At 43.7% G+C, this 72089-nt stretch overlaps 1 protein-coding gene across 1 annotated transcript; it reads left to right on the forward strand.

Moving 5' to 3' along the window:
* The first annotated feature begins 18253 nt into the window (after nt 1-18253).
* On the forward strand, nt 18254-56886 carry APOB (apolipoprotein B). Its single transcript, XM_047067570.1, has 29 exons — nt 18254-18314; nt 18586-18624; nt 19791-19906; nt 21108-21253; nt 23784-23937; nt 24775-24930; nt 26447-26571; nt 27220-27305; nt 28495-28714; nt 29512-29739; nt 29955-30072; nt 30180-30326; nt 31027-31238; nt 31506-31743; nt 32325-32501; nt 33879-34070; nt 34996-35163; nt 35857-36068; nt 38598-38780; nt 39597-39718; nt 41391-41601; nt 42157-42332; nt 42435-42622; nt 43104-43249; nt 45231-45604; nt 46110-53306; nt 53698-53812; nt 53914-54097; nt 55258-56886. The coding sequence occupies exons 1-29, from the start codon at nt 18254-18256 to the stop codon at nt 56884-56886; spliced, it is 13320 nt and encodes a 4439-aa protein (XP_046923526.1).
* The last annotated feature ends 15203 nt before the right edge of the window (nt 56887-72089 follow it).

A 72089-nucleotide genomic window follows, 5' to 3' on the forward strand; every position in this document is an offset into this window, starting at 1 on the left:
TATCAATGACACATCCTGCTTTATGGCTCAGTGTGGCTCCACTCTTAAGGACTACCAAGGCATGGAGCGGGGGGGGGGGGGGCGGGGGCGGAGAGGGGGGTCTCTGAGACAATACTGAAGGCTCTGGACCAGGAGTTAAAATCATGTCACAGGTCACATGTGCTTTAGAAAGTATAGCCTCAAAATATCTCTCAAAGCATGGTTTGAGTCCATAGCTTTGGGACCTCCTTCTCCATCCCCCTGTCACACAGACACACAAAGCAATCATAATCCTCTCCTCACCCAGAAAAAGACATGCTTCTAAAGCCAGAGCATGGAATAAATTTGAAGCCATTTCCTGTATTCTTTCTATAGCACAGATTCCGTGCCAAGACCATTGGTTCTGGACCTGTACCTCAGTGCACTGATTCTCTGGCTCACTCCAAAGATTTCTTGGTGACACAGGAGCAGTTAACTATACTAATTATTGAAGTACAATGATATTCTAATATACTAACATAATGGGCAAGAGCCAAAAACAGGGTCAGCTTGACAGCAATGACCTCACTCATGACTTATCCAGTGTAGTCAGGTTGGGGTTGCTGTTGCTTGCATTTGATTGTCACCCACACCCATCACTCATTATCTTCTTGGAATCCTTCTCTCCTGAACACACAGACAAGAGGCAGTAACAGGAAAGCAGTGGACCTCTGGCAATGGCCGACATGAGAGCACTGAGTCTCTAGGAGGTTTTCTACTGGTGCTCTGGAGCTCCCTGTGAATGAGAGCACCAACTCCAACCCCCAGTAAATTATTTATTCCCAAAATACCTGAAAATCTACTCCAGGCCAGTCACCGCACTAGAAAGGTTAGAGATACAAAGAGGAATTAAGTATGAACCTTATCCTTTAGCTGGTACAGTAAGCATCTTAACTAAGGAGTTGTTAGGGTCCATGGATGGGTTTCAGGGGCTTCACTCCCTTGAAGTTTTGTGCAAAATTTGCTGGACATTTCTAGGTTTTTATAGTAAGAAGCTACTAGCTCTTATCAGATCAACAAAGGGCTCTGTGTGCCCCCAAGTTTATTAAATGATTAGTTTTCTCCACTGTAGTTTTTATATATTCCTATATTAAGAAGAGTAGTTCCTGCAATCCTGGATAAAAAGCGGGAGGTGAGAGGTGCTTTTGAGTAACAGAAGCATGCTTCTCTCCAGTTTACTGCCCCAACATCAACTTGCTAAGTGGTCAGTTATCAGACCCTAGTGATAGGGTATCACTGCCTCCATGGAAATATGTACCCTGTGGAAGATCAATTAGAGATGCCTTGACCAAACCCAAGGGCTGACCTTCATTTTCTGAAAATATAGTGTCATATGTCACTAATCCCTGTGACATCTGTGCAAGCATTCCAGTGTCTCTCCTACTGTGGCAGCAGGTTCAAAACAAGTAAATTGAAGGTAATCAATTTGTAGTGCAATGCAGCCAATCCTACCCTTTCTGTCATCATTGTGAAGAGTACAGACTGCCCATAGTGGAGTCTGTCACTGTGACTGCTGCTTTTGACAATGTGGAGACAAAGGACTAGGTGGGCTATCTCATATCCAGTGGGCCACAATGTTTCTTTTTTATTTGGCTTATTGCAATTCAGAGTCCTGTTTGGCTATCCAATTGCATTGTGTACATACAATCCGATTGCATTGTGTACATACAATCTGTTTTTTAAAAATTTGAATTTAAGCAAATCTAAAACTTATTCTTTGAAAGTGTCTATTTCTTTTTGCTTTTGTTGTGGGAGAAGCATTTTTTTCTTTATTTTTTTTTTCTTCATTACTGAAGACCTGAGGGGAAAGTTTATCTGTAGGAAGCATCCTCTAAATCACTAAATAACTTTTACACAATTGTATAAGGTGAATCCATGTGTTTTAATCAGAAGATTAACTGTGGCCTAATTTCACAGGTATAGTTTTCCTGAGTTCAAAGAAGGTTAATTCCATACCTAAATTGGGATGCTTCTTTCTCTTTGTATGAAAAAACCTAATTATTTAGAGTAGTAAGTTTCTTACAGATAATTAACACTAGCAATATTAATTGATTCACTTTTAAAACATTGGTGTGACAAGTGAAAAATTTAGGCTGCATAAAACATAAGTTGTCTTCTATTTATTTTTTCTAATATTCTAAATCAATAACTATCTCTGTTGTAACTGGGTCATTACCAATAGAATAATAAAGAGTAGGAAAAATTAACAGTTAACTACACTGTGTGACTTCAGTTATATAAAGTTGATTTGGAGAGTTGTGTAAGCATTGTATAAAAGAAGCTCTGGTTGGCTTCTAAAATAATAGAAAATAATATCAGACAGCTATATAACCAGTGAAAATCTAACATGATAATGTAAAATATCCATTTAGTTTATGATGCTACATTTCAATGTACATTTAGATGATAATGGGAAAGCTGATTAAGGTTGGCCCAGTGACAGTTTTCAGATAGCTGAGAAATGAGAAATATATTCTCCCCTTCGCAGCTTCATAGTTCATTGGTATGAATTAATAGGTTATTTTGCTGAAAAAGTGAGCCGGTGGTTTATGTACCAGGGTGTTTATATTTCCAATTCTGAACTACTCCTTTTTTTTCAAATCCCCAAGAATTTTACTGAAATAAAAGTTATATCACACTACTTAACCATCAAAATGAATTAAAAAGTGGATTCTGTGCTTGTGGTCAGAGTAGCACAATACTTTACAGGGTAGAGCCAGAGGAATTTCACATTAGCACTAAAGAAGAACATTCTGGGGCGCCTGGGTGGCGCAGTCGGTTAAGTGTCTGACTTCAGCTCAGGTCACTATCTAGCGATCTCGCGGTCTGTGAGTTCAAGCCCCGCGTCGGGCTCTGGGCTGATGGCTCAGAGCCTGGAGCCTGTTTCCGATTCTGTGTCTCCCTCTCTCTCTGCCCCTCCCCCGTTCATGCTCTGTCTCTCTCTGTCCCAAAAATAAATAAACGTTGAAAAAAAAATTTTTTAAAGAAGAACATTCTCCAAGTTAAGTCTGGCCACACAGATGGTAGAAATTACCAAAAACCATCTACTGCACCAAGAGAATATGGATTTTTTTCCCTTCTTCATTCAGTAACTTTTTGAGAGTTGTGAATAAAGTGTGTGTGTGTGCGTGTGTGTGTAAACAGAACTTCTAAAAAGTAAGCTGCAAATAATTCTGCCACAGATATTCTCCTGATCTTTTAAAATACATGTGTACTCTCTTAAGATACCAATACCCTTTTCAAATCCAACTGAGCATCCAGAAGCATTCTTATTAACTCTGTGCTTTAATTCAAAAGATGATCTTTCTTTAATTTTTTTTTAAGTTTATTCATTTTTGACAGAGAAAGACAGAGTGTGAGCAAGGGAGGGGCAGAGAGAGAAAGGGAGACACAGAATCTGAAGCAGGCTCCAGGCTGTGAGCTGTCAGCACAGAACCTGACGTGGGACTCGAACCCACAAACTGCGAGATCATGACCTGAGCCGAAGTCAGACGCTTAACCGACTGAGCCACCCAGGTGCCCCCAAGAGGTGATCTTTCCATGGAACAATGGAAACTACCTTAGAGGAAAACAGTCTAATTGTTACATCTCATAGGCAATCAAAACAGAAAGGAAACAAATTGTGAATGATAGATGAGAAATATTAAGTTATGAATCTCCATCAATCAAGACATGTGATTAAATATTTGCCACCAAATATAAAGATAGCTCCTTCCCATGCGAGATACAGAAGATGGAAAAGTTTTGTTCAACAAATTCATTCATCTATTCATTGAACAAACACATCATATTTGAGATGTTTGCAAAACACACAAATGCCAAGGGGACTTCCCAGAGCCCGTACAGTCTCCGGGAAAGTTTATTTATTTCACCTTGCAGTCTCCTTGAAGCTCATAGGAACTTCATCATCTATAACTGGGCAGAGGGGTCCACCTCTCTGTTTACTCAATCAATAAAAACTTGTTGAATATTTGCTATGTTCCAGGTACTTTGTGCAACTCGTAGGTCTACAAACTTTTTCTACCATTTGTGCCTCCTTGCATCAAAAACACATATAAGATACACACTGGAACATAAATGCTTCTGGGTGCTTGATTATCATAAGGTTCACTTGAAGCAACTGGTTTTTACTCCTTATCTTCCTAAATGTAAGAGTAAATTCTGAGCAAGGTTTGCACTCTCCTCCCCATCTTCTAGGCCACACCATCACCATCTTACCCATTACCACTCTCTAAAAATTATATTTTACTTGTTTTTTAATAGATAATACTCCTGATGTAAAATACATTTAATATATATAATACTATATATATATATATGCATATATATACACACATATACACCTAAGTATATACACTTACACAAATTTAGGTTCCCACTGGTTCAGTTTCTCTGAAGAACTCTAATAAAAAGGGCATAAGCAATACAGAGAAAGACAGATACCATATGTTTTCACTCTTATGTGGATCCTGAGAAACTTAACAGAAACCCATGGGGGAGGGGAAGGAAAAAAAAAGGTTAGAGTGGGAGAGAGCCAAAGCATAAGAGACTCTTAAAAACTGAGAACAAACAGGGTTGATGGGGGGTGGGAGGGAGGGGAGGGTGGGTGATGGGTATTAAAGAGGGCATTTTTTGGAATGAGCACTGGGTGTTGTATGGAAACCAATTTGACAATAAATTTCATAAAAAGAAAAAAAGGCATAAGCATATACAAGCATACATTTGTATGTTGTAGCAATGTTGTACATGTATACACAGTTTTACACAGAAAACATGCTATAACTATTATTTTCATCTACTTTTCACATAACGATGTATCTCGGAGACCATTCTATATTGGTGCACATACAGAACTGCATAGTTTTCCATTATGTATTTGTTCAGTAATTTATTGAATTGGTCTCCTGTGAATGGACATTCAATATGTTTCTAAACTTTGCTATTACAAAATATGTTGTGGGAATATCTTTGTATTTCTCTTTCTGCCCCCCCCCCACACACACACACACTTGCTCTCTCTCTCTCTCTCTCTCTCGCTCTCTCTCAAAAATAAGCATTTAAAAAAAAAGAAGAAAGGATGTACTGACAGACCAGTGATGATAACTAATACTTACCGACGCTTTACCATGTTCCTGAGCTGGACTGAGTACTTTCTCTGCATTAACTCATTTAAGCCTTATCAGGCAGGAACATCTATTATTATTCCCTTTTTATAGGTAGGGAAACAGAAGGAAAACACTAAATAACATGCCCCCATCACACAGCCAATGTAAGCCCAAGCTCTGGCTTTGGGAATTTATGCTCTTAACCACTCTGCTGGTCCACTTCCTAAAAAGAATAGATACATGAGCAAAGGAAGCACCAGTACTCAGCTCTGAAAAAATGGTGGGTTTCTGGGGCTGCCTGCCATCAACTTGTTCTACAACAAGAGTAAGTTCCTCAGTAGACCATCCAACAGGTGGAAGCTCTGCCATCCTCCTTAGTCCATAGGTTGCCTTGAACCAAGTCTGGCTAACCAGATGAATTAATCAAACATAGAAAATCTTGATAAAGGGAAGTTACAAATGCTTCAGTATATCAGCATAAGCCTATAAACACTGATATCACACCTAAAGAAAACATCCAATTCTCTTAACTGGGCCCATCCGTATCTCAAAATGCCTTTTTTACTAATTGATTGATTCATTGATTGATTGATAGGAGGAAGCCTCATTCTTTCTGGTTTTTGAGCCCCAGCTTTATTTCTAGTCAGGTACTTCAACACCCCACTCTCAGCAATTCATGGAATCAATACACAAAATAAGCAAAGATATAAAAGAACTCAACAACACCATCAACCAACAGAATCTGACTGACATTTATAGAAAACTACACCCAACCCAGTAGAATATAGTCTTTTCAAGTAACCATGAAATATTTAACAATATAGACCATAGACTGGGTCATAAACAAACCCCAACATATTTAAAATAATTAAAATCACACAGTATAAATTATCTGACCATAATGGAATCAAACTATGGTTGGGTTCAATCAGACTACTCAGCCAAGCAATATAATTCTATTTTTGCCTTATTTTGATATCATTTTTACCAAATATACTATTACCATACTATTTTTCATAGGCTGATTTATATCCAAAGTGTCACTTTTTAAAATCTCCTAAATAACCAAAAATATTTCTTCCAGCACTTCCTTGAAGAAGCTTGATATCTCACATAAATGATTCTTTCCTAATTTATAGTCTTTACACTTAATCTTTTCTTGCCAGAGACACCTTTATTTCTCTGTTCCCTACCCAAAGCAACCACAGTGTCAAGCATTAATCTGCCCTTCCAGATTAGACTCAGGTCACTGGCACCATTGTCTCTTGAGCTAAGTGAATTGCTGGCCTGGAGGTGGAAGGGAGTCCATAGCTCTCTGGGAGGCTGCCTTTAATCCCCCAGAGATGAGTTTACTCTGCAAGAAGAAAAATAGCTCCTGGAGAGCAAAAGTCAACAAGCTTTATCATTCTTCTTCCTGGATTATTTTGCTATTGTTGACAGACTGTCTTAATGTCCCAGGATAGTTGTTTTCTGGATTTGTCTTACAGACAAATGGCCCCCAGAATGCATTAGCATTGCTGCCCCCAGAATGCATTAGCAATGCTGCCCACTAATATGCCCTAGGAGCGTTCTCCAACAATATTCTTCCAGTGCAACAAGCACCATGGCCAAAACCCAACTCAGGAAGCACTCAGACACTGAGGAAGCCATATTTAGCTCTGTGAGGCAGATACAAAACTATTTGGACCATAGTCTACAGTAAGGTAGTCAACTAACAGGATCTTCTTGAGGCGCTTCAAAACCCTTCTCAAGAAACAAAGAAAGTATGGGTCCATATCACAGCCCACTGTAAGGAAATCATATACTTGTGTTCTTAATCCCTTATTCAGACTATTCTGGGCTCAAGTGTATCCCCCCACAGACACACTAAAATTCATATGCTGTTGTGGACTGAACTGTGTTGACCCAAAAATTCATATGTTGAAACCTTAATCTCTAATGTAATATTTGCAGAACTTCTCTCCCTCTCCTCTCCTCACCCTATCCTTACTCCCCTGCCATGTGAGGACACAGGCTTCCTACAAGCCAGGAATAGAGCTCTTACCAGAACTCAACCATGCTACCATATTGATCTCAGAATTTCAGCTTCCAAACTGTAAGGAAATAAATTTCCGTTGTTTAAGCACTCAGTATTTTGTTATGGCAGTCCAAGCAGACAAAGACATATTTTGAAGTCCCAACTTCCAGTACCTCAAAGCATGTGATTGTCCTGGAGAAAGAGCCTGTAAAGAGGAAATTAAGTGAAATGAAGTCATTAGGGTGAGCCCTAATCCAATATGAGTGGTGTCTTCATAAAAAGAGGAGATTAGGAAACATAGAGGGAAGACCATGTGAGGACACAGGGAAGAGAAGACAGCCACATACAAGCCAAGGAGAAAGCCCTCAAAAGATACCAACTCTGCAAACACCCTGATCTTGGACTTCTGGTCTCCAGCATTGTGAAAAAATAAATTTCTGTGGCTTAAGCCACCCAGTCTGTGGTACTTTGTTATCGAAGCCCTATCCAAATTAATACCCAGGCTATTTGGGGAATCATTTTGGTATATTCCACATGTGCCAGCATCACAGGCCACAAAATAGCTCAAAACAATCATTCATTCAGAGATAACTGAGTACGAAAATGGTGGATGTGATAAAGAAAATATGAAGAAGGAGGAGGAATAGAACAGACAACCTGGAGACAAAGTGGAAATGAGGGCTAAGGCTTGGTGACCGGGGCAAGGTAGTGAGAGCACCGAGAGGGACCCAAGTAAGGTGAGGGCATGTGGGAGGAGACACACATAGGAGCACCTCTTCTCCACCCATGCAAGAATGATAAGGCAGGGGAGCATTGGGATGGAAGCACAACAGCCGGCTGAGGAGAGCAATAGATGGGGGTCATCAGTGGGATGAACTCAGAAGCTGCTCTAGTCATAAAACTCCTCACCTGTCTACCTCCCTCCTTTCAGGAAGGTTCTAGCTTCTCTGAGCAGTAAGGGAGTAATTCATCTGCCCTCTAACAAGAAGACACAGCTCTGGCATTAACGAAGGGAGAATGAAGTAATTATCTGGATAATTCAGACATCCATCACCATTTTCAACTAAAATGTTCAGGTTAAAAAAAGTGTAAGAGTCAAGAGGAATAGATTAATTTGGATTAATTGCCTCAATTTACCATTTTATATTGGACTTCTCCAAAGTAACTCATAAGGATGACCTTTAACTGTGCTCATGGGTCAGCCAGTGATAGAGAATGCTATCAGCCATTCCCCTGAGGGACTCAAGTCCCAAGACCTGGTCTGGAAGGAGAGAACAGACACATTGTTTCACACTGAGTCATTCTCAGAGGATTTTCAGGGTGTGATGCAGTGTCTCATATTCTGGAGGGTGATCCAGGAGGATTAGCCATGCAAACACCATTATGTATGTACAGAACCAATATGGAAAAGAAGTAAGGTATGTGAGCCAGCTTCTCATGTATCTACTTGGGGAAAAGGCATGTAGAAGAGGGAAATTGCAATAAACAGCGTTTACATTAAAATCTCATCCAAAGAGCAGTGACCGCAGGTGTTTCCGCATGTCTGTGCTTCCCCACAAGCACATTTCTTCAGAAATCTGAATGTTATCAAAAGCCTACCTTAGGAAATGCCACTCAGCCCCATCTCCAGCTCCAGCCGTGAGTGCTACGGTATTTTCATGTTGCTTCTCTGAGCATCCTCTCTGGGAGACAGCTGAGGCTCAATAACCCCTGCCTTAATTCTCGAACAAATGCCATAAAGAGTTCTGGATTTCCTAATCTTCTCACTGAGATTCAAGATGATGGCGTACAAACTACTTGGGATTGGAAGTAAGAAAACCTGAGTTCTAGTTCAGCTAGTTATCAGCCAGGTGATCCTGGAAAGTCATTTAACTCCAGGCAGCTTCAGACACCTCACCTGTGACATACAGCATAAAACGCACAGGACAATCAGAAGAGTTAAAAGAAATAATGAATACCAAAGCCCCTAACAAACCCTCAAAGCAATGTGGAATGCAGCTCTTCTTAGTAAGACACTAGCTTCCTTCCCCAGTTAGAAGGCAACTTCTGTGTGTATGACCAGAGTCACCGAGATGCAACCTTGGTTTATTTGATCCTCTTACACATTCATAATTGGCCCCAACTTGCATAATGCAGACATTAGAACCTGGTGAGTTGTATGGAATTTAGCTCTGGCTTCCTTATTTATTTGTAAGATTGGTGGTTAAAATATCTACTTTGAAGATTTTTTTTCTTTTGGAAATTAAATGAGATAATTTATGAAAGTTCACTATCACAAGGATTGGTACATTTTTGGTGCTTGATAAATATTGGAGTTTAAAAAAATATTTATACTTATATAACTATCATTTTGTTTGCACTCAGGAGCAGAGAGAGGACCATTCTCCCCCCCTCAGTGTCTGGCATACTGTTATCACTGGTCTGTTGGTTTATTTGTTTGAATAGTCCCTCTTCTTCTTTTTTTTTTTTTTAAGAAAGGGGCAGAGAACCTATAACTTGCCAGCTTTCTTTTTTTTTAATTTTTTTAATGTTTATTTTTGAGAGAGAGAGAGAGAGAGAGAGAGAGTGGGAGAGGGTCAGAGAGAGAGAGGGAGAGACAGAATCTGAAGCACACTCCAGGCTCCAAGCTGTCAGCATAGAGCCTGATGCAGGGCTCGAACTCAATAACCTTGAGACCATGACCTGAGCCGAAGTCGGATGTCCAGCCAAATGAGCCACCAAGACACTCTTGAATAGTCCCCCTTCTAACTCCCTGCCCCCACTCTCAACTCCCGTTCTTCTCCTTCTCACCCCCAGAGTAACCATTCTAAGGTTCATTATGTCACTTCTTTTATTTATTTATTACTAGTTTTATTTAATACTAGTTTTATTTAATACTAGTTTATTACTATGTTTCCTTGTAGAACATGTTGAACTGTTTCGGGTGCAAACAAAAACTTCATTTCACTGGATCCTTTCTGCAGAAAAAGCAAAGACAGCTATCACAGCATTGTGGCATTTGGGACTCCACAAGGAGCTTTGGATTTCAGCCTCAGAGACCAAAAACATCTTTTTTTCCTACTGAAAAACAAGGACTCAGGGTCTATCCCCTCAGGGACTGTGGTTCTCAGTCCCAGGTGACTGGTCACTGCTTGGAAAGCACCAGGGAGGAGCAGTATTCTGATAAGGGACTGATTCTGCTCATTGAGCAATAGGACTGATGTCATCTTCCCGGGGAACAGATAATGCCCCATGAGCAGGTAGCAGGAAAGGTTAGTCAGGGCCATGTACAAGCTCACAGAACCTAGACATTTCTAAAAATAAGGCTCAAAAGGAATCTTCTACATGCAAAAAAAAAAACTCTAAATGGATCACAGGTATAAAAAGAAAACCTAAAACTATAAACATTTTAGGAGAAAATATAAAAGTTCATTTTCTTCACGTTGTTTTAAGTAACATTTTTTAGGTATGACACCAAAAAACAAGCAACAGAAGAAAAATAAATTTGACTTCATCAGAATTTAAAACTTCTGTACTTCAACCATCAAAAAAGTGAAAGGCACCCACAGAATGAGAGAATATGTTTATAAATACTATATCTGATAAGAGACTTATATCTGGAGTATATGAAGAACTCTTGCAACTTAACAAACAAAAAGTCAAAACAACTCAATTAAAAAGTTCAAAGCTCAAAGGATTTGAATAGACATTTCTCTAAAGGACATTTCTCAAATTACCAATAAGAACATGAAAAAATGCCCAACATCATTACCCGTCATGGAAATACCAATCAAAACCACAACAAGATACTGCTTCATACCCACTAGGATGACTCTAATCAAAAAGACAGATAAAAATAAGTGTTGGCAAAGATGCAGAGAAATTGGAACCTTCAGATACTGGTGGTGGGAATGCACAATGGTGCAGTTACTTTGGAAAAGTCTGAAGTCTGACTGTCCTTCAAGTAGAGTTAACTATATGACTCAGCAATTCTACTCTTACCTGAGGAAAATGAAAAGATATGTCATGCAAAACTAATACACAAATGTTCATAGCAGCACTATTCATAATAGCCCCTAAGTGGAAACAACACAAATGTCCGTCAATTGATGAATAGATAAATAAACTGTGGTATATCCATCCAATGGAATATTATTTGGCAATGAAAAGGAATGGAATGTTACAATATGGATGACCCTTGGAAACCTTACGGTGGGTGAAGAGATGCCAGTCAAAAAGGACCACCCATTTTATGATTATGTGTATAAAGTGTCAAGTATAAGCAAATCTAGAGACAGGAAATATATCTGTGGCTGCCCAGGGCTGGGGAAATGCAGATTTGAGGGAGTGTTGGCAAACTGGTGTGGGATTTATTTTTGAGGTGATAAAAACATCTAAAAATGTATTGTGGTAAAGGTTGTACAATTCTGTGAATATACTAAAAATGACTGAACTATACTCCTAAAATGAGTGTGTATTTTATGATATGAATTTTGTCTTAGTAAAGCTATTAAAGAAGTCCCCTTCTAGGATAGCTCTCAGAACACTGAAGGTGATCATTATTTATTTTAAAGTAACTTTATTAAGGCTAAGTGCCCCCACTTAAGAAAGAGAAAGAAGAAAAAAGAAAGAAAGAAAGAAAGAAAGAAAGAAAGAAAGAAAGAAAGAAAGAAAGAAAGAAAGACAAGGAACCCCAGATACTAAATGGCACATACTTTTACCTACTTTCTGTTTTGGAGACCAAGAAACCAAAGTAGACTGAGTTTTGGGGCTGGCCTGACTCCCCCACCTCCACTCCCTGCACTAATAGAGAGGAAGGAGGTAAGGTGAAGACATCAGACAATCTGGTAATTACTTGATTTTGACTTCAGAATTGGTATGACAGTGTCAGAGTATCATCTATCCCCAGATTGTCACTCTTCTCAGAGAGCTTTCCCTGAAATGGATGGTCTGTGACCTGGACAGGGGACATAAACACAAGAGACATGAGATAGGGCTACAGAGCATTGTTGTCCATGCACAGGACCATCCGACCATCTGTAGATAAGCAGGCTGGGAAGCTTCTCTTTTAGGACTCTTAAATTGTTTGGCAGACTAGAGCATTATCTAATCTCACAAAATTGCACTCTTCAGGCAGTCTCCTGATGAGTGCCCAGGAATTCTCAGACTGTTGGGACACCTATATTGGGAGATGAGTAGGATTCAATGACCTTAATGGCCCTTTAAGCCCCCAAATCTCTATGATTCTATATAATTAGTTACATAACAATATTTATTCTGAATACAAATCCACAAAAAAATCAATTAAGTTTTCCACTTTTAATGGGCAGTAGATTATAAGGAAACATACACTGATATCAAAGATTCATCTGTATAAAACAATCTCCAAGCAATTTTATGTAGTCAACATAGATTTAATGCAATTAGAGTAGAATGAATATTATAGTTTGTAATCTTGCCCTACCTCTGCCCTTGTCTTAGAAACTACAGCCACCACCACAGGTGTCTGGGCCTCAGTTTCTCTATGTATCTAGAGTCAGTCTTTTAAGATCTTTGTGTCTAACAGTCTGTGAATCCCTGCCCCTCCACTTCCCTTTAGAGCTCTGGACAAGGAGAACTCAGCCCAATACTCACAGCCTTCTATGCAACCTAGGGTTTAAATGGCATATGTACTATATTTAATGCCAAATATATACTGTGAAGTTTGTATAGTAACCCGCAGTTAAATCAAAGATTGAATTAGCCAGAAAGCTTAGTTCCTGGCCCTCCCCCATCTACCCCCAGCCTTCTCCATGGACTCAGCTGTCTGTCTGGGTTACCAACCCTCAGGACATCATAATCTCAGCTTCCTGCCACTGTTCTTTCAATGGTGCCACACAGTCCAATTACCAAATCCTGCCCACCATCCAAGATGCAGCTCAAGTCAGGACCTCTGAGACCCACAGACCACACACTGGGCACTTTATATACACTAGTTGTTAGCTGGGATGTTATTCATGCCTTCTCCTCATCTGTAAGCTCTCAGAGGACATACTACTTATGACCTCCATAAACACTTGAGAATCAATGGCTCATGGTGAGGTGGCAATGGTGAGGTGCAGCTAGCCAGTGAGCCATCTGTTTACCATCAGCACTGGCCTCAGCCTTGTGAGGGCAGTACATTCCAGTCCTTAGTCCTGTGAGAACATAAAGAAAACTCAAGGGAAAAAAAACAGGTCAGTAAAAAGTAATTGACAAAAGTCAGCAAGAAGCCTCTCAAAGAACAAGCTAAGGTATATCTAAGGAAGCTTATCTGAGGTCAAGGTAAGCTTATCTGACCAAAGACGAAGACTAAGGTCAGACACCAGGAAGCACTCCCTGAGAACTGCCCAGTCCCTCTAGGAAGGTATGCACCCTCTTAGCTGGAAATCTGTTTGAAATGAGTGGAGCATTCTATTTCTCAGACACAAGAATGCAAGTCTTTACAGAGGTAGGTGGCCTCTCAGAAAATCCATCCTTCTCAATGATTCCGAATCCTCAGCTCCAGCCCCTAATCATGAAGTGTGAGCCCAGTGTAACTTATGAATTATTTTTTTTAAGTTGCAGAGTCTTCACAGAATCAAATTAGTCAGAGCTGCAGTGGGCCTAAGAGGTCACCTAGTCCTGTCCACTCATCACACAGGTAAAGGACAGACAGTTTTTGAGACAGTCCCATGATCCTGCTTCACTTCTCTCATACCAATTCAAATGCACCACACATTCTGAATTAAGATATAGACACACGCAGGCAGCACCCAGGACTAAAAATGAAGTTCGTGCATTCAAAAAAAAAAAAACAAAACACCTGCCTCACAAGTACCATCTCACATTATAATCCTAGTATGTATTCCCTAGCTAGCACCTGCCCAGCCTCCTACAAGGTGTTGGTGAGCAGGAAAGATGAGGAATACAAAGGTGAAAACCACACACAGTTCCTGCCCTCCTAGCTTATCTCTCTAGTTGGCAAGGTAATAGGTTAACACATGAAAAATTAAAATCATATTATCAGAGAAAAATATAAGTTCAGGGCAACAACAGAAGGTTTGTATGAAGGCTCTACATGACAGGTTGTTCGCAAAAGAAACTGAGAAGAGAGCAGGGTTAGAAGCCCTGAGGTCCAACTGGGCTGGACCCAGAGAAAGCTTCCTCCAAGTAGGTAGGGCAGCAGCCTGCCCTGGAAGGTGATTGGGTGAGATGTGCATCTTCAAGGAAGTGGTAGTTCATACGCACAGAGCCTCACGGCAGGTAGAACAGTGCTGACATCTGAGTTCCCTCCCTTGGGGAGAAATGCTACTCAACATTTTGACCTTATCTCTTGGATAGCAGAATAAGGGAGTGAGAAAAATTCTTTTTTGCTTCCTAACAGGAGGTTAATCAGCCATCAGTAATGCCTTCATTCGGTTGACACTGGCCCATCCCACTACCTTCTACCTATCCCATCCACCTAAATGCAACCATGTTTTTCTTGACATTTCTCATTTGTGTGTGTGAGGTGGGGGGGGGGGGTGTGCATGGTGTGTGTGCACATACGTGTACAGACCATACTGGGCATGCATGGTTCCATCCACAACTCTTAAGGTTTACTTTCCAACTTCTGGGCATCAGTTACAATTACAATGCAGTCAGAGGCAGAAAAGAGATAGGCTAATTAGTCATTGTCAATACTGGTCCCTACTTTCCAGATGAGTTTTTTAACAGCATAGCTGAGAATAATTTGTATAAGATTGTATTTCCTTGTTTTGTGTCACTGAGAAGATTTATTTGGCATCATGGTCACTGTACATAAATATCCTAGAAGCGATGAGGGGTATAACTGAATGGCACAGATTCATTCATTAGTATTCGTCAAATTACATACTGAACATCTATACCAGTATGTAAACTGCACTGAACTCAAAATATTAAGTTTCTGGGGCTCTTTAATAACTTCCATAGTGCCCTAAACTTGGCCAGGACTTTCCTGGTCACCTGCACATAAACAGAATGCATAGTTTCACTTCTAGAGACTACAACTGGAAAATTCAACATTATCTAATTCCTTGAAATTCCACTGGTCAGGTGGCTTTCTAATGGCAACCCAGAGCTCTGTGTTTACTCAGACGGATGGTTCACCCAAAGGGACTCTGCATTCATGAGCTGATAAATCACAGCCACTGGCTGGGATTAATGTTTTTGACACCAGAATGTGTCTCTGCTAGAGTCACTAGTCTGCCTGCTGTAGGAAGGCCTCCATTTGCCTCAGAAAGGGCAGTGATTTCAAACACTCAGAAATGTAAGGAATCATCAAGAGACAAAGGGATGCTTGGTCACAGCTATGCATAGCCCTCCTGGAGGCCCTGTTGTGTGCTTTTCCTCAGCCCTCATTTCCTATTTTTGTTCTATTAATCCCTGATTCTGTATACATCTTAGTTAACTAGTTCAATAGGTATGCTACAAATATACTTTCCTATTTTTGTTCTATTAATCCCTGATTCTGTATACATCTTAGTTAACTAGTTCAATAGGTATGCTACAAATATACTTCCACTTTAATACACACATTAGTAAATAAGTCACTCTTTTTTTTTTCTTTTGGCCAGGCATCATGCTATCAGTGCAATTATTTACATAATTGTTTCATTTACTTCTCTCAAAAATTCCTAGAAGGAACGTAGATATTTTTAATCCTATTTTAGGGATGACTTAACAGAGTCACTTGCCCAAGGTTACAAACTTCACAAGAAAGCTAGGACTCAATCTCTGGACTTATTGAGTCTAATGCACTGTTTTCCTTCCTATCAGCTGACCTTTCTGGACCAGCATCTTTTCTGTTCATGAGTACAGTTTATACCATAAGACTTCCTGAATCCTAATTCCAGCTGAGGTCTCCACAAAAACTAGCAGATATCCTTTGAAACTTAGAACTTGTTAAGGAGAGGGAACTGAGAAATGTTTTACCCAAAGGAAAGGAATGAAGGGTGATATCTGTGATCACAATGAATGCTGCGTTTTCAAATAGCTTTTGACAAAAGATCTGCATGAATTTGTAACTTAAGAAAAATCTACATATGAATCCTCCTAGTATTGCTGCCTGTGTAGTCAAGTCAACTCGATGATTCAACATTTGCTTGATGATGCTTGTGCACTGGACCCTGTCAGAGGATGAAGCCCCGCCCAGGGTGACTTTCCAAAGGAAATGAGGGAAATAAAGAAGTTGACCCCCCATGTTTCCAAGTCTTGGGCTTCCTTCTTTGGAGAGGATGACAGCTCAGAAGCATCTAAACACCGCACGATTTTTCTCTGCATCCAAGATACCAGACCCATTTTTGATTCCCAAATCACAAAACTGATGTGGTCTGTGGACACTGACAGTAGTACACTGACTTCATCTCTCACCTCCTTTTGGTTCTTAAGACCTAAAAATTTCACCCATCCTCTTTAAAGTGAAAACCCACTTCCAGAAATACTAACACCAGCTCCTGGTGGAAGGTCAGTCACAAAACAGTTCTGATCAAATGCTCAGAGAAATGGGGTTGGGGACGGATCCTTTCTCCAGACTTTCCACAATTCGGAGGTGCAGGCATGGCCAGCTGAGACTTTTAACCATATTAACAGAGCACAGATGCAAAGCAGCTGACCCCTGCAGGGAGTTTAGCTGCCCAAGGAGTTCCTGGCTAAGACAACAAAACACGAATAAGGAGAAATGTGGCCCCGAGTGCTGGGGACAACAAGGCAAACGTTGTTGTTCCAGAAGGGTTCCTTCTCACCAGCAGAAGACCTCAACACTTCACAAGTAGTTTGTTCCACTTGAATGTACACAAGCGCCAGCTCGCCACCATGAGCGCTAGCCTGAGCAGCACATGCTCATGCATCCAGTAGTCCCCTGTCGGGCCTTGGTGCTCAGGCCCCTCACTCTCACCCCCGCCCTGCACCCGTCCAGCAGTTACACCCCACGCACTTTCACACTCCTGACAGTCTACCTGCAGTTCTCAGCAGCAGTTGCCTGTCCGTGCATCTCGTCACCCCAGGCAGACTGGAGGTGCCTTGTGGACAGGCCAGTCTCAGTCGTTGGTCCATCCCCCCACTATGCCCGCCCATCCACCCCGCTTTAGGATGGCTTCTGGGTCAGTACAGCCAGTGCTGCTGAGTAGCCATGCGGTGCAGCATTCCCCACAGCTGGGAGAGGAAGTGCACCTTGGCCAACGTCTCCTGTGGGAAGAAGGGAAGGATGTGTGGAGAAGGCTCTGGAGTGTGTACGGGCAACACGCCCTGTCCATCCACCCCCCGGCCTCTCCTCACTGGAGAGGAAACTCAGGAGCTGGTGCATGTAGGGAAAAGCCTCCTCTCCTCAATTTTCCAAGAAGATGGTGGGGGTGGGGCAGGAGAGTGTTGGTGGGGTGGGCACCTCACAGGGTTTCTCCAAGATTTGGGCACTTGACGCTTGCTGTGAATGAGACCAGGTTCCTCAGAACACCCAGTCAGTCGCTCACCAGGCCTCCTTCCCCTCTTCCTCTGCTCCCTCTCAGTGGGCTGAATCCCAGGCAGGTGCCGCACAGCCACAGTACTGATGAACATTAGGGGCACCCTGCCAGGGCAAAGTCCACCAGAATGAAAAAGAAAGGAAAACGTCCCAACCAAGAGTCTGTTACGGACTGGCTCTGGAAATAGCTACAAAATCAGAGCAGGGGGCAGGGAGCAGGGGTGGGCTCTGTCCACGTGCCCGGTCATCTCCTGAAGTCCCCGCTGGGCCGGAGCAGGCCTCTCAGGCGCCAAGCACCCCCGCCCCAGGGCCCCACTCTAAGCAGGCCGGAATAGAGGCCTGCCGTGGCCCTGGCTGGGTCTGGGCTCAGGCCCCCGGCCGGCCCCTCCTGGAGCTCAGAGGCCAGGCGAGCCCGGTGTGCAAAAGCAAACAGGCCCTGCTGCCCTTTGGACCTTTTGCAATTCGCCCGGCGCGCTCTCGAAGCCAGGGCGCTGCGGCCTGGGCGGGCGGCCCGGTATAAATGGGCCGCGGGCGCTGGCCGCGCATTCCTAGCTCGGGTGCGGGGCGGCTGCCTGCGGGTGCCCGTCCCTGAGGAGCCAGCCAGCCCGCCCGCCGGCCCACGCGAGGCGCAGCGAGGGAGCCGCCCACCCCGTCGGCATGGGCCCCCCGAGGCCCGCGCTGCTGCTGCTGCTGCTGGCGGCCGCCGGCGCCTGGGCGCGTGAGTGGGGCGGGCCGGCGTGCGGGCGCGCGGGGCTGCGTTCTCGGGGAGGGGGCCGGGGGCGCAGGGGACCCGGAAAAGGGCCGGCGGGGCCTCATCCTCGCGCAGCACGGTGGGGGGCGGGGAGAGCACGGGCTGGGGAGCGGGTTCTCCAGAAGCCGCTTCTCCTCTAAAAGCTGGAAGACCCCTGCGGTGCCCCTCCCGGTGAGACGCTGGGGCCCATCATCAGAAGACGGGAGAGACCACCAATGTCTTTCTCCTTTTCTTACAGAAGACGAGGTGCTGGAAAACGTCAGCCCCGGCTGCCCAAGTAAGGCGCTTCCCCACTGGGCAGGGAAAGGCACCCCCACCCCCCAGCCCACCCTGCTGCACGCCAGCTCACTAAAATGCTGGGATGCTGGGATGGATGTGCACTGCTCTGAGCCCCAGGAAGCCAGTTCCTGGGGCCTCTGCCCACCTCCAAAGGAGCTCAATTCTCTTCTCCTTACTGTTCTATTATGTCCCAAAAGCATGGCCTAGGGCACGGTGGGGAAGGAACTGCCACGCTGTGGGCCCGTGGACACTTTAAAGAGACATCACCATCTGTTTATCGGTGGCTAATCATTAATTCGAAACATATGAGGGTGAGGAAATGCTGACTTTAACCTTTGTGCAGAAGCCAGCCCCCCAGTCCTTCATATTTACCTGACCTCTCGGGGTCAAAGGAGCTGGCCTTGCGGTGGTACTCAGTGTTTTCCTGAGAGCGGGAGGCTGGCGTCCGATGGGGCAGCACTGCCATCTTGTGTCCATCTCGCGTCACTGCATCTGTGCTCATGCCCCAAATGTCCTTTTTCTCAAATTGTTAGGCAAATTCCTCTCCAGCACAACGGAAACCTCCAGATATTCCTCCTTGAGGTTTTCTTAAGACAGATACTCCTAAAACTTAATGAACTCTGCCTCATGGATTTATGAGAACCAAAAAAAGAGCCACAGAATTGTGGTATTTTCAAGCTGAAAAGGTATTAGAGGTATTTACTGGTTTCTCTTGTAGACTTTCTGAGCCCCATTGTTTAACGCTCCCCTCCTTGCACGTCAGAGGATACATCCAAAATACCATCAAATGTAAACATTATCCTCAATGAAACACAGTGGGGAAGTTAAATCTGTAAAGGGAAAGTAAGGATAATGCAGTCAATTAAAAATAATTTCAGTCTAGGCGTACCTGGGTGGCTCAGTTGGTTGAGTCTATGACTCTTGATTCAGCTCAGGCCATGATCTCATGGTTCCTGAGTTCCTGCTTGGGATTCTCTCTCTCTCTCTGCCCCTGCCCCCCCTTCTGTCTCTCTCTCTCGCTCTCAAAATAAATAAACTTGAAAATAATAATTTTAGTTTAATTACCATTTTTTATGATCTGGGCCACTGCCCCTCTCTTCCCAGAGTTGACTATCCTTGGGGGAGTTATCTGCTATGTAGTTGACCTATTTCTCCCCATTTTAGAAGGAGCAACTCGATTCAAGCACCTCCGGAAGTATGTGTACAACTATGAGGCTGAGAGTTCCAGTGGTGTTCCTGGGGCCGCTGATGCAAGAAGTACCACCAGGATCAACTGTAAGGTATGGAGGGAGAGGAGGAGCACCCAGAGGCACGGAGTCCACGGCTGAGCAAACCCAGCTTATGCTAGGACTGCTGTGACCTCAAAGTGCAGGGACTGGCCCTCAGTTTGAAAGTCAGCCGCTTTGCTGAGTTGTCTGCCACAGAAAATTTGCCAACCAGATTTATTTTTCCATTCGTTTGCAAGATGCCATTGGAATACATATCTAGAATATCAGCATTGCAGGACGGTAGATTTAACATGATGAGAGAAGCCCAGTGGGTGAGCCAAGGGAGGTGGGCATCTCAGGAAAGCATTCTGGAGTGCAGTTTTGATACTCTAAGCCAAACAGTGTCTTTGCTAAAAGGAAAAAGAAAAAAAGAAAAAATTAAACATGCAGTTTGTTCTTGAATAAAATTTTACCTGCGGTTCAGATGACTTTATTCATGCCCATGTTGATATGGAATGGATCTAAGGGCCACTATTGGGATTTGTGTTGGGGAAGAAAAGTCAGGCTGAGACATTGACCTCTCCTTTCTAGGGCCCCGTAGTCTGTGCTGTCAACTAAGGTAGCCATTAGCCACATGTGGCTATTTAAATTGAGTAAAACTTAAAATTCAGTTTCTTAGTTACCCTAGCCACATTTCAAGTGCCCATGGCTAGCAGCTTTTATGTCAGACAGCACAAATATAGAACATTTCCATCATTGCAGAAAATTCTTTAACAGTGCTAGATGACAACTAGGGATCTCCATAAACACCAGCTCTACGAGAAGCTCTGAAGAGGCCCTAATAGATAGATACAAACAATGGGGTCTGGGGCCGGAGGGGGGGGGTGGTGATATTAAGGAAACATTTGGTGTTGAAACCAATGATAGCCTGCTTCCTGCTTCCTGTTGGTCTTCCTCTTGCTCCCAGGCTTCATTCCCTCTAACCAGTCATGCCTCTTTAGAACCAATACAAAAATAAGTCCTTCTTTACATGCACAGGGGCAGACTTAAAAAACTTGGTACCTCAGAATGCAAAAAAGACTCAAAATCGGACTAAGTCTGTTGATTCATGGGGGACCCAGAAGGCATGTTAAAGACCCACGTGGCGTGGGGAGCAGGTATCACAGTCCCCAGTGTATTTCCCGTAGTGTCCTGATTAAAGAGTAAGGTCTGGGCTGTGGAGGGGCTCACATTCTTGGTGGAGAGTCTTCAGGTGCTGCTACCCTCTTCCCAGGTTGAACTGGAGGTGCCCCAACTGTGTAGCTTCATCCTCAAGACGAGCCAGTGCGCGCTGAAGGAGGGGTATGGCTTCAACGCTAGGGGGAAGCCGTTGCTGCACAAGACCAGCAACTCTGAGGAGTTTGCTGCTGCCATGTCCAAGTAAGGCACGGGCTTGTGTAAACTTCTGACTCTGGGAGTCGCTGCATGTATCGTGCATACACGTGTGTGTGTTGCATGTGTGTGTGTGTGTGTCCAGCGAGGGATGAATCTATGTGTTTATAGGAGGCATGTGTGTGAGGATAAGTATTTTATGTATTCACCCCGGATCAGGGAATTGCTAAGTTGTCACAAAAATCAGAAAGAGGAAGCATTATTTACCCTCCCCTAGTGAAGTTCCCCTAATTATCATTTAACTGTGTTTCTCAAATAATCTCATGCTTTAAAACTCCTTGAGACGATAAGGCTGAGATGGTTGATTTAAGTAAGTGAATTTTTGTTTAAAGAATTAAACGAGGGGCGCCTGGGTGGCGCAGTCGGTTAAGCGTCCGACTTCAGCCAGGTCACGATCTCGCGGTCCGTGAGTTCGAGCCCCGCGTCGGGCTCTGGGCTGATGGCTCGGAGCCTGGAGCCTGTTTCCGATTCTGTGTCTCCCTCTCTCTCTGCCCCTCCCCCGTTCATGCTCTGTCTCTCTCTGTCCCAAAAATAAATAAACGTTGAAAAAAAAAATTAAAAAAAAAAAAAAATAATAAATAAATAAATAAATAAAAAAGAATTAAACGAGACAGGAACCTAGTGCTCTTCGTTGGGGAAGAGGGGGTCCAGCAGGATTTGTTGGTGTGGCTACTCATGGTGGTGCGGGGTCTGTTCAGCACGGAGACCAAGCCCAGCCTCCAGTCTAGAGCGTTCTGCTGGTGCACGCTGACCAGGCCATTCCTGGTGTTTACAGCTGGCGTGTCTTCTGACTGATCAATGTCTATGTGACACCAGTTGTTAAATATTTTGAACAGCACCCCTGCCTCCAGTCCAAATCACAGCTGATGGTGTCCTAAGTGTGTGCAAATAAATACAAGCAGTGATAGAGTTTCGTTGATCTGGTAGCACCAGGAGCTCTCTGCCCATCTTTGATTTCATGAAATCATGAAAGCCAGTCCTTCCTCTGCAGAGTAAGCCTTGAGGCTTCTGACTCCCACCAGTAGTTTTTCTAAGACCTAAATGTGTATGAGGGAGAGGGATGCAGTGACAGGAGGGACTAGGAGTTACTTTTTGGTGCTTATCTTTCTCCGAACAAAAGGGACTCCTGCTCTTGATCACCACAAGGCTTTCCAAGCCCACACGGCTGTGTCTGAAACTGTCAGTGAGGATGTCGAGCTGTAGGAGATGTGCCTGGCCCCCTTCTCTTCCTGCTGACTTAACTAGAAAAGGTGCAGCCCTGAATCCCCAAAAGGGAGTCCCCAGAGGGAAGTCCCTAAGATCATAGTTGACATGGGCTTCAGACACGATCTGAGACCACATACGAGTGACTATCCAACAAACGTATGAGTAGAAGCTCAAATTCGCTAGTAGTCAGGAAGTGTAATTAAGGTAACAACAAGGTATTTATCACCTTATGCCCATAAGACTACAGAAATTTTTTTTTTAATTTTTTTTTTCAACGTTTATTTATTTTTGGGACAGAGAGAGACAGAGCATGAACGGGGGAGGGGCAGAGAGAGAGGGAGACACAGAATCGGAAACAGGCTCCAGGCTCCGAGCCATCAGCCCAGAGCCCGACGCGGGGCTCGAACTCACGGACCGCGAGATCGTGACCTGGCCGAAGTCGGACGCTTAACCGACTGCGCCACCCAGGCGCCCCAAGACTACAGAAATTTAAAACAGCTACAGCACTTGTTGCTGGCAGGCCTCCGAGGAAAAGTGTACATATGCATTGGTGGTAGAAATGAGAGCCGATAGTCAATAGCTATTATAATTAAAAATACTTACCGCCTTTGACACAGCAATTTCAAAACTCTGGGATTCTAGCCTGTGAAAAGAAAAGCAGTAGTATATGCATAAGGATGTTTATTTCAGTGTTGTTCGTGTGGGGAAAAAAAGATCCAGAAATAAAGTGAATGCCACTAAGTAGGAGAATGTCTGAATAAATTATATATAACCATAAAATGGGAATGCTCTATGGCTTTTTAAAAAAAAAATCTGTTAGAGCTTTACCAAACGAGTCAAAGGATTTCTATGGAGTATAATTGAGAAAAGTAAGAAAGAGAAAAATGTGGAAAACACAATGTCGTTTGTATAAAACAAGCAATGAAAAAAATCTTTATGTACAAATGCTTCCACCCCCACACCTCTGTATGGGATTGCCTGCGTGTGGAGATAGAAATGAAATACCCAGTGGGTTGTTCCGTGAAGAGCACGTCAGCAGAGACTGATGTGGGTGGCAAACAGATAACGGATGCGTGAGTCAAGCGAAAACAGGTAAAGAAGTAAAAGAATGCCAAAAATATACACATATTTCTATACTTTTTTGAAAGATGTGTGTATATGTGTAGGTACATTTGTAAAGAAAAGATGCAAAATGAAAAAAACGGTAAGTAAAAAAAAAAAAAAAAAAAAGGCTGCAAAGTGATCCAGCTTACGTCCAACAGGCTCACAGTGGAGAAAAGACACTTCCGTGACCACACTCTCTCTGGAACAGGTACGAACTCAGGCTGGCCATTCCTGAAGGGAAGCAAGTTTTACTTTACCCAGAGAAGGAGGAGCCTAAACATATCCTGAACATCAAAAGGGGCATCATTTCTGCCCTCCTGGTTCCTCCAGAGACAGAAGAGGATGAGCAAGTGTTGTTTCTGGTGAGAGCTCAGAGAGTGGATAATACTGGCCCTTTGAACTCCTCTTCACATATTTCAGCCGGGTCCCACTGTGTATATAGAGTGGGTTATTCATGTGGCTCCATGGCTTGCTACACAGTACCCAAGGCTCCCCCTCTCTCCTGGGCTCACTGGTGGATCCTCATGAACAGGCTGAGCAAGTTGGCTTCATTTGAAAGCAGTATTTGAGGAGTCCTGGCCTCCCTGCTCTTTTGTTTGATTTTTTTCTATCCCCACCTGGTGTCACAAAGTAAAGCCTGTGTGTGTTTTCAACACAGAAAATAATTGAATCTGTTGCCAGCCTCTCTTAAGAATTTCAAGTTTCAATCTGAGAGACAATTCAATTTACTTGAGTCCCGGGAACATTTCTGAGCCCTTACTGAGTTCTAAGTTCTATGCTATACCACACTTGGAGAATACAGAGATGTATCCTGCAGAAGCCTTTCCTCAGGGAGTTCTCGCGGTCTGGGGAGAAAACCAAGATACATTAAATACAAGGCAGATTGGAATACATGCCGTAAATGAGCAATAGAGAAAATGCTCTGAGAGCACAGAATAAAAAGTCAGAGTTAGCTGGGTCCTGGGAGGCCAGGCTGGAGTGCATCAGAACCAGAACCACTCTTAACTGGCTTTCTTACTCTGCCTCTGGCCATCCAGGCAGCAGCAATGCCCACACTCTGCCTAAGAGGAAGAAAGTCCCCTCCCTGTCCATATGGCACCTGCCTTTTCTCCAAGGCTCCTTTCCCACCCCCTCTGACGCACCTAAGGCTGCTTTTGCACATCCATCGGATAAACCTGTTGTCTCTTCTGCTCCCATAGGATACTGTGTATGGAAACTGTTCCAGTGACTTAACTGTTAAAACAAAGAAGGCAAATGTGGCAACAGGAATCTCCATCGAAAGAAACCTGGAGAAGTGTGATCGCTTCAAGCCCATTAGCACAGGAGTTAGCCCACTTGCTCTCATCAAAGGCACGGTAAGTTTCACACCCACATCGCTCCTTGCACTGAGCACAGTCCTCTTGGTTATTAAAATTCTGGAATGTCAGAGCAGGTACGAATCTCAGAGAAGATCCAACCCAGCCTCATCTTCATATAGATTTCAGCAGGAAACTGAGGACCAAACCAGGAAAGGACTGATAGAGGCCACATGGCCTGTTATTAATTAAGTCAAGACAAGAATCAGGTTCCTGACTGTCAGCCCAGAGCTCTGTCTTTCTTGCCGTTATTCTGTCACTGGCACCAAACCTTCTGCCATCGATGGAGAATAATGACTGTCCATCCATGAGAAGGTTCTAGGGCTTAATGTAGGGCAGCAAAGCCACTTGCCACTCTTTCCTGTAAGAGAACTGGATGTCCCCCCACCTCTAGGCATCTGACCTCTGAGGAAGCCCCAAGATCTGTGTTCTGCTCTCCTCTCCCTCACTCCCATGGAGTGACATTACCAAGACCATTCTAGTGTCATTTCCTTTCATCCCATATACAACCCTGATCAATACCTGGCCCCTCTGCTTCTTGTCTAGGCCACCCCCTTAGTATTAACCTTCTCTGCTGTCACCTCAACAGGGCTCATGCAGCACCACATTACCAGAGCTTGCCCAATGCCTTGTAATATCTTGCGGGACGTGAATCACAGCCTATCTCAGTAAATTGGAAGGTCTTGAGCAATCACTGCCGTGCTTGGCAGTGTTCCTGGTCATTGTCCTTGGGGCCAAAAATAGGGCATCTGATGACAACAAGGGCCACAATCAAAAGAGGCCAAGGCACTGGCTTATCTTGAGCACCTGCTGTATGCTCAAACTTACTCTAGGCAGCACTGAGGGTCAGAGACAGCGGCAGATGAACCATGGATTTTCCCCTCAGGGTACTTACAGTCTAATACAGGAACAAGATTCCTACACACGCCAATAAAGGACAATAAATGGCATACTTGATAAAGTTATACACTGAGCAGTACAGACAAGCAATCCTAACTCCAACCAGGAAGGAGAAGCAACTATTCAAACAGCTCACTGGGCAGAGCTGTTGGTAGATCCACTTAGGAGAAATGGTGGGCAAGCATCAATCAGTCTAGACCCAAAGATTCGTGGGGGATGTGGAGCATGAACCTGAAAGATACAAAGGATGTAAAAGTGCAAGAGAGCCTTAAGGACGGGCCTCTAGGCAAAGAAAACTTAAGAAGCAGTAGTTTGTCGAGTGTTAATGTGCAGTGGGTGAGTATGCATACAATACCAGGTTATATACACTTTGTACAGGATGAGAGGTCCATTGGGGTGGAATAAGAAGAGTACAGCTTGACTCAGCTTGGCGTATGCCAAGTTGCTGCATCCTTTTGTCTCAATGTCAAGTACCAAGTTCCCTTCTTTCACTGAGTTTATCTAGTGGTGCAGAACTCCCATCTCCCATCTTCCTCGAAGGTAAATGTCCCTTGCAGAAGAATCAGGTTCAAGCCTCAGGAACTGATCAAAATGCTTTTCCCGATCCCATTCACAGATCGGCCCCTTGTCAACTCTGATTAGCAGCAACCAGTCCTGCCAGTACACTCTGGACCCCAAGAAGAAGCATGTGTCAGAAGCCATCTGTAAGGAGCAACACGTGTTCCTGCCTTTTTCCTACAAGTAGGTTACCTTCTGCACCCTGATTCATCACTTATGGAGTCGGTGTGAAATGAGTGCTTGTCGGGTGCCCTGTTGTAGGTGAGGCTGTGCCTGGAGGAGGCTATGAGGAGCTACAGAGCACAGCCCATCCCTGTCGCCATTTTCAAGCAAACAGACAATTCAGCAGGAAAATCTTAGGCACGCAAAATAATTTCATATCAACAAAACGTATCTGAGAGCCAGACTTTAAGAGTTAGAACATTTTATGGAGGATTTGAGATGGGGACCAGAGACTTGGATATACTAATCCATTTTGAAACCTGATCCATCAACTTGTATTTACTGAGTAATTGCTTTATTCTTGGCATTGTGCTGAGGGTAATACACAGGAATTTCAAGGCACAAATTAGTCCCTATACTCTGGGCACTCCAGACTGGTGACAGGTGTAAGGTACAGATGTCCTTCTGAAAGAAAGACAGCTAGCATGTCCAGGTGGAGGTAGGTGGTGTTCATTGGCAGGTGAGGGGATCAAAGAGGCTGAATTTAATGGTTTGAAAAACAGGCAGGATTTGGGTAGAAATGAGACGGGGGAAACACTCAACATGAAAAGAATAGTGCGCTCTGAGGAGCTGACCATCCATGACATGATGTACTTCCTTTGTTACCAGGAATAAGTATGGGATGATGGCACAGGTTACACAGACATTGAAACTTGAAGAAACACCTAAGATCAACAGCCGCTTCTTTGATGAAGGTAAGATTTTAGGTGCACGCAGTTGCCAGGACTGGGAAGTCTGCCCAAGAAACACCATGTATCATGGCTTAGCTTCTTGCTGGGTCCTAGGAAGTGTCCGCTGACTAATGAGTCCAGTGGGCTTTGGTGTTCTGGCTCTGGGCCACTCTAGTGAGCAAGCATGTTCCTTTCAGTGGAACATGTTCAGTGGAACATGTCAAGTGGTGATGGAACAAAAGAAAAGGAGAAGTGTCCCAAAGCTACCCAGATTTTCAGAAATAGGAAATTGGCCTCCTAAGTCTACCTTTGGTAGATCTGACAACTTTATACACCCAGTAATTAGGCCTGGAACCTGGATGAGGTAGGGAAGTGGGAGAGAGCGTTTGGGGTCAGGAATCCGTCTTTAGAGTAGGAAGGAACCTTAGCGATCTCTAGTCCAACTCTAGCCCTGCATTTGTCTTGTATTTAAATCTGTCTTATGCATTCCCTCATTGTTCTCAATGAGGGAATGCATAACCTATGGTAGTAGCTATGTGGACTTTCATACCCACTCTACAGAGGGGAAAATGGCACATGGAGAGGTCTGTGATGTACTCAAGGTCTCTGAATATTAGAAGTGATGCAAAATGAGCCCCCAGGTCTAGTCTAAGTCAGGACTCTTTCCATGGTACCACATTTCCCTTGTTATTCCCCCACATTTCCCACATTAACACATATGCTGGCATGGGTCAGAGCAGGGTGATGGAGGAGACACAGAGGGTCATCCCCCCATAAGCTGATCCCTCTGGAAAAGATGGCAGGTGAGCACCAGTGGGTCTAGCCTCAGCCGTAGCACCTCCTCTGCTTCCTTCCAGTAAAGAGGTAATCTGATATCAAATTCAGACAAGCTGGGATTCAATTACGGCTCTGCCTCTTACACTCAGAGAGGTCTTAGGCAAGGTGAGTTGCTCATCTATGGATCTTAGTTTCCTTATCTTTAAATTGAAGAATAATAGCAATCCATATGGATAGTATGATGAGCAAATGCATTAAAGTAAAAGACATTGAAGTCAGATACCTAGCACAGAGACAGATACATAATAGGCATCGAGTACAGTATAGTTTTCTTTTCTTCTTTGCTGATACCTCCCTACTTTCTAGTTTCTAGTAGACCAAGAGGTGGTTGAAATGTAGATAAGCAGGAATCCCTTTGACGCTTTCCTCCTCCCAGGTACCGAGGAGGTGGGTCTGGCCTTTGAGATCACCAAATCCACATCACCCCCAAAGCAGGCCGAGGCCATTGTGAAGACTCTCCAGGAACTGCAAACATTACACGTCTCTGACCAGAATGCCCAGAGAGCTAACCTCTTCAATAAACTGGTTACTGAGCTGAGAGGCCTCAACAATGAGGCAATCACATCCCTCTTGCCAAAGCTGATCCAGGTGTCCAGGTATTTCTTTAATGGTTGCAACCATATCTTTCGTATGACCTATGGTATCTGGCTGAACTTGCAAACGTTGGCCAAGCAGAAAACCTCAGGGGCCATTAAAATATCAATCCAGCTAATCAACTAGTCAATCAGTTAATGTTTGCTGGATAGAGAAATATCAGCTAACATGCTTAGACTTCCATGGACCACACGCGCGCGCGCACACACACACACACACACACACACACACACTGCATTCAAGGCAGATATGCATTTGTGTGTTAATATAGGAGGGAAATACTTCGCACATTTTGATGGATATCTACTAATCTAATCCCTCATTCTATGGTGAGAACCTTGGAAAGTTTGAGAGAAAAAGACATCTGTGCCCTCTGGAAGCCTAGGCTAGTGGAGAGAGAATTCAGGCAAACAAAGTAATACCGTGATTTCTCTATACTTCAAGGCACTGGCTCTAAGTGCTGGGAATGTCACAGGAGGGACTGAGGACCAAAATGAGGCCATGCCAGTGTCTGCCTGGCGTGTTCTATGTTCTGAACGAAGGACGGGGATAACTGTCCTCTTTTGGTGATAAATCTGGGGTCCTTCTTCAGACTTTCCTCCATGGTGCTTCCCCAGGGGATAGTGCTTATAGGGAAGGCTTCCTGGTTCCTGGGATACAAGTTGGATTTCGGAAGATGGTCAGATTTGGAGAGTGAATACGGGAGATCAGGGCACTCCTGACAGAGGAGCATCATGGGCCAAGGATAACGGAGCTGCCTAAAGGTGATCTACGTAATCCTCTGCTCTTTCTTTCTCAGCCCCGTCACCTTACAAGCTTTGATTCAGTGTGGACAGCCCCAGTGTTACACTCACATCCTCCAGTGGCTGAGAAGTGAGAAGGCCAACCCCCTTCTGACAGATGTTGTGACCTACCTGGTGGCCCTGATGCCAGAGCCCTCGGCCGAGAGGCTGCAGGAGATCTTCAGCACAGCAAAGGAGCAGCAGAGCCGGACCACTTTATATGCTCTGGGTCACGTGGTCAACAAGTGAGTTTCACACTGGCCCTCCTCGCAGGAGTTGAGGAAGACCCTACATCTCTGTACTAAGGTCATACCCTACCCTCCACTTCCAGACTCTTATGCGTACACTGTTTTTCCACTGGCCGTTTTGAGAGTAAAGCCCCGAAATAAGAAATCTGCACACACAAGTTTGTTAAGGTAAACCTAGCTATGCTTGCTGAGTCCTAACTCTTATTCCGTAGCTATCATGAGACAAACCCTGTGGTGACCCAGGCCCTGCTGGACATTGCCGATTACCTGATGGAACAGATTCGCGATGATTGCACTGGGAACGAAGATCACACCTACTTGATTCTGAGGGTACTTTTGGTCTTTTGTATAATATACATCATTTCAGAAGCATTTTCCTGGATACCCCCTACTTCTCTTTCTGCACCCTGATTCCCCCTCATTTCTTTTCAATGCAGGTCATTGGAAATACTGGCAGAACCATGGAGACAGTATCCCCAAGACTCACGTCTTCGATCCTGAAATGTATCCAAAGTTCAGAGCCATCACTGCTGATTCAGAAGGCTGCCATCCAGGCCCTGCGGAAAATGGAACTTAAAGATGAGGTTAAGTCCACAGAGGATGTCTAAACGTAAAAAGTTTATTCAGATTAACAAGGACTTGGAATGAGATTCTAAATCTCATCATTCAGCTTACTTTATTTTACTGCTTTCCAATTGCCAATTTCAGCAAGCCTACTGACCTGACTGTGGACAAGAGAGAAATATTGGACCATGCTGCTACTCTAGCACTCAGAATATGAGACTTTAGCTCCATGCTTCCCCCCTACCAGATCAACCGTCACTCATCTTAGGAAAACATGCCTGATTTCCCCAGTCTTCCCAAACTAGGATTGTCGATCTGGCCCTACTTTGGGTGGAAATGACTCCAGAGTTTTGGAAAATGCCTTGTTTATTTACCCCACACTCTCACTACCCCTTCCCACCTTTATTCCCACACTGAAATAATTTGTGTTAAAACAACTTTACTTTCACCTAGTAGCATCCCTTCATCAAGTCACAACTTGAGTATGTTAATATAGTTGAATGCAACATGCATTTGACACGAGTCTTCTGAGACCCTTCCTTGGAGCTTGTTGTTCTGAGGGATACTGGTGAGAAGATTCAGTACCAGCATTTGAAAAGTTATTAGAAAGAAATTCGACTTGCACGTAATAAACCGCTAGCAGACCCCACCAGTGTTTGCCAGGCATGTTCTGTGTTCTGACCAAAGGACAGTGGTAATAGTCTCCTTTTTTGGCTACAGGTCCGGGAAGTCCTTCTTCAGGTTTTCCTCAGTGATGCCTCTCCAGGGGATAAGCGACTGGCTGCCTATCTCATGCTGATGAGGAGCCCTTCCCAGTCAGATATTAATCAAATTGTCCAGTTTCTCCCACGGGAACAGAATGAACAAGTGAAGAACTTTGTGGCTTCCCACATCACCAACATCTTAAACTCAGAAGAACTGTATATCAAAGAGTAAGTAAGAGTAATGTTCCCCCATCTGAAACAAAGTGCTAGAATTCTAAACCTCATTCCGAAAGGCCACTGCCTACCCTTATGGAGTGTTCTTTCTCCTGGGCAACATTCATGCAAAAGTGCATCAGACCTGAGCCAAGCTCTTGAGCAAATGAAACCCAAATCTTTTAGTAGCAATTGGCAATCCCTATTTCCTTGGGGTGGGACAGACAATGGATTAGTAATATGACATGTAAGCTAAAAATAACACTCCTTCTTTCCATCTAGCTTGAAAAGCTTAGTGGAAGATGCTTTGAAAGGATCTCAACTCCCAACCATCATGGACTTCACAAAATTTTCCCGGAACTACCACCTCTCCAAATCTGTTTCCCTTCCATCACTTGACCCGGTCTCAGCCAAAATTGAAGGAAATCTTATATTTGATCCAAATAATTACCTTCCTAAAGAAAGCATGCTGAAAACAACCCTCACTGTCTTTGGATTTGCTCCAGCGGACCTCTTTGAGGTATGTGTGATACTAAGAAGAGGCTTACGTCCTCTCTCCTGTTGTATACAACACCACAAATAGGAAGTTGAGGGAGCCGTGAGGCAGCCTGGGGAGGAATTATATTCAGGCAGTTCATTCATACCAACTGTTTGAGGGCTTCTTCTTTCCCACCTCCCTTGCCCCCCCCCCCCCCGCCTTCCAGCTAGAGGTCACCTGAGGCATGACTCTGTAGTATTAACGGAAATGCAGATGTCTCAGCGAAGTCCTTAGAACCAAAACCCAAGAAAACGCATGGGCTGTGTAATCAGACTAATCTAGCTCAAACCCCAAATTCATTCTCACTCCGAATCTTTTGTTTAATTATTTATCCTCTCTGAATTTTAGCTGCCTCTTCTGGAAAAGGGCAAATAATAAGTTCTGTCTTTCAAGATTCTAGTAAGAATTAAATACCACAACTCCTGTGGAGTGCTAAGTTCAGCTCCTACCCTGTAGTATTCATTAAATACTTGTTTAATTAAATGGACATAAAGAGAGGAATTAGAGTCTGACATACAACAAAGAAACCTGATGGCATTTTCTTGCCTGATTTTCTTTCTCAGATTGGTTTGGAAGGAAAAGGCTTTGAGCCAACATTGGAAGCTCTTTTTGGAAAGCAAGGATTTTTCCCAGACAGTGTCAACAAGGCTTTGTACTGGGTTGATGGCCAAGTTCCTGATCATGTCTCCAAGGTCTTGGTGGACCATTTTGGCTATACCAAAGATGATAAACGTGAGCAGGTATGTTTTTGTTAAGTACTCCCTCAAGGAAGGCTTTCGGTCTCAATGTGAAAACATTTTATCCAAGCCTAGAAGTCATCAAGGAACTGTCTAGCTGAAGTGACAGTTACGACTGTTATTAACCAGTCCTATGGGGATAAGGACTATGTCCTCTGTAATTATAAGCCTCCTGGATATTCAATGTGCCCAGCGGCCAGACTCATTAGAGGCGCTCTCACATGATGATTAAGAGTGTAAACTCGGGGGCATGGGTTTGAATTCTCACCACACTGTCTTCAAACTGCATACCTAGAAAAGCTGTTTGATATTATGTCTGTTTCTACATCCCCAGAGTGTGCTAATAATCCATGCCTCCCAGGGTGATTTAAAAACTAAATGAAGTAAAGTTTGTAAAATGCTAAGCAGAGTGCCTGACTGGTACTGATTGATCAATAAGCAGATACTATTACAATTTTTGAATTCATATTTTCATAATTAACTGCTTTTTTTGGCTCTTACTCATATCAGTGTACTAGCTAGTGGGAGCAAACCACTTTGAAGCCAGCATAAGACCCCACTTAAGGAGTAGAAAGCAGATTGAATAACCTGGAGTTTCTTATTCTTTAATTTTTTGCCTTACCCAAAGTGTGGTTCAGGCAATTGCATCACATCAGAACATGTTAGAAATGCAGGTTCTGAGGCCTCACCAGGATCTACTGAATCTGAACCTACATCTTAAGGACATTCCCTAGGTGACATGTATGCACATTTCAGTTTGAAAGACAGGGCAATAATTTACTCCTAGATGTTCACAGATGGCCCCACCTCCACCTTGTAATTTAACTACCTCCACCTGAGGCTGAGGCTCTTTGCTGTGTTCTGGGTCTATCAACACTCTCTTCTTTCTCAATGACTAAGCATCAATCTATAGAATTCTTCTTAACTCTAAGAAGAACTTGTCTAGGATGGTGTGTTTTTAAAGCATTTGGCCAATTTATACAGCAGCTGCATTTTCTCAAGAAACCCCTAGTATTCATCCCTTATCAGAGAAGAAAGGGGTAAGCTGGGAAGGGGTGAGGGATAGACAGTCTTCTACTCCTGGTTAGCCCTATGAATCCTGACATCTTCCTATGCCTGCATTATTCAAATTAAGAACAGTGTGGAAGCATTGCTATCCGTGGTAAGATCTCACGGTCGTTGTTGTTTTTCATCTCAATTTGGAGGAGCTATCTATTTTTCAGTAAAAGGTGGGAGTCTGATTTCAGTGGCTTCCCTAGATCCCCACCTTGAATACTTGTGTTTAGCCCATCATGGCAGCAGCAGATGGGCCCCACATCAGGACTCTAAGTGTCTGACAATGCTGACATCTCATTAGACATTTTGTTGTTAAAATCCCAGGACATGGTCAATGGAATTATGCTCAATATTGAGAAGCTGATCAAAGATTTGAAATCCAGAGAATTCCCAGAAGCCAGAGCCTACCTCCGCATCCTGGGAGAGGAGCTTGGCTTTGTCAGGCTCCATGACCTCCAGCTCCTGGGAAAGCTGCTGCTGAATGGTGTTCGCACTCTGCAGGGGATCCCCCAGATGGTAAGTCGGCCAGGCCCCGTGATAGGGCAATGAGATTAGCCAGTGCTCTTTTTAGATCTCCCCGACTCCTTACAATCCTGTCCCACAAACCAGAGAAAGTGCTGGTACTTCCTTCAGAGAAGCAATTCAATTGCCTTGAATTTCAGAGAGGAAGATTCTTAGACTGCAAATAATTGGTAACATTTAGAAACTAGGCCATTTGTAACGTTAGGTATATCTTTTAGAGCATTCATTTGTTCTTCTGGAAAAAAATATTAAGTGTTACCTCCCCATATCTATGTTACAGGTTCCTTTTAATATTGAAATTATAATGATGAAGGAATGTATTTGACAAACTGTAGTCCACTATCTAAATATGAGCTATAGTTTCCACTATTATTAATTTATTAATAAGGTAGAAAATATCCAAATATATTCCCTGGTATTTGATAAATAACAATGTTGGCTTTAAGAAAACAGACCACAAGTTATTTTCTAGAAATGTCATTTAAAAAAAAAAAAAACTAATACGTACTATTATGTCTATCATGTCAATAGCTCATTGGTTTCAAAAAGAAATGGTTTAATCATAATATATTACACTTACATAAAACCTCATTTATGTTGAGACTCCAAATAACTGGAATTAAGCCATGCCATTCAAGGCTACTTAAAGCACATAAAGCTCTGAGACACGGCAATATTCTCAAGGGTCTCCAAATCACTAGTTCAAAATGACATGGTATCTTTCCAGGGAAATTTCTTATATCCCAACCTGTCAAAACTGATAATCATTAATTTTATCAAATACTCAGATAATCAAAATATGCTAGTCTGTCCCTTCTGGATAACAAACAATTATTGTGTGATATGTGGGAAGTCACATTTCACAAACCCCAGTTTGATGAGGCTTACTTGTAGTTACTGTACCCCGTTGGACCCACAGATTGGAGAGGCCATCAAGAAAGGTTTAAGGAGCGACTTGTTTCTTCACTACATCTTCATGGACAACGCCTTTGAACTCCCCACCGGACTTGGGTTACAATTGCAAATCTCCTCCTCTGGAGTCATCACTCCTGGAATCAGGGGTGGAATGAAGCTGGAAGTAGCCAAAGTAAGATCCTGTTCATTGTTTTGATTCCTTAGATCATTCTTTTCCTCAGGGGTGGGTTTCTTGTACAATTTTAAAATGTGTGTCCAGTTGAAGATGAAGTACATCATCATTGTAATCGCCCTACTCATTTTTATGAACTTTAGGATTCCACTAGGAGGCGCCACCTTGCTAGCTCCTGGCAGTAAGGAGACTGCTATTCTCTCAATAAATGAGGATTCCTGTCATCTTTTCATCCTGTTATGCTTAAAGTTAACTGGGGCACTTCCTAGTGCTGGGTATCAGTGTCTGGCTCTAGGGAACTGAGAACGTGGCTTTTCTTCCTCCAAAGAAATCACAGTAGGGGTGCCTGGATGGCTCCATTGGTTAAGCCTCTGACTCTTGATTTCAGCTCAGGTCATGATTTCACAGTTCATGGGCTCGAGCCCCGCATCAGGCTTCGTACTGACAGAAGGGGACCTGCTTGGTATTCTCTCTCCCTGTCTCTCTCTCTGCCCCTCTGGCATGTATGCATGGGCTCTCTAAGCAAACAAACAAACAAACAAACATTAAAAAAAAAAAAAGAAATCACAATAATGTTTCCTAAGGTGTGAGCTATCCAGAGATGTTAGCACATGGGTGGGGAAGGGCACTTGATCTGACGCCAGGGGCCTGAGGTGTTTAATGAACCTGAACAGGTCGTTTTCTGACTTAAAGATGCAGGCAGAGCTGATGGCAAAGCCCTCTGTGTCCGTGGAGTTTGTGACAAATATGGGCATCGTCATCCCGGACTTTTCAAGGACGGGGATCCAAATGAACACCAACTTCTTCCACGAGACAGGCCTGGGTGTGCAAGCTGCCATGAAAGCCGGGCAGCTGAAGTTCACAGTTCCGTCTCCTACGAGGCCAATCAGGCTGTTCAGTGGCAGGTAATGCTCTTTCCAGCTCTGATTAGCCAGTGTAAGAGAGAAGGTTGCGGCTGGATCTGTAGGGCTTGGCTGCCCAACATAATTCAAGGCCCTGTGGCCGTGGGGGTGTGGGGGGGAGAGAATGTAGTGAATTACCTACTTTTAACCTAGCCTAGACTCATTACATAATTACAGTTTCCTCAACTGTCCACATTTTACCAAACTGAGATTTAGGACTTGCTAATTAATCACTTCTTATTAGGTGATTTTTGTTATTGTTTATTTGTTTGTTTTGAGAAGAAGAAACACAAACTCTAGAAAAATCATCCTTGGGAAATGAACATTTTTTTCACAGGAAAAATACCAGAGGACATACTGATCTGTGGTAACTAGCTCAGCAGATAGAGCAGAGAAGTCTTAATCTCATGACTATGGGAGGCAGCGTATTTGGAGAGCTCCATTTTCGATGATATCCTCAAACATTGATTTGCCTTAGTTTCTATATCTTGGACACATTAATTTGTCGATTCAAAAATAGTAAAAATGGTATTTAAGTGCCAACTCTATACGAAGCATGTTAAATGAGATACACAAGGTCCCTGACCTTCTAGCACTTAAAGTTCACAGATAGGACATGCAGGGAAGCAAACCCTAAGAATAAACGGAGGCCTGAGAGGAAGCACAGAAGGACATGAAGTTCTGTATGAGGTAGCCTGGGCCACTCAGGGAAAGCTTTCTGAAGAAATCAACATGAAGACCATGTCAGAGATATGCAGAAAAAAGAGAAAGGAATAAGTGTTACCAGGCCAAGAGAAGAGAACAGCCCGAAGGAACAAGAATGTGGTTCAGGAGCTGCAAGAAACTCAAAACTCAGTGTGGTGAAGTGCACAGGGGACAGGGAGGGAGGTGACAGAGGCTGGCAAGGGTCAGCCTTCTCAGCCATCTGAAGGGTGCTGGACTCTTCTGAAGGCAAAGGAGTTTAAAATGGGAGCATAAATCAAGCAAGTTTGGTGTTTTAGGAGACCTCCTCTGACTCCAGAGTGGGACAGGGATGGAAAGGAAGCATGACTGGAGTCAGAGAGACTGGCTGGAATCTGTCACACCCACGTGTGGGTGAGAACAGGTCGCAGACTGCACAAGAGTGCCAGGGAGGGTGCGGAGAGGAGTGAGCCTACTCCAGAAAGTCTCAGGAGGTGGAAACAAGAGCATTTGGTGATTGACCAGACGTGGGGTTGAGGAAAAAGAAAGAGGAAAAGGCAGTGGGGGTGTCTTTCGCTGAAACAGGGAAAGCAGCTGGTTTGGAGGAAGCTGACAAATTCAGTTTGGGATATGCTGCATTTGAAGTCCTGTGAGACAACCAGTTAGAATCTCCAGTGGCAGTGGGACCAATGGGTCTGAGCTTGGTAAGCAGGCTGGAGCTACAGATACCGATTTAGCACCTGCAGATAGAGGTTGTTGAGGTCAAACAGCGATTGGTGTAGGGTAAGATGTGAGGGACTAGCACAGAAATGTGGGAAATGTTAACGTGTGAAGTGAGAGGGGAACAGCAAAGGGTGTGAAGGAGTGGCCAGAGACAGAAGCACCAAGGCCGTAAAGGGTCATAGAAGCCCAGAAGTGGCCACCAGGGTGGATCGCCCCATTGGCAGCCAAAGCTGGCACTCAGGGCTCCGGTCCCCCAGAAAAGCTAGATTTTAGGGCACCCCTAAAAGGAGGACACAGTACTGAGGAAAGAACATGATATGTCAAAGAAAGCATCCTTGGAGAAATCGGGACATTGTTGAACTTTGTCGCACTTCCTAACGTGTTCAAATACATACTTGAGAGAAGGGTGGCTAAAGTCTTAATCTGACCAGAAGTGAGAAGCTCTACTAAATACTTCTGGGAGATCAAGGAAAATAATGCCTAAAAGTGGCTATTGGAGTTGGAAGCAAGACGGTGATTGGAGATGCTGATGGAAACAATCCCAGATGCACGGTAACAGTTCAGGGAGAAGTGTTTTGAAAGGATGGAGACCACAAAGGCAGACAGGTTTCTTGACTGGGAGGTAGACAAGAAGGGACTAGCAGGGAAAGAAAGGGGTGTGAGTGAGTGTGTGTGCCCAGGCGTGCATTCACGCAATGAGAGAGGTGACCTGGACAGGTTTCATGTGGGAAAGAAATGGAAAGAAGCCAGTATAGTAAGAGTTCCTTCTAGCCTTCTTTTCATGGGAAAAGACCTGAGTTTAGGTCCCAGTGATCATTATTTAACATCTCTGAGTCTCTGTTTCCTCTGTAAAAGAAGGCGCCTCCTGATGTCTGCTGTTGTAGGGATCACAGCTAACAAAAGTAAATGACTTATACAATGTCTGTAATGGAAAAGTCACTGTGTTTGTTAGCCTTGCTGATGTTCATACTGTTAGTTGTTTCTGTAAATCAAATAATTTGGGGTGGGTATGGACAGAGAGGAGAGAGAAAGCAGGTTAAGGGGGCAAATATTAGCACTGAGAGAATCCCTGATGTTCACTTCAACTCATGACTTGAAGGTAACTAGGGTTTGTGCTTTCTTCACCAGTAACACGTTGCATTTGGTCTCTACCACCAAAACACAAGAGGTTCCACCTCTCACTGAGAACAGGCAGTCCTGGTCGACTTGCAAGCCTCTCTTTACTGGCCTGGACTACTGCACCTCGGGCTCTTACTCCAACGCCAGTTCGCCAGAAGCCACCTCCTACTGTCTGCTGCCCGGGGGCACCAGGTCAGAGATGATTGATGTCCCACCCAGCTTCTGCTCACCTCCTACGTTGTGGCCACCTGGCAGGAAAGGGGAAACCTGCTGTGTGTTCTAAGAGGCTGTGCCACCAGCTTTAGGGGTTTGCACCACCTTTTGATTAGTTACGATAGTGGTCCTCTGTCCCAACGCACATGAAGTGTACTTGTATTCCTACTAAACTTTGAGTGTAGGATGGAGTTTCTCCATAGGTGAGGAAGGGTGGGGCAGGAAGGTAAGCAGTCACAACCCCTAAGGAAGTCTCAGCTCAAAAATTAACAAAGTGATTCCATCACACTCCTTCAAGGGAGCTGTAGCATTGCCAGTGAGAGATATTCCTTTAAAAGCCTCTCTTTGTAGATGGTGTCCCCTTTTTCTCCCTTATGCATTAGATAATGGGATCACAGCACAGATTCCAATTTGCTCCTAATTCAATGTCCATGTTTCTGAGCCTCGAGACACGTTAGCACAACTTTTCCTGGAGCCCACTGGTGTGTTCAAAGCCCTGGCCATGCTTAAGGGCTCCTTGCCTTCAACTCTCGGCACTTCTACTTGTCCTCAGCTTTGCTAACACAGCCGGCCAGCTCCGGCTCTGTTTGTCCAAACACCCTGGGGGTCTTCCCTAACCGTGGCTTTTGGAGGGACTGAAAGGGATCAGAAGGGTCATCATTAGTTAGGGACAAGAGCCAATGTTAAGGAAAATTTTTTGTTGTTGTTGAAATAGAGGCTAAATTGTTTGGGGGTCCTTAATCTCATTGCTGAAAGCTCTAACATTATGCACCGTACACACTGTGACACCTTTAGGTTTGCTCTGGAACTGAAGCCCACTGGAGAAGTAGAACAGTATTCTGCCAGTGCAACCTACGAACTGCAGAGAGAGGGTGGAATCTTGGTGGACACCCTGAAGTTTGTAACTCAGACCGAAGGCGAGTATCTAGAAAGGGCTCCCACATTTCTGCCTCAGCCTCAGGTCCAAGACTCACAAGGACAACTTATTTAATTTTAACGTAGTTAACAAATATTTACTGATGCCTGAAAAGTGTCAGGCTTGTCTACAAGCTGAGGCTGGAACAATAAACAGCGGTGATAAAGTCTCTGTCCTCATGCAGTTTACGGCAAGAAGCCAAACAAGTAAATGTTCAGAATGCCATATGGGTGCTATAGAAAAAAATAGAGCATAAAAGGGTGTAGGGAATGTCTGGGAGTGACAGGGAGGAAGAAGGATGGGGGAAGACGGTGCCATTTGAAATGACAAGGGAAAGTAGCACTGGTGAAAGAGAATAAAAAAGAGACTTGAAGGAAGTAAGGGGATAAGCCATATGGAAAGAGTGTTACAGGCTGGGGGTTAGCCAGTGCAAAGGCCCTGAGGCAGGTTGTGGCTGCCATGTTTGAGGAAAAGGAAGGAAGCTGGTATGACTGAAGCAGAGAGATCAGGGAGGAAAATGGTAGAAGATGAGGTCACAGAGAAAGGGGGAGGTAGGGCAGGGATGGTCTTGTAGGCCATGGTAAGGACATTGGCTTTTACTCTGAGTGAAATACAAAGCCACTAGAGAGTTTGCATGAATTGATTTATGTTTATATTGAGGAAAGACTTTAGGGGGACAGGGACAGAGAAACTAGTATTTAGGTTCTGGCAATAATCCAGGCCAGAGATGTTGGATTAGAGCAGTGGCAGAGGAGATCTAAGAACTAGTTGGATTCTGGGCATATTGTGAAGATCAGGCTTCTCAGGATTTGCTGATGTGGTATTGACTGTAAGAGAAAAAATTGAGTTGGGATGACTCTTGAGTTTTTTGGCCTAAGCAACTGAAGAATGGGGTTGCCATTTACTGAGATAGAAAAGGCTGGTGGAGGAGCAGGTCTTAGGGGATGGGGCGAACTTAAATGTTCGCTTTGGAAGATTTTGTAATGTAGAAATGGTATGTCACAAAATCAAGTGAGGAAAACAAAACCCACAGGAGGGGGGTGCATGCTGAAAAACATGTCATGTAACAATGTTACAGAAATGTAAAAAGAACACACCTGGGAGTGAAAGAAAACCTAGGAATCTCGTGACAAAGGAAGAAGTCTGGGAGAGGGGAAGGCGGGGCAGGGGTGGCAAGGAGCCAGGAAGACACAGGTGGAGGGTCACACAGAGATGTCATGTCTGCTGACTCAGAAGGACTCGAGCCTTTGTTGTTCTCTGACCACACCAAGTGTCTCCCATGTCAGGCAGGGCCTTTGCATTCCAGGTCCGTCCAGAACATGGCATAGCTCAGCCCTTCTCTTCATCCTGGTCTCTGCCCACATATCACCTTATTGCCACATATCACCATCTGCCATAAATAATGTGCTTCCTGACTGTCTGGACACCCCCCCACCAGAATGTAAGCTCCATGAGGGCAAGGTCTCCCCAGTGCCAAGGGCAGTGCCAAGCACATGACAGGCAATCAATAAATATTTGCAGACTGAACAAATGCACGAACACCCGTAAAATCCTGAACTGTGTCCTCATTGAAGCACACTGAATGCTTAGCGTTTCTCTGCCTCTTCCTCCCCTTCCTTCCTAAACATAGCTTCTGAATGCACATGTCTTGATTCTCTTGTACACCCTTTCAGGTGTGAAGCAGTCTGAGGCTACTATGATGTTCAAATATAACCGGCAGAGTATGACTTTGTCTAGTGAAATCCAAATTCCAGACTTTGATGTTGACCTTGGGACAGTCCTCAGAGTTCGTGATGAATCTGCTATGGAAAAAAAGTCTTACAAGCTCACTTTGGACATCCAGAACAAGAAAATCACTGAGGTCACTCTTACCGGCCACATAAGGTATGAAGGCTCAGGGTGACCTGATTTGAAGTCTTGGTTCTTTCCTTTCTTCCTTTTGAGCTTTAAAACTGACCAAACCTGGGGTGTCCCCAGTCTGTGCTCCAAGGGGCAGATAGAGCCCTCAGCATTCTGACCCTCTGTACAATGTCCAGTTGGATCTTCCTACCATTCATTGGGCATTTACTATTCATCAGACACTGTGCTAAAGGAATTATCTCAGTTCTCATAATAAACTGCAACATAGGTCTGAGTTTCCCTGTTTAATAGATAAGAAAATGGTGCGCAGAGGAGTTAAATAATATGGCCAAAGCAACAGAGCTAGTAAATGGTACAGCAGGATTCACACAGGTTTTGAAAACCTTGTCTTTCCCCCATACCTTCCTGGAAAGTCCTGAATTTGTGCTGAAGTTGGCCTCAGAAGTTAATGAGTTTATTTGGGGGGGCGGGGCATTCATGTATCTCCTTTTTATCACCACCAATGGTTCTTCTGTTTGATCCCGTGTGTCTCTTTGGCATGGGTAGTCATTGACATCAAATGATTTTTTTTCCCAATAGCTACGACAGAAATGAAGAAGGCAAAATCAAAGGTGTTATTTCCATACCCCGTCTGCAAGCAGAAGCCAGAAGTGAAATCCTCACCCAGTGGTCTCCCACAAAACTATTTTTCCAAATGGACTCGTCTGCTACAGCTTATGGCTCAACAATTTCCAAGAAGCTGGCATGGCGTTATGGTATGTCCTTCCTCTCCCCATGGGTACTTCCAGAGAGCACCTGGACATGGGTTAGGGGCTGACCTAGTACCACTGACAACTGTTTCATACGTGCATTTTCAGATGAAGAGAAGATTGAATTTGAATGGAACACAGGCACCAACGTGGATACCAAAAAAGCAGCTTCTAACTTCCCCCTGGATCTCTCTGATTATCCTAAAAGCTTGCATATGTATGCCAATAGTCTCTTGGATCACAGAGTTCCTCAAACAGACATGACTTTCCGGCACATGGGTTCCAAATTAATAGTTGTAAGTACAAATCAGTCAGTCAATAAATACATGGTTATAAGGACTAATTACATACTCAACCCTGAGTTAGGTGAAAGAGGGTATCCAGAGATGGATAAGGTATGCTTCCTACCCCAGAGAATTCCTGAGGAGCGAAGAAACACTCACGGGTGTTTAGTTACCCAGTTACACCAGGCTGTGTGTGATAAATCCCTAATGAATAGTACTAGGCAGAAGAGTTTACTATGCGTATAATATCAAAGGAAGCTTTAGGACCCTGGCTAGGAGTTTGACTATGTTATATATTCTTTTTATAAAATACAGGAAGAGATCAATGACTAACAGCCAAAATTCACAATTTTCTGTGATTTGCTTTTCACCTTCAGTGCATCATCCTGCTTAATGATTGATGTGTCAAATATGGATTATCACCTAATGTTAATTGTACTTGGAGGCCCATCCACCCATACCCATTGCTCTAAAAACTTCTATTGTTTCATAGGCAACAAATACATGGCTTCAGAAGGCATCTGGGAGTCTTCCTTATGCCCAGAACTTGCAAGATCACCTCAGTGGCCTAAAAGAATTGTACCTCCAGAAAATGGGATTGCCAAACTTCCACATCCCAGAAAACCTCTTCTTGAAAAGGTAAAAAAAAAAAAAAAAAAAAAAAAAAAAAAATTTCTTGAACCATGAAAAGTAAATGAAAGATTTCACTTAGCGTAACTTAGACTGTTTATAAATTTACATTTTTAAGGGAAATAATTTAAGCATCTTAAGGAGATTAATAACTGTAGCATAAGCACTGTGGCATTTTTGCATTATTGAACATGGGATCTGAATGTGAACACCAATCCAATCGGAAAGAACCTAAGGAAGTAACTGGGGGGTTCTGGTATATTCACCCAAAGAGGTTTTATTCGCTGCAACCTGGATTTGAAAGCCATCTAATTTTCCTCCGTTGTAAGTGAACTCCCTTTGTTCCAGATCAAGATATGCTCATAGTTGGTTGTGGGGATTTGAGAGTGGCTAGAGAAATTGCTGACTTCAGGATGGCTGTGGAGCTCTTGAGGGTCAGAACAGCCCTGGAGCATTGCAGGAAGGCAGTGTCCCGAGGGGATATTCACTTTCGCAATATGGCCCCATCCTTGTGGGGAAGTCAGTTCCAAACTGCTTTGTCCACTTCTCTATTTCCAAAAATACGTGGGGTGCTTTGCTTTATTTCATGACAGAAAAAAAAAAAAAAGAGCAGGAGCTAAAAACACTGTAGTCTTTTCTAGATTGACTATTCTCTGTATGATCCTCAGGGTTAAGAAAACAAGTGATCTGGGGGTGCCTGGGTGGCTCAGTTAGTTAAGCATCCAACTCTTGGTTTTAGCTCAGGTCATTATCTTATGGTTCATGAGTTTGAGCCCCGTATCAGGCTCCATGCTGTCAGTGCAGAACCTGCTTGGGATTCTCTCTCTCTCCCTCTCTCTCTGGCCCTCCTGCTTGTTCTCTCTCTCTCTCTCTCTCTCTCTCTCTCTCTCTCTCTCAAAATAAATAAAAACACTTTAAAAATGAAAAAAAAAGGTAAGAAGTGATCTGTGTCACGTGGGCCTTTCCATAGTCTATGGCTGAGCAGCAAAATTAAATAGGCCAAGTAAGTGTAAAACAGCTGAAGTCTACCAAAGTCTACTAAAGATAAGAGGAAAAATTGTCAGCTTCAGACGACCCAGGACTCTCTTCTTTCACTGCTAGTATTTCTGACCAACAGTCTTCTTTGTGCTGTACAGAAGATAGGCCCGTGTGACCTTAGAAATGGACAAGGCTTATTAAGCATCCTCCCACTGAGGATTGGGGTCCCAGATAGGCAGTGCTAGTCCCTGTTGGAGTCATGCTATCAACAGTTCATTGCTTACAACATTTAAATTCTGCTCTTGTCCTTTACGATAACTTATAATAGTCCAGGAGCAGAGTACATATGCATATGCATAATACATAGTACATATACATATGTAGAAGCATAGTATTGAGAATATTACAAAGTGCTTTTAGGTATCTTGTGCCAGCTCTGTGAGGTCAGCAGAAAGGGTACTGTTAGCCTCACGACACAGATAACATCCCTGTGACTCAGGGAGTCAAAAACACAGATGTGTCATCACCACTCAGTGGAAGCTAAAACTGTAACCCCCTATCACTGCTTTCCATACCTGCACCTTCCACATATCCAGCTGCCTCATTTCAGTTTAGCAAATATGAAGTATCAAGCGTCACATGTGTGTAAGATACTAGAAGAGGTGCAGTGAGAAGATAAAAACCAGTTAAGGTATCATCCTTCCTCCCAGAAGACACCATGTAGACACTGACAAATGAACAAATACGTACTAGCTATGTAGGCAGAATTGTGGCATGTTCTTTGAGACTGATGTAAAGGACTGACTCTTGGAAGGATTTTGAATGGATTTGAGTGTTTGATGAGCAGAGAGGTAAAAGGCACGATTCTGGGCACAGGGAGTAGCAGGAAGAAAAGTACGGTATGGGATTGGGAATGGGGCACATGCACCATTGCTTGGAAGGTCAGATGGCAGAGAACTTGGAATTCTTGATGCCTGACTGTTGCAGACATTGTCCTTATTGTTCATTTCAGTGATGGCCGGGTCAAATACACATTGAACAAGAATAGTGTGAAAATCGAGATTCCTTTGCCTTTTGGTGGCAAATCCTCCAAAGATCTAAAGATGTTAGAGGCTATTCAGACACCAGCCATCAACTTCAAGTCGGTGGAATTCTACCTGCAGTCTCAGGAATTCCAAGTCCCCACTTTTACCATTCCCAAGTCGTATCAACTGCGAGTACCTCTCTTGGGTGTTCTAGACCTCTCTACGAGTATCTACAGCAATTTGTACAACTGGTCCGCCTCCTACACTGGCGGCAACACCAGCACCAACCATTTGAGGCTTCAGACTCAGTACTACATGAAGGCTGACTCTGTGGTTGACTTGCTTTCCTACAGTGTGCAAGGTGAGCCGTGGTCGGGCTAATTCATCACAGGCTCTGGCAGGATAGCCTCCTCTGGGAAGGAAAAGACTTGGGCTTTTTTACAGATGTTTTCCTTGCTACTTGGGAGCCTATTTATTCATTCATCTAATAGAAGTATTTATTAAGCATATAATATGTACCAAGTATCCTACTAGGGCAGTAACAGAGAAAGCAGATAGCTAACCTGGCAATGAAAATTCAATGTAGGAGGTGCCATGATAGGGTATAGTGGATAAGTATAAGGCACAGAGAAGCCCTTGATAAGGGAACCCAACAAGATCTGCGGTGGTCAGGGAAGTCTCTTGCTTTCAGATTTTATGCTTGTGTTATCAATGGAGGAGACTTGTACAACTAACCCAGATCAGTGGAAGTTTATTTATTTTGGTTGGGGGGAGGGGGACTTTATTATTGAAAGACTCTGAACATAGAAATTGCTCTGGAAATTTTATTACTTAATGTAACTAATGTGTTTTAATTTTTATGTCAGGATCTGGAGAAACAACATTTGACCACAAGAATACATTCACATTGTCATATGATGGGTCTCTACACCACAAATTTCTGGATTCAAAGATGGTATTCAGCCACACAGAAAAAATTAGAAACAATCCAGTCTCAAAAAGCTTGCTAACATTTTATGCTTCTAGTGCCTGGGGTCCTCAGATGTCTGCTTCAGTACATGTGGACTCAAAAAGGAAACATCATTTGTATGTCAAGGAAGTCAAGATCGATGGGCAGCTCAGAGTCTCTTCATTCCATGCCAAAGGCACATATGATCTATCTTATCAGAAGGATTCTACCACTGGCCAGTTAAGTGGAGAGTCCAACCTGAGCTTTAACTCCTCCTACCTCCAGGGCACCAACCAGATAACAGGAAGATATGAGGATGGAATTGTCTCCTTAACCTCCACCTCGAATCTGCAAGGTGGCATCATTAAAAATACTGCTTCCCTAAAATATGAGAACTATGAGCTGACTATGAAATCTGACACAGATGGGAAGTACGAGGACTTTGCCACTTCTAACAAAATAGATCTCACCTTCTCTGGGCAAAATGCATTGCTACGTTCTGAGTATCAGGCTGATTACAAGTCATTGAGATTCTTCACCCTACTTTCTGGAACACTCAATTCCCATGGCCTTGAATTAAATGCTGATATTTTGGGCACTGACAAAAGTAATAGTGGTGTTCACAAAGCAACACTAAGGATTACCCGAGATGGAATGTCTACCAGTGCAACGAGTAACTTGAGGTATAGTCCACTGGTGCTGGAGAATGAGCTGAATGCGGCACTTGGCCCCTCTGGAGCATCTGTGAGACTAACAACAAATGGCCGCTTCAGGGAACACAATGCAAAATTCAGCCTAGATGGAAAAGCTGCCCTCACAGAGGTGTCCTTGGGAAGTGTTTATCAGGCCATGTTTTTGGGTCTTGACAGCAAAAATATCTTTAACTTCAAAATCAGCCAGGAGGGACTTAAGCTTTCAAATGACATGATGGGCTCTTATGCTGAAATGAAGCTTGACCACACAAACAACCTGAACATCGCAGGGTTGTCACTGGACTTCTCTTCAAAACTTGACAACATTTATAGCTCTGACAAGTTTTATAAGCAAAATTTTAACTTACAGCTACAGCCCTATTCTCTTGTAACTACTTTAAACAATGACCTGAAATTCAGCGCTCTCGATCTAACCAACAGTGGGAAATTACGACTAGAGCCCCTGAAGCTGAATGTGGGTGGGAACATAAAAGGAGTCTACCAAAATAATGAAATAAAACACATCTACACCATTTCTTATGCTGACTTATCCACAAGTTATAAGACAGACACCGTAGCTAAGGTGCAGGGTACAGAGTTCAGCCATCGGCTCAACACAAACATCGCTGGGCTGGCTTCAGCCATTGACATCAGCACAAACTACAATTCTGACTCACTCCATTTCAGCAACGTTTTTCACTCTGCAATGGCGCCATTTACAATGACCATCGACGCACATACAAATGGCAATGGAAAACTGAGTTTCTGGGGAGAGCATACTGGTCAGCTGTATAGCAAATTCCTGTTGAAAGCAGAACCTCTGGCCCTTACTGTCTCTCATGATTACAAAGGATCCACAAATCACCATCTTCCATTGAAGAGCAGCATCAGTGCTTCTCTTGATCACAAAGTCAGTGCCCTGCTCACTCCGGCTGAGCAGACAGCCACCTGGAAACTCAAGACCCAGCTGAACAAAAATGAATACAGCCAGGACTTCGATGCTTACAATATGAAAGACAAAGTTGGTGTGGAGCTTAGAGGACAAGCCCTGGCTGACTTTGCCATGCTAGACTTCTCAATTCAAGTGCCGTTTTTCCTCAGTGAACCCACCAACATAATCGATGCTTTAGGGATGAGGGATGCTACTGACCAGCCTCAGGAATTCACTGTTGTTGCTTTTGTAAAATATGATAAGAATCAAGATGTTCACACCATCAACCTCCCATTCTTTAAAATCTTGCCAGAATATTTTGAGAAGAAACGAATGGTCATTATAATGGCACTGGAAACCATACAGAGAGAATTGAAAGCCATCAATATTGATCAATTTATGACGAAATACAGAGAAGCCTTGGACAAACTCCCACAGCAAGTTAATGATTATCTGAATGCATTCAACTGGGAGAGTCAAGTTGCGAGTGCCAAGGAAAAACTAAGTGCTTTCACAAAAAATTACAGAATGACAGAAAATGATCTACAAATTGCATTGAACAATACCAAAATCAACCTCAATGAAAAACTATCTCAACTACAAACATATGTGATACAATTTGATCAGTATATTAAAGATAATTATGATTTACATGATTTTAAAACAGCTATTGCTGAGATTATTGATCAAATCATTGAAAAATTAAAAACTCTTGATGAACATTACCATATCCATGAAAATTTAGTAAAAACAATCCATGATGTATATTTGTTTATTGAAAAGATTGATTTTAACAGAATTGGAAGTAGTCCTGCATCTTGGATTCAAAATGCGGATACTAGGTATCAAATCAGAATCCAGATGCAAGAAAAATTGCAACAGCTCAAGACACAGATTCAGAATGTAGACATGCGGCACCTTGCTGAACAGTTAAAACAACAAGTTGAGGCTATGGATGTTAGAGTTCTTTTACATAAGTTGAGAACTACAATTCCATTTCAAAGAGTAAAAGAAATTATTGAGCACATCAAATACTATGTTATCCATCTCATGGAAGATTTTGTAGTAGTTGACAAAATCAGTGCTTTTGGAGCCAAGGTCCATAAGTTAATTAAGATGTATAAAATAGACCAACACATCCAGGTTTTAATGGATACATCAGTACAGTTGGCCCATAAATATCAGTTGAAGGAGACTGTTGAGAAGCTAAGTAATGTCTTACAACAAGTTAACATAAAAGATCACTTTCAGAAATTGGTTAGGCTTATTGATGATGCTATCAAGCAACTTAAAGCACTGTCTTTTAAAAAAATCATTGAAGAAGTAAACAGATTCCTTGACATGTTGATAAAGAAATTAAGGTCATTTGATTATCACCAGTTTGTAGATGAAACCAATAACAAAATCCGCGAAGTGACTCAGAGAATCAATGGTGAAATCCAGGCCCTGGCACTTTCAGAGAAAGCTATAGCACTAACACTGTTTGTGGAGGACATCAAGGCCATGGTCTCAGTCCATTTGGAAAACACAAAGGACATCCAAATAACCTTATTCTTTGATTGGTTACAGGAGGCTTTAAGTGCAGTATTTTTAACTTCCATGAAAGCCAAATTCCAAGAGACTCTGGAAGATATACGAGACAGAGTGTATCAAATGGACATTCGGCAGGAAGTTCAGCGATACCTGTCCCTGGTTGGCCAGGTTTACAGTACACTTGTCACTTATATTTCTGATTGGTGGAGTCTCGCTGCTAAGAACCTTACTGACTTTGCAGAACAGTATTCTCTCCAAGATTGGGCTGGAAACCTGAAAGCATTGGTAGAACGAGGGTTCACTATTCCTGAAATCCAGACCATCTTTGGGACCATCCCTGCCTTTGAAGTCAGTCTCCGTGCTCTTCAGGAAGCTACATATCAGACTCCTGACATCATAGTCCCCCTGACAGATTTGAAGATTCCATCAGTTCAGATCAACTTCAAAAGTTTGAAAGATATAAAAATCCCATCCAGGTTTGCCACACCAGAGTTTACTGTCCTTAATACATTCCATGTTCCTTCTTTTACCATTGACTTGGTAGAAATAAAAGTTAAGATCATCAGAACCATTGACCAAATGCTGTCCAGTGAGCTGCAGTGGCCAGTTCCGGAAATATACCTGAGAGACCTGAAGGGGTTGGACACCATTCTTGCTGGAATCACTGTGCCAGACTTCTATTTTCCAGAAATTGCAATTCCAGAATTCATAATCCCAAATCTTGATTTAAAAAATTATCAAATTCCTGACCTTCACATACCAGAATTTCAGCTTCCCCACCTGTCACACACAGTTGAAGTCCCTTCTTTTGGCAAGCTGCATGGCATTTTGAAAATCCAATCTCCCCTTTTCATATTAGATGCAAATGCCAACATTCAGAATGCAACTACTTCAGGGAACAAGGCGGAGATCGCAGCTTCCATCACTGCCAAAGGAGAGTCCAAATTAGAAGTTCTCAATTTTGATTTTCAAGCCAATGGACAGCTTTCAGACTCTAATATTAATCCACTGATTATGAAGCAATCCATGAGGTTCTCCAGCAAGTACATAAAAACAGAGCATGAGAGTGAAGTGCTGTTTTTTGGAAATGCTGTTGAGGGAAAATCAAATACAGTGGCGGGTTTACACACAGAAAAAAATATGCTGGAATTTAGTAATGGTGTGCTTGTCAGGATAAACAATCAGCTTACTTTGGACAGCAACACAAAGTACTTCCACAAATTGAACATCCCCAAATTGGACTTCTCCAGCCAGGCTGAGCTGCGTAATGAAATCAAAACCCTGTTGGAAGCTGGACATGTAGCATGGACTTCTTCTGGAATAGGGTCATGGAAATGGGCCCACCAGACATTCTCAGATGAAGGAGCACATGAATCACAAGTTAGCTTTACTGTGGAAGGACCCATCACATCCTTTGGATTGTCTAATAAGATCAGTAGCAAGCATCTAAGACTAAGCCAAAACTTGGTTTATGAATCTGGCTTCCTTGACTTTTCTAAATTTGAAATCCAGTCACAGGTTGAATCCCAGTATGTGGGCCGCAGTGTTCTAGCTGCTAAAGGCACAGCATTGCTTGGAGAAAGGAAGGCAGAGATAACTGGTAACCATGACGCTCATTTAAATGGAAAAGTTATTGGAACTTTGAAAAATTCTCTTTTCTTTACAGCACAGCCATTTGAGATTACTGCATCCACAAACAATGAAGGGAATTTGAAAGTTAGTTTTCCATTAAAATTGATAGGGAAGGTAGACTTCCTGAATAATTATGCACTGTTTTTGAGTCCTAGTGCCCAGCAAGCAAGCTGGCAAGCAAGTGCCAGGTTCAATCAGTATAAGTACCATCAAAACTTCTCTGCTGGAAACAATGAGAACAGCATTGAGGCCCACGTAGGAATAAATGGAGAAGCCAATCTGGATTTTCTGAACATTCCTCTAACAATTCCTGAAATGACTCTACCTTACACAGTGCTCACAACTCCTCAGGTGAAAGATTTCTCCTTATGGGAAAAAACCGGCTTGAAGGAATTCTTGAAGACAACAAAGCAATCGTTTGATTTAAGTGTAAAGGCTCAGTATAAGAAAAACAAAGACAAGCATTCCATCCCAATCCCTTTTTATGTAAAAGATTTCCAGGCAGTGAGTACCCCAAACAATATTTTAATTCCAGCCATGGGCAATATTACCTATGACTTTTCCTTTAAGTCAAGTGTCATCACACTGAATGCCAATGCTGGACTTTATAACCAGTCAGATATTGTTGCTCATTTTGTTACTTCCTCTTCTTCCGTCACTGACACACTGGAGTACAAATTAGAGGGCACCTCAAGTTTGACAAGGAAAAGAGGCTTAAAGCTAGCCACAGCTTTGTCTCTGAGTAATAAATTCATGGAAGGCAATCATGACAGTACTATTAGTCTGACCAAGAAAAGCATGGAAGCATCAGTGACAACATCTGCAAAAGTCCAAATTCCCATTTTGAAAATGAATTTCAAACAAGAACTTAATGGAAATACCAAGTCAAAGCCTACTATGTCTTCATCCATTGAGTTAACATATGATTTCAATTCTCCCAAACTTTACTCTACTGCTACTGGGGCAGTTGACCACAAGTTCATTTTAGAAAGCCTTACCTCTTACTTTTCTGTTGAGTCATCTACCAAAGGAGATATCAAGGGTTCAGTCCTTTCACGGGAATATTCAGGAACTATTGCCAGTGAGGCCAGCACTTATTTGAATTCCAAGAGTACTAGGTCTTTAGTGAAGCTGCAAGGGGCTTCCAAAGTCGATGGTATCTGGAACCTTGAAGTAAAAGAAAATTTTGCTGGAGAAGCCACTATCCGACGCATCTATGCCATCTGGGAACACAATACGAAAAACCATTTACAGCTAGAGGGCTTCTTTTTAACATCTGGAGAGCATACAAGCAAAGCCACCCTGGAACTCTCCCCATGGAAAATGTCAGCCCTTGTTCAGGTCCGTGCAAGTCAGCCCAATTCCCTCCTTGATATCAATTACCTTGGCCAGGATGTGTCCCTGAATGCTAACTCTGAGCATCAGAAGGTCAGCTGGAAAAGTGAGGTCCAGGTTCATTCTGGGTTTTTCCAGAACAATGTACAGCTTTCCAATGACCAAGAAGAAGCACGCCTTGACATTGCAAGTTCCTTAAAAGTGTCTCTGTGGTTCCTCAAAGACATTGCCCTACCAGTTTATGACAAGAGCTTATGGGACCTCCTAAAGCTAGATGTAACCACCAGCATTGATAGAAAACAGTATCTTCATGCTTCGACTTCTCTCGTGTACACCAAAAACCCCAATGGCTATCATTTCTCTGTCCCTGTGCAAGAATTGGCTGATAAATTCATTGTTCCCAGACTGAAATTAAATGGCCTAAGTTCGGGTCTTGTCATACCTACATTCCAAGTCCCATTTACTGATCTTCAGTTTCCATCCTACACATTTGATTTCAGTGAAATAAAAATCTACAAGAAGCTAAGCACTTTGCCATTTGCCCTCAGTATACCAACACTACCCAAAGTGAAATTCCCCAAAGTTGATGTGTTAACAAAATATTCTGAACCAGAAGATGCCTCAGTTCCCTTTTTTGAAATAACTATACCTGCATCTCAGTTAACTGTGTCCCAATTCACCCTTCCAAAAAGTATTTCAGTTGGCAGTGCTGTTGAGTATCTAAATGAGGTGGCCAGCAAGATTGCAGACTTTGAGTTGCCAGCTATTACCATGCCTGAGCAGACTATTGAGATTCCTTCCATCAAGTTCTCTGTACCTGCTGGAATTTTCATACCCTCCTTTGGAGCACTGACTGCACATTTTGGAGTGGCCTCTCCCCTGTATAATGCTACTTGGAGCACTGGTTTGAAAAACAAAGTAGAATACGTTGAAACATTCCTGAATTCCACGTGCAGTTCAACCATTCAGTTCCTGGAATATGATCTAAATGGTAAGAAAATGTCCTGACTCCTCTTCTAGATGCTATATATTTGCAATGAGAGTTGTGAATAAATAAGAACATATTGTATATGACTAGAAGCACAATTATTCTCCATAGCAAAATTTTAAAAAGAGAGAAAGATACATACTCCACACGTAAAAACCACCCTGTAGAAAACCTACTGGCATTCAAGGGGAATAGATTCAAAGAAAGTATATTTTTTTCTATGATGATTTTTTAGGACCAATAATATCTCCTTCTATTTTTTTCTTAAATGTGGGCTGCATGTTTCAAATATGTAAAGCATATAGTTAAGATAGAATTCTCCTGGCTTTTACAATGAAAATACTTATGTCCTGTGGTTACTAATCTAACGAAATATAACATCTCTCCTCTACAGTTGTGGGAACACACAAAATTGAAGATGGTGTGTTATTCTATAGGACAAAGGGAACATTCGCACACCATGACATCAGTGCGGAATATAAAGAAGATAACAAATATCGAGGACTTTGGTATGGAACTTTTGTGGAAATCTCGTGCCTTTTCAAATCATTCTGATTTTTTCCATGTCCATACCCCTTTCATGATGGCGCATCTGCTTTTCTCCTTTCAGGGACTGGAAAGAAGACATTCGTCTTGACATCACCAGCCCAACATTCACTGATGTCCATCTGCACTACCAACTAAATAAGAATAGCCTCTCCTCCTCAGTGTCCTCCCCAGCCATAGGCACTGTGGCCTTGGACTTGGAAGGCAATAACAATACCTTAAAATGGAACTTGTACTACCGCCCTCAGGTGAGTCCCATCTAATGGATTACTCACCCCAAGAGTGAGTAGAGAATTTGGGCAGATCAGAAAGCCTCTCCAGGCTTTCCCAAAGTAGATGAAACCAAGCAATGAGCAGGTTCAAATTTTTCTCTGAGAAACTATTCTCCAGAATGTATTACAATGATTTTATTGATTATAATTAGATGCACACACAATCCTATTTCCACAATTATTTTATTAGTTTTCGGCAAACTTATAAAGATGAGGTTATGGAGCACCTGGATGGCTCTGTCAGTTAAGCATCCAACTTTGGCTTAAGTCACGATCTTGTGGTTAGTGAGTTTGAGCCTCGCATCAGGCTCTGTGCTGACAGCAGGCCTGAAGCCTACTTCAGATTCTGTGTCTTCCTCTCTCTCTGCCCCTCTCCTGCTCGCATTGTGTGTGTGTCTCTCTCAAAAATAAATAAACATTAAATTAAAAAAAAAAGAAAGATGAGGTTATGTCTCATCACCTAAATCATGAGCAAAGTCTGCCATGTGCTGAATACATTTTTCAAATAGTGGTTTCCAAAGTATTTGAGGCTTCAGAATTCTTCCCCACAATAGAAGTGTTAGTTGAGATATGCCAAATTTCTCTGATATACTCTACAAGCTCTGCTGGGCCAAATCAAAGATGCTATTAGTAAAGAAGAAGCAATCAGGTTCTACTGCTAAAGTTTGTCATAAGTTTGGAGAATGAATGGCTCCTGATACTGGTATTCTAGGGCTCTGCTAGATGAGCTCTGGGATTTTTCCTTTTTTCTACTTCTCTTGTCTCTTTCTCCACTTTTTCCTCCTCTTCCCCCTTCCCCTCCTCCTCCTTTCCCTTTTCCTCCTTTTCCTCCCCGCCCTCCTCCTCCTTTTATAATCCTCAGCTCTAAGAAAGCCTTAATGTTAAGTGTTACTCTGTAAATGCCATTCATAATTTTATTCTTTTTGAGGCATATGATAAAGAGGAATTAACAGCAGTGAACTTGTTTAACCATAAGACAAACACATGAACTGACGTATTAAAGATAAACCCCCTTCAGAATATGAAAGATCCTCTGATCTTTACTTTTAACTGCTAATGAAGTTTCACTATAGTATATTATGTAATCAGGATAATTGAAAACATCTTCTTATCATCCTTTTTTTTTCTGGTTTTAGTCCTCTCTGGATAAAAAACTCAACATATTCAAAACTGAGTGGAGGTACCAGGAATCTGATGATAAAAGTCAGATCAAAGTCAGCTGGGAAGAAGAGGCAGTGTCTGAACTACTAAGCTCTCTCAAAGACAATGTGCCCAAGGCCACCGGGGTCCTTTATGACTATGCCAACAAGTATCACCAGGAGTACACAGGACTCAATCTGAGAGATGCTTCTTTAAAATTGAGAAGAAGTCTGCAGAACAGTGCTGAGTGGGCCTATCAAAGCACCATGAGGCAGACTGATGAGGTAGATATGGGGCTCCAGAGGGTAGCCAGGGCCACCACTAGAACCTACCAGCAGTGGAAGGACAAGGCCCAGGATCTGTACCATGAACTGTTGGCTCAGGAGGGCCAAGCTGATTTCCAGGGACTTCAGAATAAGGTGTTTGACAGATTAATGGGAGTTACTCAGGGATACAAAGACAAAGTCAGTCATCATGTTGACTCATTGATTGACTTCCTAAAGTTCACCAGATTCCAGCTCCCAGGAAAAGCCGGGACATACTCTAGAGATGAACTCTTCACTATGGTCATGAGGGAAGTAGGGCAGGTGCTGTCACAGGTATATTCAAAAATCCATAGTGGGTTAGAAATACTGTTTTCCTATTTCCAAGACCTGATGGAGAAATCTGAGCTAATCAAGGATGTAGAGATTAAATTTCCTTTTAATTCAGAGAGCTATAAACTAAGAGATGTTGTCTTGGAGTTTGGGAACCTGTTGAAATCTTTATCACAAAAGATCCAGGATGCACTTAATAACCTTCAGTCTATCAAGACTACAGAGATGCTAAGTCATCTTCAGAGATATTTAGAAAGAGCTTTCCAAGAGATAGAAGAAGAAATTCAACGCTTAAAGGGAAAGAAATTTACTTATCTCATTAATGATATTCAACACGTGATCAATAGAATCTTCAAAAAATATATTCCAACTGCTTTTACATTCCTGAAAATTAACTTTGACAAGTTTAATGAACTTGTCCAAAACCAACTCCAGGAAGCTTCTCAACAGTTACAACAGCTCCATCAGCTCATAAAGGATCTTCACAAAGAATATGTTGATCCAACTGTGGTCAGCTGGACATCAAGGTATTATGAACTTGAAGAAAAGATCATCAGCTTGATCAAGAACCTAGTGGATGTCCTTATGGACTTCCATTCCAAATACACTATCAGTACTGCTGGTTTGATTTCCCAACTCTCAAATCAAGTTGAGCAGTTTTTGCAGAAAGATATCCAGGAATACCTTAGCATCCTTACTGATGCAGATGGAAAAGGGAAAGAGAAGATTGCAGAGCTTTCTACCAGTGCTCAGGAAATAATTAAAAGCCAGGCCACTGCAATGAAGGAAATCATTTCTGATTACCACCAGCAGTTCAGATATAAACTACAGGATTTTTCAGACCAGCTCTCTGATTACTATGAAAAATTCATTACTGAGTCCAAAAGATTGATTGACCTGTCCACTCAAACATACCACATGTTTCTGAGATATATCACTGAATTACTGAAAGAGCTACAATCGGCCACAGTCAATAACATGATACCCTCCATAAAGGTTTCTCCAGGAGAATTTACTATCACCTTTTAATTTCTTATGCAATTCTCATTTATTCTTCCATTCCTATTAAACTTTAATATAGTAGGGGGAAAACTCAAACTGTATGTATTAATATAACTATACAGTGAGCCAGCCTCGTGGCAAGCAGCTGACTATAAGCAGAAGCACACATGAACTGGGTCTGCATTGAAGCTGGCGTCAGATCGCTAAAGGTCTCTGAACTCTGGGAAATAACTTTTTTTTGCAAGTTAAAGAAAATCAGTATCTGAGTTGTTTTACTAAACTTGGGGGAGGGAAAAGAAATAAATGAATTCTTTATTGTGTATCATAGCACTCAATTTGGCTCAATCATATTGAAAGATAGCAAATGTCTGGCATTTCAAAACCTGTCAAAGAATACATACTGAGTTTAGAGTAATAGGGGAAGGGAGAATTTGAGGAGAGAAATATTTTGCCACCTAAAAAATAAAAAGGTAACTGATATCAGGAATTGTATTTGCCAACTGAAAAGGAAAAACTATTTGCAAAAGCTTTCACATAATTTGATCCCAAGAAGCATCTCATTTGTCTTCATGTGCCGCACAGTCTTCCTCACCCACAGTCTGCTCTTCCAGGCAAGGCTCTCTGCTAGGCTGAGATCAACCAACAGGCTTTTTATTTCACTTAGCCTGCCAGAAATTGAGAAAGGATGACTAGGAAGTCCTGGCCCCCAGGGCTTCATGATAATAGGGACCTCAGACGTCTCCCTGAAGCTTAGCCAGGATCCATTCAAGGCACAGAAAGTAAGTGTGGAAAGGGGGGCATGGGGATATGTACTCCTAACATTTCTGGGATCAAGCATACATTTATGTTCTTGAATTTCCTCATTTCTCCACATTTAATATCTAACAATCCAAAGTATAATCAAAACCCAAGGATTTCTCCTGCCGCATCCACTTATCTCAAGCTCTGTTTTTAAACACTGGCAACCCCCAGGCAGAGCATCCAAGCTGAGATCTATTAAGGGAAAGCTACAAAGAACCTATGTATCACTAATATCTTTGGGAATATCTAATATCTACCATCACTAATATCTTTGGGATACCTTTCCTTTCAACAGTGTTGAATAACAAAAGAAGGGTGTGACCTTTGGGGAGTAGGAAATTGGAGATTACTAGCCCCTCCAAGTCCTATATGAGGTTTGTTTGGAAAAGACCCTCTACATCCAAAAATGCCTTCAACCTCCACCATATTTCATAAAGCTTTCACATTCCCTTCATGAAGGTCACTGTTAAAATACACAAGCATTACCTGTAAAAGAAAAACACATTCGCGTATTTCTGTCTTAACAGGATTCTTTGGAACTGAGGAGCCAGAAAGAGTCCTAAGGAGGTAGAATATATGGTAGTGATGAATCTTGTACTCAGGGAAAGTCTGTTGGATAGTCAATCAATGGATGGCATTGATTCAATGGATGTCCATCTGATGGGTGGACAGGTGGATGGATGGATGGATGGATGGATGGATGAATGGACAGATAGTTGAGAGAATTGATGAGTGGGTAAATGAAGGCTCAGTTCCAAATGTGATAGCAGGAGGAAAATTAGGCCCAGGTCCCAGGGCATCACATGAGTGGTCCTAGGCATAGTCCTAGGAGAGTTTCCCTGATGAGCAAGAATGTACTGAGTAGCAAGAATGTACTAAGAGTTCAAACTGAAAGGTGGTCTTGACTTATGGCTTAAATTGGAGGGGAAGAAGGAATCCAAGGTATCTGGTATTCATGTAACAATATCTGTATCTAGGGCATGAGAGAAAGAAAAAACACAAATTCAAAATGACCATGTAATCGCACAATGCGACCTATTCAGTTCCCTGACTGGTATCCCTTTATGAGGTACTCCTGGGTGGCTTAGAATATCTTCATTATGCCATCCATAAAGGTGGAATAAGAGATACTTGGGAGGGCTTGGACTTTGCTTGGTTTCTTCTTTGGTCTTCTACTACAAATCAGGATACACCTCTGGGTTCAATTACTGGCTACATTCCTTATTTGCTTATAGCTTTGTACAACTTATTTCCCCTCTGTGAGCCTATTTTCTTAACTACAAAGTAAGGCTAGTATTTATCCTACCTGTCTTTGAAAGGCTATTCATAAAAGTCAGTTGAAATAATAGATATGAAAGAGCTTTGCAACCTTTAATGTTGTACAGATAAGAAGTGCCATGATTATTAGGTGATAATGTAAATGCGTTTATGGCAAGGAGATATAATAGAGGGAAGGAGACCTATCCGGTTCAATAAACATTCATTAAATGCTTCTATACGCTAAGCACAAAGGATCTAGAGAGGAGATAAAGGTCATTAAGATGCAGTTCCTAGATATCTGTCCATTTATCAATCATAGGTGGAATGTGTTCTCTCCTGATGGGTATAAACAAAGCAACTACGAGGGTCTATAATAAGAAAGAATGAGAACCAAGAAGTTTTCATGGAGAATGTTGGAATGAATCTTGAAGATACATTGACAAGTGATAAGGGAGAGAGGGTATTCTACATGAATAAAAACATGAGGAAAAAAAGAATAGGTGGGTGTGTTTGAGAGACACTGGATCATCTAGTGGCCAGAGCACAGGAAAAGTAAGGGGAGGCGGGATTGGAAAGGCAAGATTGGCAGTATTGCAGAGAGCTCAAAAGCCAGAGTTAAAGGTGGTAACTTGTTTGCTGGACAAGGGCATCCAATGAGGGTTTTGGAGCAGGAAGGGTGATAGGAGTTGTGATTTAAGAAAACTGATAGGATAATTCACGCAAGATAAATTGTAATGGGATGAACACGGATATGAAGCTGTGCCAGGGTCCAAATGAAAGATGCTGAGTGCCTTAGTTACCCAAGTCGTAGTTTCTAGGAATGGTGAGAAAGGATAGAATATGAGAAGCATCATGAAGTCCTAATTGATAGAACCAAGGGGCTCATTGTTTAGAACAGAAGGGATGGGTTCAAAAGCTATAAGAAAGGGAGCTGCCTTGGCAAATCTCTGGAACCAAGAGGGTACCAAGGGGTACAGGGGACACCAGAAGAAGAAGGAAGAAGAAAGAGTAAAGCACACTTGAGAGTTGTGAGATTTTGAAACTGCATGATCTGTAGGAGCCATGGGGCATCAATAGAAACAGGAGGAATGTGTTGGGGGCAGATTATTGGTGTAAGGCATGGACTCATAGACTATCACAGCTGGAAAGCAACTGTGGTAACTTTCAAGTTGCAGTGGTGTGCCTAAGCAGAAATAACTAGCAGGATATTAAGCTGCAGATGTGGGCAAGAGAGACAATATTCAAAGGAATAGCAACAAAGGAGAATTTTAACTGAATGTTGTATTAATTTTATGACCTTATAGGTATCTTTAGAAACTTAACAAGAAAACAGAGTTTGTTTTTCTCATGCAATTAATTAGGTATTATCTTGAGACTGAACCAACATATACATCTAACTTTTTTCTGAAGAAGTAATTTAAATTTATTGTGAGAAGAAAAAAAGAATGAAATATTTTTTATGAAATATAATCTTTTGTCAAATTGGTTTCCATAAAACACCCAGTGCTCATCCCAACAGGTGCTCTCAATGCCCATCACCCACTTTCCCCTCTGCCCCACCCCATCAACCCTCAGTTTGTTCTCAGTATTTAAGAGTCTCTTATAGTTTGCCCCTCTCCCTCTCTGTAACTTTTCCCCCCTTCCCCTCCCCCATGGTCTTCTGTTAAGTTTCTCAGGATCCACATACAAGTGAAAACATATGGTATCTGTCTTTCTCTGCCTGACTTATTTCACTTAGCATAATACCCTCCAGTTCCATCCACGTTACTGCAAATGGCCAGATTTCATTCTTCTCATTGCCAAGTAGTATTCCATTGTATATAATAAACTACATCTTCTTTATCCATTCATCAGTTGGTGGGCATTTAGGCACATGTACCCCAATGTTTATAAAAACGCTTTCAACAATAGCCAAATTATGGAAGAATGAAATATTTTACTGCATTTTTTTAATTGTGGTGAAATATATGTAACATGAAAGTTGCCATTTTAACCATTTTTAAGTGTACACTCAGTAGCATTAATTACATTCACAATGTTGCACAGCTATCACTATTTCCAAAACTTTTTCATCATCCCAAATAGAAACTCTGTACTTATGGAGTAATAATCTTTTAAAAACATACTATGAAGATGCCTGGGTGGCTCAGTTGGTAAAGCATCCAACTCTTTATTTGAGCTCAGGTCATGATCTCACACTCCTGAAATTGATCCTTGGGTCAAGCTCCACACTAGGTGTGGAGTGTGCTTAAGATTTTCTCTCTCTCCCTCTGCCTCTGCCCCTCCCCTCTTCGAGCACTCATGAGAGCATTCTTTCTCCTTCTCTCAAAAAACAAACAAAAATGCTATCAGATGATGTGGAAAATCCTACTATAAACACAGATATTCTTTCTGTAAAACCAACCTTTCAAACCAAAGGAGAAATGAAATAATGGAGCCCAGCCTGAGGCCCTGGAACTTTGGAAGCATGATCAAGCTGTGTGCTTTAGTTTGACTCCCAGTATCTGCTTGGAGTAGTCATGCTGTCCCCACAATATTGTAATTAATGGGTTAACTGGGAGTGGGCCCCACCAGATGCATTTAAAGCTAACTCCATTTTTTTTTTGCTTTTCACTTGAAGGCTGGTTAGTTGAAGAGCCCAATGGCCCTTTATTGGTGAGCTGAGCAAAGCCCCCTTCACTTCTTATTCTAGGTCCCCTTCCTGGCCCTAATTGATGACTGAGTCCCCATTAAGTCAGAGAAGGGACCAAGCTGGCCCTCAAATAGAGCCTGCAATATGGGAACCAGAGTGGACAAACAGATGTTGCCTCTAAAAATGTCTAATAACCAGAGATAAACGTGCAGAAACAGACCCTACCTCTTAGCTCATCTCTCTGTCTTGCTGTTTCACATTAAGAGGTCAGCTACAACTCCCTTCATAGCACTCCATTTGTTGGTGGGTTGGTTGGGGGGTCACCAACAAAAAAACATTCCAATTCCTCATAAAAGTTGGTAGGGTAGATACACATGTTTCTGTGAGGAGAGGGCCCTGCCCTTCTCCTCCTATACAAACTGGCTCATACCTTCTTTAGGTCTGAGCAGTGCTTCAGGTCAGTGATACCAGGGACACGAATGCACTAAGATCTGACCTTTGCATCAATTTTACACCCTCAACTAGCACCACTGAGGCCCAGTTTCAGGTGAGACTGAAGGCCGCCTTGGAGGTGGCCTGGTCCATGACTTGTAGATTCATGTCCTCACCCTTGTTTTTAAGCTATGGCTAGGGCTGTGGCTATGCAGCATGCACTAAGCTGCACTAAGAAGAGGTATTTAGAGTTTAGACTCTAAACTAGAGAGTAGCCTAAGGGAAGGGTAATCAGCAAACCACCCAACTTCACCAACTCCCCCTGGCTCCCCAAGTGAACTCCACTGCTTCTCTGCTTTTCCATCAAGTGGGATCCACTCAGGCTGACATGTATGTCCCTCTAGAGCAGTGGGGAGGCCAGAACAGCTCCAGGAGCCATTTATAGTGGGGCTGTGCTGGTTGGCTGGGCCCGTGGCCATTAGAACATTCTGGAATTACATGATGTACTAGATGATCATAGAAACAACAGCAAGAAAGTGTTGCCTATAGCTCTACTCAGCTGAATCAGGGAATCCTGGGGCAGCCTGTATTTCCCTCTTTTCACACAAAGCCTAAGCACTGGAGCCAAATTCAGGCTTTACCATTCATGAGTTCTGTAACCTCAAGAAAGTTACTTGGTTTTTCTAGTTTCATCTTTAAAATGGAAGAACAGGTTGAGCTATTCAGAGCAGTAGTAGAAAGTGGTTTCCTCTCATTCAGAGGGATGTAATGGAGATTAAATGAGATAATGTATATCAAGTGCCTGGCACACAGAGAGTGGATAAATTAATAGTGTCCTATTGGCAGAAGTAAAAATGAATGATGTGTAGTTATAATTATACACAACTATTTAAAAGGATTTTGCAGATACAATATGGAATGAAAGGTAAGTCTCAGGAGATTAAACACAGCACAATACCCCTTTAATAAAGTTAAAATCAACTAAAACCACATAATTTGTTTTCTAGGATTATAGTTTTAAAGAAAGTGAATAATAGGGGCACCTGAGTGACTCAGTCAGTTAAGCCAGTTAAGTCAGTTTTGACTCTTGATTTCAGCTCAGGTCATGATCTCACAGTTTGTGGGATCGAGCCCCGCACTTGGGCTCTGTGATGACAGCATGAAGCCTGCTTGGGATCCTCTCTCTCCCTCTCTCACTGACCCTATCCTTCTCATTCATGCACTCTCTTTCTCTCTCTCTCAAAATAAATAAACATTAAAAACAGAAGAAAGTGAATGATAAACTCAAATTCAGGATAGGTTATACCTGGTGGAGAGGGGCAGGGGAAAGGAAACATATATTAGAGTCCTCCAGGAAAAATGGAACCAACAGGGTATGAGAAATTTACTATGGGAACATAGTAAATGGAGAACAAGCAGTCCCAGGATCTGTCATCTGCAAGCTGGAAAACCAGGGAAGCTGGTGATGGCCAAGTGTGAAGGCCTGAGGATCCAGGGACTGGATTCTCATCTCCTTGTATTGCTGTTTCTTTTATGCATACTGGGAAAATCCTTCAGGGCCCAGTAAACAATGTCTCTTAGCCTTCAAAGGCTGTTCCAATCATCTCTAAAGCACACCCGGGCCATGTACTTGCATTGGTTTCTTATTTCTTGCTGCCCCATGTTGTTGCCCCAGACCAAACCCTGAAATCAACCAGACCATTTGCAATGGGCTTCCGCTAAGGCCTTGTCAGTTTTCGTTTAAGTTTTACTTTACTGGCTGGGGAGAAGATGGGCCCAGCCCTTCTTGGGGGTCCACTGAGTGTGCTGAAGCAATCATTCCCTTCTATGAAGTCCTGTGAAATAACTCACTCAGCACTGGCATGCACTGTTTGTAGACTGACTAACCATCTCGCTGAAGTGACACTGAAGGCTTTTCTGTGAGAAATAAGGGAGATGATTCATTTTCAGAAATATCAAATAAAAGCTGTTCTGTCTAATTAACAATAGGTTTACAACCTATTGGAAATAGGTACGAACCCTCCCCATTCCCCACAATGGAGTCCCAAACCCTTAGACATTTCTCTTCCTGGTTCTTCCCCTCTCCCTTCCGAGGGCTGGTTTTTCTTGGGCTTTGCAATGAGCATGCGCCAAACAACAAAGGGAGGAGGGACTGAAAGTCTCTGTGTTGCCTCAGGGAATGTACTTCTGTTCCAGTCAGACCACTTTTTTTGCCTTACATGGGCATAGGGGACCTCTGGGTAAGGCTGTAACCTCTGTAGTACTCAGCCAATGAGGAACCAGGGGCGGGACTTGCACGCTAGGAGATAGGCTGCCTGATGAAACTGCCCCAGGTGTGCCTGTCTGACACCCACTCTTGCAAGAATGTTGATTAAAGCCTCCTTTCAGTGTGTTATGAGTCTCTGGGTCCCTCCTTTGATAGGGTTGATTGGGCTTATTTCTAACATTTTTCTCTCACAAAAGCGTTTGGATGGTGGGAGGAAGGAGTTAGAATCCATGAGTCCTTCAAAGAGAGACTATCCACGTCCTCCAAGGAGGCTGAGCTGCCGGTGGCTGCTCAGGGTGGTGGTGAGGCAAAACTGCCCCGTTGTTTCCTCTACAACTGCTCCCAGCCCTGGAACTGCCCCTGTCCCCCCAAGAACTGGCCTCCTGCCTCCTGACCACCCCTCCATGTCCTGGGAAGCCCCAGTGGAAATCTAGTCTCCCAGTTCTCCAGCCAGCCAGTGGGGCAGTTGGCGGTTTCTGGGGAGACCTCTACTCAGAAGTTCCTCCATGGTTGTCAGGGGGCCTGGCTCCTGCTCCATCTCTGTTGCTGACCTAACTGCCTCTGTGAACTGGAGGCACTGCCCTTAGGGTCCTCCCCATACTGACAAACTGTGGCCTGAATATGACCACAGTGTGTCCTATTTTAAGCAAATCCTATATACACAGAATGCAAGCCTAAAACTTACTCTGCAACCAAGTGTTGGCAGCCTGGATGTGCCCAACTTACCCAGCCTTCAAGATCTTCCTCTTTAACATCTGAATAAACCAGTTGGGCCCCATTTCACATGCTTTCCTAAGGTTTCTTAACACATGGCTGTCCTGTGAGCCATGTGCTTCTGTCTAGGTCTCTCACTCTCTCTGTCCACCCCTTTAACTTTCCCCAAGTCCTCAAACCCTGTCTATCCTACCTAGCAGAGGAAGACTCTTGTCACTGTGGAAAGAGAAATAATTCAACTCTTCTGTGGTTATATCTAGGAAGGGGGTGGGGTGTCATGTTTTATAACCAACAGGCCCATTGACCTATTTTCACTTAAGAAAAAAACAAGCAGTTTTCTTACTAGGAAACATTTTTCCTTCCTTTTAGGCCAGCAGGTTCCAAGTGCATGCAGCCAGCTATAAAATAATTTTTTTCACTCTTCACAAATAAAACAAGGCAATGACTCATCCTACCATGTTTTTTAAAGAATCTTCTTATCAAAAACTCTGCACACAATTTTCCTGGGACAAAGTGGATTGGTAAAGGCAGGCCCCCGTGTACTTGCTTCCTCCTAAGAGGTCACGATGAGAACCCTGCTCAGGGGAAATTAGTAAAGTCTTTGGTTTCGCTGTAAGAGTTGGGTCCTGGGGATTCAAGTTCCTGGTAGAACATTCTATGCCTATTCCTTTTCTGTGCCTAAAGAAAGAAAACAGATGGGAGATGGTAGAGGATAGAATTTGCAAGCAATTTTCTGCTGCTGCTGCTGCAAAAAAAAGTCACCTAGGTTGTAAGCTGATTTCTGAGCCGGTCACAGCCTTGCCTCAGTTTACATACACATTTACTAGCTTAAATAAGATTTGGGTATTCACTTTGATAAATCAAAGAGTATTTGAAATTGGCAATATATGAGAACCTGGTGGGTAATGCTATTGGAAAGCAGTTTCCTCTTCTCCAGTGAACCATTGTACCTAAAATGAATCTTCGTTGCCAATTTCACGTTTTTTTATGGAGTGTGCTTCACCCATAGTCATGTTGGTACCAAGCCAAGTCCTACTGAGGCTACTGGAAGCCTGTATGTGGTAAACCCACCTTGTAGCAAGAAGGATTTGGTTCAATTGTTACAGAAATACTTCCAGTCTGGGAAATAACCAATCAAGGTCAATCAAGCAAGTTGCTTGGTATGCATGCATTGAGCATTTTCCTCACAGAGGCCAAGACTGACAGAGGAGCAGGAGATGCTTACTGTCACCTCATCATCACGGACACACACATGAGAGCAAGTTTTCCTTGGAGAGTCAGTCACTGGTTCAGGCTCCACTCTCACCTCCAGCGAAGGCTCTTCCCGCTCCCTTGACTATGCATCATGCTTTGCCACCTGCCTCCGGCGGTTCTTACTCCTTGCCCTGTGCCTGAAACACCCTCCCTGACCCTCTGTGGAAATAGTCAAGGTTTTCTCAAGGAAGCCTTCTAAGACCAGACAGCTCTGGCCTTGATCACCTGTCTGCCCACAACGGAGGCCCACTCCACCTGACACGAGCTGGGATGCCACCACACTTCAAGCAGCCTCAGCCTGGGTCACTCTGGTCTGCAGGCCCTCTCCTCAGAGTGGGGATGAGGTTCCTCTGTCCACTTTGGGGACAGATTTTGGTTGTGCTCCCCCAAGGGAAGCCATGATGGCATTCCCCAGTCCTGGATGTGGCCCTGCTTCTAGCCAGGCAGCAATTCCATTGTGGTAGAAAGGGCAAGTCACATCAAAAGGAGCCTGGACCTTGAGAATCATGAGGACCAGGTTCTCATTCCAGCTCTGACCCAAGGCTAAGAAGTCACATAACCTCCAAGACTCCCGTTCTTCATCTAATAAAAATATCCCTCTCACAGAAGCACAGGAGCATCTGGTGAGGACTGACAGCACTGCACACGCAGGCTCGCACACTGCCTGGCACGTGACAGATGCTCAGTGAAGGTACGTCAAATGGAAGAAGGATCCTCAGGAGTCCATACTTTCCCAGATCAGTGACCCTTCCCCTTGTGGGCTCTGACTTCAGGAACGAGCCTGGCTCACATGCTGGTCCAGCTCAGGCCAACTCCCTGCACTATCTTGATTCTTGCAGAAACTTTCTCTTGTCGGACAGAACACACGCTTCCTGTCAGCTTTTATTTCTGTGAGGGCTTGCTGACGAGAAGGGCATTCTGTTCTTGGAATTTCTTGTTAAAATATTTCATTTAATTAAGTTTTTACAACCAGCTCTGCTTTGTGTCTGTCAGAAGGTAGGGGCCAGGGCGGCCCTCTCCTCAGCTCTCTGGGAGGCCAGGTCACAGAGACTCTGGGGAGAGCCGAGCCCAGGCCTGGGGGCTGTGTCCCTAGGTCTCCAGGCATTCCTATGCAGCTACAGGAACTGGGATCATCAAAGGGTACATCTCCATAGCAGGCCCCACCGGAGACCTAAGTGGAAATCTCTTTCAGCCCAAGAACTGCGCTATGTCTGTACCATAAGCACAATCCAGAGAAAATGTGCTGTGGATAATCTTAGCCACCTCTTAGCAACCCCCCCAGAACTCCGGTCAAGACCCACACCTTGTCCCCTTCCTTCTCAGGACCCTCCTTGGCCCATTCTTCTGGTCTGTTGAAGCCTCTTCAGGCCCTCCTCCCTTGGGAGCCCTACCCAAGTCCCTTGGTTATAACTGATTTTCTCCTCCAGCCACACACTGCATGGAGGTGGTATCTCCCAGGCCAACCTGGTGATTCACCCACCTTGGTCCCCTACCATTGCATACGCCCAGGCCACAGTCAGAGCACCCCTCCTTCCTCCCCAGGCCCCAGCTGGGGACCTTGCTGTGGAGGCCTCAGGAGGTGAACTCAGCTGAGCATGTCCTTCCTTCTCTCCACAGAGCCCAGCTGCCACCAGACAGGAATTTGTGGTCAGGGCTGTGGCAGAAGATGCTGTTCTCCTTCACTGGTGTTTTGAAAGGTTATAGACCATGTGCGCCTAACAGGCAGAACATGAGGTCACTTAGAACAGAGGGAGAGAAGGGGACCCAGGGGGGCTGGTGGGTTTGTACGGAGTATTCTCAGCAGGGATGTGGCTGCACCCAACATTCGGCATGGAGCCTTGGTAAATCTTTTTTACAAGAGACAAACCAGTGCTTCCCCATTAGTCAGTCTCCAGTATTCCACGGCAGAACTCCCCACACCTCCTCTCCGTCCCCCTAACCACCCCCACCCCCGCCAGTGCTACTGGAAAGCTACTGCTCCCAGCCCTGGTCCTAGCCTACGACCGACCCATGACCCATGCCGTGGGGGCATGGGAGGTGGGCTGCTTCTGGGCCCTTCCCAGCCCACCGCCAGGCTAAGGCTGTGCCCTGGCCTGTCACAGGGTGGCACTGGAGGCCGAGGTTCTGCCTCCATGGGCTCCTTCCCCCTAGCCGTCCGTCTCCTGACCTGGCCCATACCTGGCCTAAGGAAACCACTGTGGCCCCTCGATAATTCCAGGCTCCTTGTGGGTTGCTAAGAGCCTGGCTGCCACCTGTCAGGAATTTGCGGTCAGGGATGTGGCAGAATGCGCTGTTTTCCCACACTCATATTTTAAAAGGTTACAGACCATGTGTGCGTAACAGGCAGAACATTAGGTCACTTGTCTCACTTAGAACAATAATCCGTTTTGCTAGGGGTCAGGTTGACACAAAGAATCTGTCCAGACCAGGTCTCTGGATGGGACTTAGCCCTCCCCTCAAACTAATGAAATTTTCAACTCGTGGGTACTTGAGTTAATAAAGTGTGCCACACATCTGCTCCGGCCACTGGCAGAAGAAAGCCCTGGGGTTCAATTTTGAGATCACTGACATAATGTTTGAGTGGCCTCCCGCCGGCACCCGGTGGGACACCAAATTAAGGAAAGCCGCACAATGAATGTGTGAGAAAAAACATTAGTGTATAAACACAGAGGCCAAGGCTCCCCAAGGGGAGGGTGAGGGAGGGGAGGCCTTGGAATTACAGAGAGAGGGTCAGTGGGGGCTACCGCTGGGATTTCACGCCAATGGCCTGCAGGTAATGAGTTATTTTAAAGGAAATTGGCACCAACATGATCTTAGGTCAAAAAGATGAAAAAAAGTAAAAAGAGCAATATTTTCTATGGCTGTTGAATTAAGTGCTGAAGTATAATGTGAGTGATTCTAAACAAAATAAAAACCTGGAGGTGAGAATATAAAACAGCCCCAGGAGAGGTTACAATTCAGGCCCAGGGACCCCTGAGAATCTAGCCACTCCCGCCCCCTGTCACCGCCCTGGCTGGGGCAGGACCGTCAGGTTGGATTCAGGCCTGCTCTCGGCCAGAGAGAAGGGAATCCATCGCCCACTGGGACAGGAATGCCTCACTAGCTTTTCCAGTTGCCCACAGACAGAAAATCAAACTGAAAATCCCTTAGGATATGTGCTTCCTGATAGTGCCCCTCCCCCAGGACTCACAGACTCTGAAGAGGAAGAGGACAGAGGGCACCCCGAATTTTCTGTGGTCTTTCCTTAGGGAGAAGGGAGAGGCCTTCTTATTTTCATGGCCTAGCTCCCAGGAAATGCCATGTGCTTGCTCTGAGGTCAATGCAGGTCAGCGCTGAGACTTCCTGCTGACACTTCCCTGCATCTCCCCCATCCCACGTGGTGGGAGGGGGTGGGCGGGAAGGGGGCTGAGGGATCCCTAAGCCTAGGCTGCAGGTGGGGTCCTGAAGGACGATGCAGCACCACCAGGGCGGGTCAGTGTCCCCGCCTAGACACAAATCCAGAGGCTCTGCAGTCTCAGGAGAGCCTTGCCCAGGACAAGGTGAAGGCCACACTGAAGCCCTCCAGGCTTGTCCAGCCTGCTGCTTCAGGTGCTCTGCCTGGCACTAAGGTCCCAGCAGGGAGCCAGCTGGTTACTTGTCTTTAGCTTGCCTACCATGTGTTTTGGGGCCCTGTCCCATGGGGTACACAGAGAGGCCAGCGTGAACTGAGCACAGGAGATGAAGAAATAAATCTGCACTGGGGGGGTGGTGTTCAGCCCTCCTGACACATGAGGAAAAGGGCTCAGCAAATGTGGCCCCCAGGGCTTTGCCAGCAAGACCCCCTCCCCCCGCCTTTCCCGGTGACATGCCACATCTTGTCTTTCCTCTTCCTCCGGGAAGTCTTCTCTGACCCCAGACCCCCAACCTGCAGGGCCCTTCCAGTCCTCTGAACCATCAGCCCTCTCCTCTCCTGACTGTGTGGCCAGCCTGGCTTTCACACATCTGGTCCCCCCTGTAGCCTGTGACTGGGTCCCAGGTCCTTGGCAGAGGCGGGGGGTGGGGCAGCAAAACCTTGTAGATCAACTTTGGGGCAGAATTGGTCCCAACTACAAACCTTCAAGAATGCTAGGAGCCTACCCACCAAAGGAAAGCCATGGCCCCTCTCTCAGTGAGAATTTAGCAAGTGAGAGGAGAGAGGCTGGGCGAGGTACAGCTGGTCCCCATGAGGGGCCACATCATGATTAATGATGCTCCCCAGAGGCTCTCCGAGCAACTGCACATGGCCGCCGTGGAATGCAGAGCAAGTGCCTTTCCGCGCAGCCCAGCCACGCCGTGGAGCTCCAGGGCTTTCCTCTCTGCTGGGAGAAATGTCCACGCTTACAATTTCCCAGCATTCAGCCCAGATCTCCCCCAGGGGAAAGAAGCTTTGTCCTTCAGTCCCATCTTCTAACAGAGGACACAGGAAAAAAACAGACTCCAGGGTCCAGCCACCCAGATCTCATTCCAGCTCCCTCCTGAGCCAGGGATGTGGCCTTTTGAGGTCACTGTATCTCCATTCCTCATATGTAACATGGGGATGATAATAGCACCTACTTCAGAGAGTCCGTGTGAACATGATAGATATCACTGTGTGTCAGTTGCTCAGAGTAGTGTCTGACACAATGAAATGTTATATAAGTACGTGCTATTTTTATTATCCGATTATCTGATTTCAGAAACTTGCTACTCGTTGAGAACCATCTGAACATCTCATGGGACAGCAGCCTTTACCTACCTCGTCAATCGCCAAAAGTAGCAATAAGTTTCTGTAACATTCAGTACCCAAGATGTGGGGAAGCCTGGCCTCGCCTTAGTTTTTTCCTCTGCCACTAATTTAAAGGCAGCATCTATGCAGGCCTCATAATGAGTGGAGGTTTTGCAGGTGATGGGGCCAGTGTAGCCGACAGACCCGCACAAGCCAGCCAAGCCACTGCTGCATCCAGCAGGGAAGCAGCCCAGTGACACCCTCCTCCTTCCTCTCCTCTTCGCAAAGTCACTAGGAGCCTGGGTTGCAGGGAGGGTGCGTGAACAATGGAAGCAGACATCCACACATTTATTTTATATAATGAAAGGTGTGTGTGGCACCACCATCTTGCAAGGTCCAAGGGGCAGCGTCAGAGCCCAGGGCTCAGCAAAGTGAAGAAGGCCTTCCCAGCTAGAGGCCCACTAGCCTGATGCCTCAGCTGGTTCCTCAGGCTGCTACCCCCAGGGTGGCCTGAGGCCAGTCACACGTCACACTTCTGCAGACCACAACACTCCCATCTGTACAATGAAACGGTTGAACCAGATGATTTCTAAAGGCCTTTGGGTTCTGACAACTACAGAGGGGTCCCTCCTGTTACCACCACCATCATCATCATCATCATCATCGTCATCGTCAGGAATTCATCTCTAATTACTTACTTTGTGCAAAACGGTGTTAATAGTATTAGAACAAACCCATAGTAACATATTGTGGTTTCTATGCGGACTATAGGTAGGGAAACTGAGATTCAGAAAGACTGAATAGCTTCACTTTCACAAGCTATAAATAGCAAAGTGGGCTTAAAATCCAGGTCTACATGGTCCCCCAAACCATATCTGGTGACATATACGATGTCATTTTCATAATAACAATGATGACACCAGTGGTATTAACAACTTCTATGTGCCAGGCACACTGTGTTGACATTATCTCGTTCTGTCTTTACACCAACCTTACATAAAGGTAGGTATGTATGGTCGTCCCAATTTTCCAGGGGCATTAAGTAACGTGTCTAGAGCCAACAGTGTCTAACATGGAAATTTGATTCTGTCATTCCCTTTAATTTCCAGAACATATTTCTTTAATTACTCACCCAACTTTATTTTTGG

Source organism: Lynx rufus, unplaced genomic scaffold (assembly GCF_022079265.1).
Source record: "Lynx rufus isolate CCGP_SWC_20201006 ecotype Redwood Valley unplaced genomic scaffold, mLynRuf1.p SCAF_8, whole genome shotgun sequence".
NCBI classification, from domain to species: domain Eukaryota; kingdom Metazoa; phylum Chordata; class Mammalia; order Carnivora; family Felidae; genus Lynx; species Lynx rufus.

Excerpts from the sequence above, each read along its gene's own strand:
- APOB (XM_047067570.1), top strand. The coding sequence starts at position 18,254 with ATGGGCCCCCCGAGGCCCGCGCTGCTGCTGCTGCTGCTGGCGGCCGCC. Across the intron at positions 30,327-31,026 it reads AAATGGAACTTAAAGATGAG|GTCCGGGAAGTCCTTCTTCA; the intron begins GTTAAGTCCACA and ends TTTTGGCTACAG. Across the intron at positions 39,719-41,390 it reads GTTTGTAACTCAGACCGAAG|GTGTGAAGCAGTCTGAGGCT; the intron begins GCGAGTATCTAG and ends ACACCCTTTCAG.